The sequence below is a fragment of the Hemibagrus wyckioides genome, linkage group LG08 (assembly GCF_019097595.1).
Source record: "Hemibagrus wyckioides isolate EC202008001 linkage group LG08, SWU_Hwy_1.0, whole genome shotgun sequence".
Taxonomy (NCBI): domain Eukaryota; kingdom Metazoa; phylum Chordata; class Actinopteri; order Siluriformes; family Bagridae; genus Hemibagrus; species Hemibagrus wyckioides.
Window position 1 is genome coordinate 20,697,394 of NC_080717.1, and position 72,089 is coordinate 20,769,482.

The following is a 72,089-nucleotide window of genomic DNA, read 5'->3' on the forward strand; positions in this document are numbered from 1 at the left end:
CACACACAGTTGAGGCAGAAAGCAGCATCAAACAAGCACGAAACCGCCACCAGCAGCATCATCAAGATGCTGCATTAACCGTAAAGGGTCTTGTCTTCTTCCTTCCCATCTGAGACTTTGCCTGGTTACAGAATCTTCACTAGCCAATCGTGCACCTAATGCTGGCACAGTGTGTACCTCAGCCATAACAGGGATTCAGCACCCTCCTCTCCCGAGCTCCACTCCAACCCGCACTGCTCATTCCAGGAATAATCTCACAGTGCTAACAGTGCTTTATGTGGAGGGTAATTCAGCCCACAACACATTAATCCTTGTCAAGCTTATTTCCCAGCAAAGAAGTGGAGCATAACACAAATAAACAATCAAACACTGTGCCACATGCATTAACAGACAGCACACATTGTCAGTGTTCATTAGGACTTTTTTTTTTTATTGTCTGGAGCCAAATCAATGAATATATGTATGTTGTTTTTATTTTTGTGTTTGTTTTTTTTAATTTTTTTTTTTTTTTTTTTTTTTTTTTTTTTTTTACAGTATATGAGGATCAGTTTCTACAGTTTAATAATGTAAACAATCTCAGAAGAGAAATGTATTCAGTTTAAAAGGAAGCCATCATCTTTTTTTTTTTCCAACTATTTACATGAATTAAAATATAATTTATAACATCAGATAATTTCCACCGTATAGATAATCTGTGAAACTAGATTTCAACAATTCAAAAATACTGAAATGCATTTGTCTCCATTCTCAAGACATATGAAACCACACAATACAAAGAAAGAAAGAAAGAAAGAAAGAAAGAAAGAAAGAAAAACGAAACACCATTAAAAGACATTCAAGCTAAGTGGCATATAAATAAAAAAAAATAAAATAAAAACAAAAACAAACAAACAAAAAAAAAAAACCTCATAATAAACCAATATATGTAAAAATATAAAATCTTACTAGAAGTATTTACCATATTCCAAAAAACAACATTAAAAAAAAGGAAAATCATAGTGAGTTTGATAGTCATTAGATGTAAAGACAAAAGAAAAAATTCAATAGAAATGAAACAACAAAGAAATCAATGTATGCCCTTTGATGCTGATTTCGTTTCCACCAAACACATGATACTGAAGCAGCAAGACTACAACCATCACTGGCTTCATGGATTCATAAAGATCTGTTCGCTGAGGCTTCGGCACCAAATATACACAAAAAACGGGATATTTATGATCATGATGTAGAGTACAGAAATATTTTTGATCAAATAATCGGTTGGCAGATATTTTCCAATATTGCGATATTTTCTGACCGAGGATGTGACATGGTGATAAAGTGTCTTCTTTCCTTACACTTCTTACTGTAGCAATGAAAATACAACCGCACTCACACACTTGCTCTCACACACACGAGGGCCGAGAAGGCCGGCCGTCAACATTCACACATGAGACGGTGTGGTACTGCGCTTTTCCTATACACACACATTAAGTATACTTTTTGGTCAAATAGTGATTGCTAAAATGGAGATGTATTGCATTTAAAGAGGGTTCCCTTTGGGAGGTCTTTTCCCTTACATTTGGATTATCTCAGTCTGTACATTCTAAATTGACACCGTACGTTGAAATGTATTGAAGTGCTTTCAAACGCTGAATAAATGGTCAAAATTCTATAAGAAATTATATCTTCTATATATATATATATATATATATATATTTATATATTTATCTACACCAACACAAATACATATAGATTCATATATATGTACTCTATATATCTTTTTGTATGGCTGTATTGAAAAAAGTTCACTTAAGAAAACAGATTGGACATTTAAAGGACAGTAGAGATTATTAATAAAAGCTTAATAGCTTAATAGTTCCCCTCCCCCCCCCCCCTATTGGTTTAAGGCTCTCCTGATGGGACTGTCTGTAAGACCTTCATTTGACCCATTAGTGTCCAAGTACTGACCAACAATCCCCCACTCCAGCAGGTCATTGACATACACTTGCACTCACACTCACTCACACGCAGTCAAAGTCATACAAGTTCACAACTGTGTGGGAGGAATTCCGTAGCAATATCACACCCAACATCCAACGTCAAGGGAACTACATCTCGCAGATCAGTTAACGAGTATTTCATTGCGACAGAATCTCATCTCAAAAAGATTGCTAAATAATTTTCGGAATAAATCCTTTCCTTTAGGAGAATCTCTGTTAACATGTATTGCATCTCAAATCTGTTTGTTTTTTTGTCTTTTTGTTTTTAAAGAAATATTTCATTACAATAATTAAAAAAGGAAGAAAGAACAGAACATACTGTAGTTCATCGTCATCTTCTAAAGGGATTCTTTTTTTTTACAACCGGGTTTGACTTTTGAAGCCACGTCCCTTTCCATTCCACCCCTGTATTGCTCAAACTTAAATCCTCCCAATGCGCTTGCATCATTAATGCACCCTGACACGCCTGTTTTTTAACACACAAGTGAACACATCGCTGTACAACACACAACCATACGAGTCATGTTTACATTAGACACAGGGCTATGTACAGATTATATACCTATGTATATATAGATCTATATATAGTCATGTAAACAGCACATCCTCCTTCAGTAGTATACATACTAAGAACAAACAATCATTCGGGTTCTTTTAAACGGTGTGGGTATTACGAAAAAGTGTGTACGAACGATTATCTAGGGTCGGCCAAAAAGGCACATCCTGATAGAGTAGCCTTAACGCTGAATAAGGCGTGTTGTACTTAGTGTGCGCTCAATGAAAGTCAAAGGAGGATTCAAATGATGTAAACATTCAGATTCCTGGTGTGTTACTGAGGAGGTGATTGGTTAAAACAGGTGAGGCAGGGATCATGCATAAGAAACACACACACACGCGCACACACACACACACACACATTTAAAAGCACATGGCTCCACTATACAGGATCTACAGGATAGAGTCAAAACCCCCATATTTAAAAACAAAAACAAAGCAGAGAGTGACTGTCTCCCAGCTTTATGAAACTGGGGGCTGAGCCCATCCCAGGACCCGAGGAAACACAGACGGCACACTCAGATACACGTGGGTACACTTTTACACTCCAAACACAGACAGAGAACGATTAAGAGTTTAAAGTACGAGGCAAGAGCTAGAAAAACCCGAAGACCTTCCCCTATTAGATAGGAGAGAGTAAAAAAAACTGAGTATAGAGAGAGCATGTGAGAGAGGGAGATGTAAACAACATAGAGATACGCTGGTATCTCTCGGGAGATTAAGCTTCAGAAATAACTTCCTCCCGGATTTCCACGGCCCTTCTCTCTACCCGTAGACACTCATCTTATTCCGATGGCTATTGAGTTGATGGGATGTGTTACTAGCTGATACTGATCAACATTCATATCCTCGAGGGATACATTCTACTGAGAGACATCTAACGTAATGGTCATTGTTTTTTTTTTCTTCATTCTAAATAGGACACTATGCATCCAAGTGCACTGATTGCATACCTAGAACCTGACACACTGAGAGCTTTATGGACGTGACGGGTAAATGGTGAACGGTGCAGTTGTACAGTAGTAGTACAGTAAAGTTGGTCAGGTCTTCGGGCTCCATTGCTTGTTATATGTGGCAGCCAGCAGCAAGAACCCAGCCATAGAAGGAGGGGAGAGGCAAGAAAACCACAAGCGCTACCTCGTTTCAGTGCATAGATGAAATAAGGAAGCACTAAAATGACAAAAAAAAGACAAAGATTTTTTTCGTTCCTTTTTGATTTGTAAACTCTACGTTGTAAGGAGTTTTTTTGTCGTTTGTTTCCCCCCCCACACACTTTTTGTCATTGTAACACACAGTTGAACATCCACAAAGTTTTGCTAATATAAAGCAATTATCATTTATATACTTGTACGACAAAATGGTGAAAGTTGCAGTCCCACCGAAAAAGTGACAAAAAGGTTACAAAAAACTAAGCAAAAAAAGCAACACACGTACAGACGTCACAACGACCAAACGAAGAGAGCAAGGGTTTGCTACAGAAAGCCAGGGCCGCTCAGAGGCCACTAGTGTTTGACGTCCACACACTTCTTTCTGTTGTTGTTTCATTTCTCGGGTTTCGTCCTCATGCCTCAGCAGCGCTCCGGCCTCAATAAGAAGGTCCAATTTTTTTTTTTCTTCACTATTTCAATGTTCAAAAATGTAAACATGAGGTGGAGTCTGGGCTGAGGTTGTGAGGTGGCTCAGGAGTGAGGGTCGCTGAGCTGTCAGTAAGGCGTATCAGCGGTGTAGACTCCTCTGGGCCTCCTTAAGCAAAGTGTCAAAGTCCATAGCGTCATACTTGCTCTTCACCGGGCCTGGTCCTGCCTCATCTGAACAGCCGAACACAAAGCACAGTTACAAACACGTTACAAACAGGTAATTGAAAAAATACTAAAGAAGACCTTCAAAACAATTTTTAGCCCAGTATAGTAAAGTATAGCTTAGTTTAGCCCACTATAATACTGTAAAATAGAGTATAGTGTAGTATAATATAATATAGTATGGCTGAATTTAGTCCAGTATAGTATAGTATAGTACAGTATGGTATAGTAGAGTATGCCCTAGTTTAGCTCAGTATAAAAAATAGTACAATATAGTATAGTGTAATATAATATCCCTTAGTTGAACCTGATTCTATGCTGTAGAATACAGTATAGTGTAGTATAACGTAGTATAATATAATATAGTATGGCTGAATTTCAGCCTAGTATAGTAGAGTATAGTATAGTAGAGTATAGTATAGTATAGTATAGTATAGTATAGTAGAGTAGAGTATAGTATAGTATAGTATCGTATAGTATAGTATAGTATAGTATAGTAGAGTAGAGTATAGTATAGTATAGTATAGTATCGTATAGTATAGTAGAGTATAGTATAGTAGAGTATAGTATAGTATAGTATAGTAGAGTAGAGTAGAGTATAGTATAGTATAGTATAGTATAGTATAGTATAGTATAGTATAGTATAGTATAGTATAGTATGCTGTGCAGTCCAGTATAATACAGTATGGTATAGTGTAGTATAATATAGAATAGCTTAGTTTAGCCAAGTGTAGTATAGTATAGTATTGTATAGTATAGTGAATATAATATGCCTTAGTGAAGCCAGGTATAATGTAGTAGAGTACAGTATAGTGAAGTCTAATATAGTATGGCTGAATTTAGCCCAGTATAGTATAGTATAGTAAGTATGCCCTAGTTTAGGTCAGTATAGTTTAGTACAGTATAACATATTGTAATATAATATGCCTTAGTTGAGCCTGGTACTATGCTGTAGAATACAGTATAAATGTAGTATAATATAATATTTATCCCAGTACAGTATAGTATAGTATGCCTTAGAGTAGCCCAGTATAATATAGTATAGTATAGCATAGTATAGTGTATAATATAGTATAGTGTAATACAATAAGCCTTAGTTGAGCCTGGCATAATGTTTAAGAATACAGTACAGTATATATAATATAATATAGTATGGCTGAATTTAGCCCAGTATAATACAGTATATATAGCATAGTATAGTGTAATATAATATAGCATGGTTTAGTTTAGCCCAGTATAGTATAGTACAGTACAGTATTGTATAGTATAATATAATATGCCTTAGTTGAGCCCGGTATAATACAGTATAGTATAGTACAGCATAGTATAGTGTAATATAGTATACCTTAGTTTAGCCCAGTTTAGTATAGTATAGGATAGTATAATATGCCTTATTTTAATTACATGCCTTAGTTTATTACATACATCGGATACCAAAAACCAAGCTACTGTTAAAGTCACTGAGATCACATTATTCCCCCCATTCTCATGTTTGATGTGTAACTGAAACTCTTCACCTGCGTCTGCATGAGTTATGAATTTTATGCTGCCACATGACTGGCTAATTAGATAACTACATGAACGAGCAGGTGTACGGGTGTCCCCAATTAAGTGTATGTTATTCAAGAAACCGTTCATCTCGAACTCATTCGACATCAGAATTTACTCCATCTCCCCCTCCATCTTACCCAGATCTATGTACCGCTTCCTGCTGAACCTCCGACTGCCATTTCCGGCATACTGACCCACAGAGTCATGCTGCCTGTGCTTCTGACTCAGCTCGTTCTGATTCTGCCTAAAAGTGATGACTCCACAGCGCTCCCTAAACACACAGACACACAGGTTAGAATCGTATGCTTCTGCACATACCAACTACTAACCCAAGTAGGAAAATGGCCAGGATTTGAACCTACTCTTTTTTGATGAGCACCCGGCAGTCCTCTGGTTCGCCAAAGGCCTTAAAGCGTTTGCGCAGGACAGCCTGAGTGACGCTGCTCGGCAGATTGTGAATGTACAATACTTGGCACTTGTCCTAAAAAGACAAAACGATATAAAATTATGAGCTACCAGTCATAGAGTTATTTTGACAGATTATATTTATAAAAGCACTATATTGTGCTCATATGCAATTATTTGTGCTGGTCATTTGTGTAGCTTATGCAACCTAATCACTACTTACCCCATCCTCCTCTTGTCCATGTGTAGTGTTATTGCTCTGCTTGTCACAGTGGCTCTCACAGCTATAACGAATCAAAAAAGAGAGGAGAGTTAAAGAGAGACCGACTTCCACAGAGAACATGTGAGGAAAAAGCAGGAGGCTCCAGAACTACCTGAGGTTGATCTGATGGCAGGGTGAGGGTGGCTGGCATGAGTCTGGGCACTCGGAATCAGCCTCAGGAGTGGGTGAACAGGCAGGCGAGGGCTGTCCTGTCTCTGCAGGTTGGCGTAGGGAGAAGTCTGGGGGCAAATCAGCCTGTTGGGCCTCTGTCTCCTCCTGCCTGTTTTTCTCTCCCATCTTGTCCTCCTCTCCCTCTTGGACCTTAGTGTAGCAGACAGATCCTGGGAGGATGGCAGCAATCCTTTTGTGGCTCTCCCCTAAGTTTAGCATGCAGTAGTCATGGTCTCTGTAGGCACCCTTGCTCTGGCTCTCGCCCGTCGGACCCATGCGCCGAAGCTGGGCATACAGCTCTGTCTGCTCTGGAAGCTTCCGCAGGTGTGTCCGCACTGGACACAAGTTCTTGCCGGGAAGTTCGGCTTTGCCCTCAGGCTTGAAGAGCTCCTCATCGACCGGTTTGTGGGGTGGCGTTGTGGGCGGGGTGAGTCCTGGAAAATGGGACACAATTAAAGTAAGCCAAAGTGTATTTGAAGAAGAAAAAAAATGAATTACTCGTAAACTTTAACACTTATAAAATACTATTTATTTTCATTTATTTTTATTTTGCAATTATATAGGAAAAATAAAGCTAAGGTACAGGCATCAACTTGGGCAAATCTTGCTCAAGATAGTTGTTACAAATTGAACCCCAAACCACCGTCTAAAACCATGCTCTCAAATGCTTTCCTAGGCTATAAAGGCTGATGCTTGAATGCTATTACAGGACGTTGAGCTTGGATGAAAGTGACTGGATAGATGTTTTTTCTTCTATTTACAAAATCTGGGGCAGCACAAAAAGTTTCCTCTGAGCAGATCATATACATTAATCATCAAATGACAAAAAAAATACTAAAATGTTTTGAGTTCAATATTACTAACCCCACCTTTAATGGCTTACAATGTCAATATTATTTATATAGACAGACAATTAGACTGTTGATAAGTCTACAAAGAATGCTTGGAATAATTCTGACTCTCATGTGTAAACCGACACCATGCTATTTGCTATGTAAATGTCACAGGTAGTCTAACCTAGAGGGTCTGATGTAATGGAACTCCCTGCTTCATTATTCATTTAGTCGTCTACCTTCCCGAGCACAACGGCTAATCCTGTGAGTACATGGCTTCCCATGGCATGGGTTTGAACTTACACCATGGTTTGAGAGCGTGGCATTACCTGCAGTGCCGCACAGTTCCACGCAGAGACTCTGCTCAAAGGGCCGGCTTGGATCTCTGATCGTGACAAACAGAGAGTAACGAGTTAATGGCTTAAAATGGAGAACAGCAAGGACAAGAATGAACAGCCAATTCATCAAATAAATGCTGAGCAAAATAACTATTTAGTGATACTGATACGCAGAGCAATCTGTGTCGCTTTGCATCACAGCATTAATCTATAATTAGCTGAACAACTGGCTTCATTTCTAGCAAAGCGTTTCGGATATTAAAGGTGTAGCGTCACTACGTGTCTCCCAGACGTCACTTGGGAGGCATCCAGAAAACATTTAAAGCCCTCAGGACCTGGACTAGCTCCAATTCTACAGCAGAGTAGGAGTTAGGGGAATACACACCCTGTGGATTTAGGAGTCAGCGGCAGGCAGAGGCAGGCACGCTTCTCTGCAATCATAGAAACAGAAGAGACAGACTTCCTCAGTCATAACCGAGTTATTATCAAGTTAGTTGGTTGTCAGTCTTCCTGTCAGACTGCTTGTCTCTTACCGTCATTACAGCAGAGGTTTGGGGTTTCAGGGCTCTTCTGCAAGACTGCTTTCTCCATGCTGTCTTCAGCAAGAGAATCCATGGCAGAGTGGTGGACTGCGCTCTCCTCTTCACTGGAGTGTCCACTCGGACGTGGTCTTTTTGCAAATCGACTCGGGAAGGAGGCTAAGCGGCGGGAGCGGCGCACCGAAAACGAGCCCTCGTCTATTTCGGGGCATTTAGGCCGCTTGGCAGCCACCTGAGAGCCTTCGATGACGCTTGTGTCTTTGTGCTCAGCTTTGGGCCGGGCTGCGGTGGTCCTGCTGTGGCTGTACGGTGGGCTGTGCAGTCTGTAAGGCTTGCTCACGTCATAGGAAGCGACAGCCTCCAACAGCTCCTTAAGCAGAGAGTGCGCTTTAGTTTCTCGGCGCCGTACGAAAGGAATCTTGGGTTTGGTTCCTCTAGTTGTGCTGCTGTTGGAGAGAATAGTGGGCTGGGTGGCAGGTTTAACACAGCTGGGGGTGGCATTACGGGGGACTGCAGGGTTCTCAGGCTTGGTCTTGCGCGTCACATTTTCGCGCTCCTTGCGGTCCCAGTTGGCCTGCTTGCGTGATGGTACACAGTACGTGTGCATGTAGCGGATCAACTCCACCACAGAGTGACGCTCCTTCTCCGAGGGGAACTGAGGCTCGGGCGGCTCGGTGCACACTGTGCTCTCTACCTCACTGCTGGATGAAGACTCCTCTTCCTCCTCATCCTCCCCCTCCTCATCCTCCGAGTCACTGTCCTCATCTTCGTCTTCTTCTTCCTCCTCTTCCTCAGTATCAGCTGCAGGTGTGTCCTCGGTGTTGGGCTCCTGGGTGAGGTGGCGGTGCAGCTCAGTGCAGAGATGACCGACAGGTCTGAACGCTCGCGGCTTCCTCTCCACTGTGCATGTCCTGTCCCTCTGTAACAAGACCAAAGGAAAGAGAGAGATTAATCAGCTTGATAACATTACCTAGAAGGAAGCTGTTGTATCCTAAAGGAAAAAATCGCACTGAATGTCCTGCAAATCAATATCTATAATCAAAATGTGGTCTGCAAATCAGCTATACCTAACGCCTGAGATGCAGCAGCGCTCTAGTACTTTAGTGTCACAAGCTCCCTCACCTCCTAATCTGAACATGTTTCAAAACATTCATGCCTAAAGTCTCTGTCTTAATTCAGTGCACTCTAGAGTCCAAGCTTCATTGTCTTCACTACTTCTGTGCCAGATTTTTCATTACTATGTTTCCGGAAAATGGTCTTGATGGTCTTTTTTTGTCTTTTGTCTGCTATATTTGAACTCACTGAATTTATTTGCACAAGCAATGCCCCCCCCTTTGACGTCAGTATGGCACAAAACTGCAAACTTGCCACAGAAATTACGTATCCCCACCACCAGCCAACAAATTAGCCCTAGAATCACTAAGCACATTGCAAATAGCTCAATATGAACATATTTATGTTTCAGGTTGGAGGTTTATTTCGAGGCATATAAATAATACAACCCAATATAAAACCCAGTACTCTAGCAAACCACCGAGCTTTCTTTCTTCAAAACAATTCATTTACTAAGACTTTTACTTCGCCTACCTCACACTCTGTGACTATGGGCTATAGTTGGAATCATGCTATGAGAAGCTAGATGGTGAATCAGGCTTTATGTAAGCTTTTAGTTTAAAGCAGGGCTGCCCTTTACCCCTCCGGTAGCCATGGTTTTGCTATGACAGATGGCCACAGTCAGCGCTAATTCTGCACTCGGCTTGGCAGAGCTACAACACATCAAAGCACAGCCACGCAACACAATGTGGCTTGTTAATTCTAAGCAACACCAGTTTAATTCATTCTCTTCACACACAGGTAAAAGCCAGGCAAGCATGAGCGTGATGATGGCAGGAATATGCTATTACAGCATAGATAGTGTCTCTTGCTGATGCTAGCATTCCCTGGCACAATTTTGTTTCGATGTGCGTGAGTTTTGTGTTTTATTTTACACAAACAGACTCGGCTTACCTTCAAAAGAGGACGAACAGACTTGAGTTGCTGAGTCTTACTGAGTGCACTGCTCAGTTTGTTTGAGTCCAGACCCACAGGCACATTTGGGGGGGACAACAAGAGCTTTTTCAGCTGTAGAGAGAGAGAGAGAGAGAGAGAGAGAGAGAGAGAGAGGGACAACTAATTAGCAGGCATGCCACTCTATCTATCCAAGCAACACAACATCATTACATTAAATGTTCACTGCTTTGATTCGATTCCTGCCAAAGAATCACAAACATAATATGAAAACGCAAGTGGCACGGAGTCAGGGAAATGTCAAACAGCAATGCTAATTTCAAGCTGTACTGGGCATCGTGTTGGAGGACTTTTTTCCCTCCTGTTTCATCACTAAAACACAACACTGCATAAGAATGAATAGCTGACACAAATCTGCTTGTGGCACCAATTCCTCCCTCAGAGCTGCCCTGGTGTGAGAGCCAAGGGAGAAAAACATGAGAGAGAGAGAGAGAGAGAGATGGAAGACTCTACTGAGAAAGTAACCTGGGATGTGCGTCAATGATGAAACCAGCAGGGAAAAGTAACCCTCAGCTCACTGAGCTGCTGTAGCTCGTGATAGTGTGTTAGTTTGGCAGATTCTCAGAGTCCACTGAACAAAGTGAAGGGGCACCGGGTGTTTCCATTGCACTATACAAAACGGCACCGGCATGCCCGAGCCATCTACTCCATGAGAACATGTGCTCGGCTCTCTCCCTCCCCACAGTGCCCAAAGTGCCTCAATGCTGCCCTTGTTTCCTATACTGACGGGCCTCACTGAAGGGGCTCAAACACACTGACCACACGAACCACCAGAGGGCACTCTAGAACTTTTTGGGATAATACAGCTGCCCAGACATAATAAGCTATAAGCTGTCTGAGGAGGCGTTAGAAGAAGGAGGAAGCCTCCATTAGCTATATGTCTGACCAGAAATACACCTGTCTAGACCATAATGTTAGGGGATAGCTGGTTTGTTTTTTTCTGACTCTTTATGATATAGATAGAAATCATCCTACACCATTCAGGCCACAAATAAGACTGTAAGAGCAAATTTACAGTTTAATGTGCTATGCTATTGTGCACTGTGTCAATATAGTGTCTATTCTGACGTTGTAGGGTCATCGTTGCGAGTATAAATATCGTTTAATCACAATATTAAAATGCTACGGTCAGTTCTACTTCCTCCTGTCTTATTTTCATTCAAATGTATTTCATAACAACATCAGTGTATTTTCCAAGATTTAGACAATAGTGCTGAAAGGGTTATTCTGAATACGTTGTTCTATTGCAGTGTGCTTTCAATTAAAAGTAATACCATTTGAGGGAACATTCTGACCCCTTTAAGACATTGACCTGAACATATTTAATCAGTTTAAGAACAAACTGCTTCTACCCGAAGCATCCATTGCTTAAGGTTGTTTACCGTTCTGTAATTTAGTCCAATTTCTTTCAAGCCCAAAATAAAAGCAATAAAAGGTACCAGGCTTTGAGTTACACGCTTTCACTGAGGTAACAGTAAGACCTTTATAACCTTCAACAAAGTGATCTTTTTAGCCCTTTCATTAAGGCCTGAATTTGAGCCTGCATTTTTAGATATATTTCCTCTAACAGATAGTACATAGCCTGTTACATAGCCTGTAACCCATAATTCATTTAATAGAATGAAAAGAAATGTGTTCGAATTGCTCATCCGAGTGTCACACATTATGCTGATTCAAAAGCATCAATGGAATAAAACAAAAATGTGTCCAGAGAGCTGGTTTCTTAATGCACTCTAAGCAAACACACAGGCAATAATAGACTGCAGGGAGCAGGAGAAAGGAAAACATCTTGGGGTTTTTTTTTTTGTTTTGTTTTTCCATCAGAGATCTGTAGAGCCTCTCATAAACAGGTGTGAAAACTGCAGAATGGGACTGAGCAAGCAAGAGAAAGAGATGATGGAAGAAAAAGGCAGAGAGACAGAAAATAGAAACAATAAGAGAAAGAGTCTAAATCCTAAAGTATTGCTTGTGTTGTGCTCCAACTCCCCGCCTGTGAAAAGGATTCTTATTAGTGCGGTTGCTAAAGAGAATTGAAAAGCCCAAAATGAGAAAAATTCAGACCTGTTTTGCCTATCATACCCATGCTGTGGGGTAGTCAGAGGCCCATCCAAATCCACCTTAAACAGGAAGGAAGGGTTCTTACTAGAGACGGGTCTTCTGTCTCTGGGCTCAGCGAGCCTTGGACAGGCTCACTTTCCAAAAGAAGCTCGTCTTCCTCCTCCTCCTCCTCCTCTTCCTCCTCAGGGTCTTCACCCAGCGAGGGGAACACAGACAGTTCCCCCACCCCGTCCTCCACAATGCCATCCAGGCTGTCTGTGAGAGCGGCGAGCAGTGCCGCATTTTCCTCTTCCGTCTATTGGGGAGGTGAGAAAGACAGAAAGAGAGAGAGAGACAGAGACAGAGAGAGGGGGATAAGACAGGTGATGACCTCCAGCTGAAAAGCCAGACACTGGTCCATCTGCACATTCTGCTCTGGGAACAGTGTAGCTATCTGATTACAGAGCAAAGATCGATCTGAGGCTTACGTGACCCCATGCCTGATAAGCCCTAGAAGGAAAAATAAATAAATTCTCTTTCCTTTTACACTTTTGTGTACATCTACTACATTTTTAATCTCCAACCTCGGCCTATGTAACCATACTCTTATAATGTGTAGAGCTGCAGGAAGTTCTCCGGTGCTATCTTACAAAATTTGGTCCCACCTGAAGGTTAATTGAACTTGACGTAATGATCAATGGCTTCCCTGGCACCTGAAATAGAACAGTTCTCAGTGGCTAAAAATCAATCACAGTCCAGAATTACATGATGCGAAGAGTGAATTAACTCTAGATACAACTCTTTATGAATCAATCATTGTTGACACAAACACACATTCTTTTGGACTTAACCTCCACGTTCTTGACTAACTGCCAAATTGCCATGAATTGCCAAACCGCTGGGTTTTGATTGTCATATTAGCTCCATTAAACCCAACTGAGCCCTTTTAGGATCCTTCCGGTGGGAATAGCTACGTAATGCACTAAGATTAGAACAGAGATAGAGACTGTTGGCTCGAGAATTGCAGAATGTGAGGTCTGACCTCGAAGAGCTCGGCGTCCCCAACGCTGTACTGTATGGAGGCGGGGGAGCTGTCTGAGTGGTCATTGCACCAGTGGAGCTCGCTGAGGCAGTTCACTGAGTCAAAGTCGCTGGTGTCCAGCTGAGAGAGGTCGAAGTCAGGGAAATCAGTGTCCAGGTGGTCTGAGCACACCTCCTCCTCTCCATACTGAAAAATAGAGAGAGAGAGAAACAGTAAAGTTACAGACTGACAGGCTAATATCAAAGAGACATTTCCCCTAAAGACCATATCTAATAATACACTTCCTTCTTGTGGGATCAATAAGCAGGACTGTGGTCAGGCAACTCTATCGCATTGCCTTGAGCAAACGGATATCCGGTAGGTATCATGAGCACAGTGTATCATAGCAAGTCAGTCTGCCCGATCAGCAGATCTTCATTACCAATAATGAATTACAACTAAAATAAGGCCTGTGTGTGTGTGTGTCTCAGTAAGGAAATGACACCATGTATGGTACACAGAAATGCAGAAACAAACAGTGTGTATGTGTGTGTGTGTGTGCTACTCTGAGAGTATGTGCTTGCACATGAGAGAGTAAGTACTGTGAGAAGGGAAGTGCTTTAACCCCCAAGGGGGTGCGACAAAAAACAACAACAAAAAAACACAAAGATCCTCTTGATGTGTACAAACGTGCTATGCAGTCCCCATTTTAATAACTCAGACTTTTGCTGTCGTCCATCCTGAGGCAGATAACCTAGTCGCACTTTACTTTCACAGAGGTCAAATCATGAATATTCTACACAGCCACTCAAATGCATTCTTGATGAGATCTTCCACTACACACACCCATCTCTGTTTCACAAAGCTGACTACGGCGCCGATCCATTTGCATGCGATTCACTAAACTAGGTCTGCTCAAATGGATACAAGGTCTGAGGTTTTTTTTTTTTTTTTGTGTCCACTTAGAGTCTCGAAAACGTCATTCGCAATGTTGAATCACGCATAAAATGAATTATTACAGAAGGATGTCTCACAACCTCACATGCTACTGATTAAAAGCGAAATCTTATTTCAGGAATTTAAAGTCTTATCGTAATCTGCCAGCCGTGAGCGCTACTGAGCGCTGCTTTGATTGATGCAGACAATGAGACCAGTGCAATGAGCTGAGGTGGTTAATGATATTTCGAGATGCGGTGATGCCATTACACGTAGCATCTCCAGATTTACGGCATGGGCGATTGTAATTAATGTTAATAATGAAAGGTATGGGCCTGCTGTCTTAGTACTTATGCAGAGTTGTGGAAACACTGAATCAGTCTGAGTGTTTGTGGCACTAATGCAGGTGTTCATCCTGTATCCAGAGGCATCATGCACACGCAGACACCCTGCTGCTGTTGCTGCTGCTGCTCTTTTTAGCACTCTCCTCACATCCTCCTCACGTGCCCCTGAGTCATCTTGCTCTTCTCCTCCTCCTACAGCTCGCCCCATCCTCAGCACTCAGGAGCGGCCAAGCGACCGCAGCTAATCAATCTCAACATATGCTTGCCGTCTCACATATCCACATGTCTTTGTCTTTTTTTTTTGACCTTATTTGGTCCTTCCTTCCGCTTTTCCTCGGTTCTCCCTCTCTCCTTCCGTCTCTCTATGTTATGGAGAGCCTTGCTATTAATCAATAAAAACCTCCTTGGTGATGGAGGGTTAAGGTCACTCTGCTGGGCCAGCACACACATAGCAACACACACTGCAGCATGCAAGGGCATGCTGAACATATAAAGCACATCAGCACTTAATGTTGTAGAGCTGGAACTGGTCATGGGAGAGAAAGCCACTGAGGTGTGACTCACATACCAACACTGACCTTATTTGTGGTAACTCTAGATGCCCTCCCATTTTGCCCTCTTACTGATACACTAAGAGACCAACAGGCCAACTATCTCCCACCTCAGTAACCTAATGGATATCAGTGATCTATTTTTAGCTCATTACAATTCAAATAACGTAGATGCATAATTCAGACCATTATGAACATAACCTACACACCTTGGTGAGCACACTGAACCTTCACATTTGGATCCTATACACACATATATATATATATATATATTTAAAAGGGGGGGGGCTTGCATAATTAATATAATTTTCATTAAACAATGCCCCTTGACGTTTTTGTGTCATCTTGTCCTTGTATCCTTGCTGTACTTTTCTATAGAAAAGAAATCATGAATTTTCTGAGCAGCAAATTCAATGAATGCATCTATATGGTCTATCACCAGCATTTATACTCAAAGACCATCAACTTCTACCATGAGGTGAGGGCTTCTGTTTTTCTGTACATTGAACAATGTCCATATCAAAGGGCATCAAGATAAAAAAAAAAATCATTCCTGATCACCTTCACACTCATGACTGCTTTACTGCCCCTTACATACAGCCATGCGATACAAAGTGTCTGACCAGCGAGTTCTACACACAGCCATACATGGTCAGGCCACTGGAGGGGAATGCACAGGGGCAGCTGGCATGTAGCAAGGTCACTGGACAGCCAGAGAACAATATCAGAACTCTGAATGTTCTTGAATTACTACAGAAAAGCTGAGAGAATGCATGTAACAAACATAGAAACTTACAGAAAGATTTTAGGTATACTGAATTCTATTTAGCTTTTTTTTTTGTTTGTCAGACATTCAGGTGACTGACTAGCTGACTAGCTTGCTAGCTTACACTATTTGTATATTGGTGTTTTCCTTCTCCACATTAACCAGTCTTACAAAACAAAGCAAAAAAAAAACAAAACATTTTTTACTCTTCGTGAAACAGACTTGCACACCATAGCAGCTATGAAAGTTAGCACGCTATGTGGCAGGAAGTGTAGTGTGTAGATAGATCGATACATGCCACAGTCATATGAAGTGGTGTTAACAATGTGTGTGTGAAGATTCATACTTGTGATATTTATTGCTTTTGAATTGGGAATCTGTGCTAAAATGTTGATGTTTGTATGTAAGGCAGGTGGGTTAATGATCTAATGGAAATGCTAATTGGAAAAAACATTGTAGCAAGTCATTTTGAAACGCATCTGGGGTTAAAGTTGATATTCCCGATAGTTTTGTTTTGTTTCTTCTAGGATTACTTTATACACTTTCACATCGTCCGTATAAAACTAGCTAGCATACTGAATGTTTGTACACTGCGTCGTAAATAAAAGACCTAAGTGCCTCTTGCTTGTCTCCAACTGACTAAATTTGTGAACTATTCACCCTTCTCCTTCACCCACAAGCTAATAGGCTCTTATCTAGGTAGGCCGGTCCCCTTTCAGCATGAAGCTATCTAAGGTACGTTATATATAGCTGTTATCCTTGGTCTTATGACTAGCTTACACAAGCTGCTTGTGACGGGCCAGGCATTAAACAGTGCTGATGCCAAATGCAGATGGGCCAGGACTGAGTGCTTCTCCCAGCCTTCGCTTACTCTATCAAACACAGACACACTCACACACCACCCACAACCACATAACCCTTCAGCTTACTCCTAGACAGAGCCTGACACTACTACTAAATGGATTCCCTCACAGACAGCTTTTCCAAAGCCTGCACAGAGTTAAACCGGGCAGAAAGCTTTTTACAGCTTATTCGTGAGATCTGAGGGAGATATTAGCATGTGTCAGAGGCGCTACTGGCTAATTTAATTTTGTTGGATGAACCCTCCCAAATAGGTGACACATCCCATTACCTGCTTTAAGCACTGATTAAAGGTAGTTTTCGGACAAGATTTCTACTGCAGTATCGCAGGAAGTCAAAATTAACTCCAGACAGATAGAAGTAGGGCAGTTAAAGGAAGATCTGGGGCAGCAACGTACAGTCATCCTCTCTGTTACAAGTTGACGTATGATTGATACAAAACTTCATCCCATAGCTGCAGGCTGGCAGAAACCTTTTATTTTTTTTCTGTAAATCAGTAATTCTTTAAAAATCCATTCTCAGACAAAAATCATACTAGACCTTATACTGGGCCATATTTGGACCATATCCTATTGGACATTAAATGGACTTTGCTAAATAGTTACAAAGTAGTACATTTCCTAACAACACATTTCCATTAACACAACATTGCGACATCTGAGCCCAGCAGGTGGTGGAGTTAAGATGGAAAATGGCCGAGTCCTAGTGCCCTTAAACACACCAGGACAGTAATGGGATCATGGTGAACTGGATTCAGTTCTTAGAAAAAAACAAAAAAAAAAACACTTCTGCCAATTCATGTGGGGGGACAAATACAGGGGGGAAAAAAACAGAAAATGGGCTGCTAAGAAAAGGAGATAAAATAATAAGTGACAACATCCTCATTCATGAGTTTTAAATTCCCAAATGAGAAGAGAATCCCCAACCCAATAACACTAATGATCACTGAATAGCTAAAAGGCTGTGGTTTTTCTGGTGGAAAAACAGAGCTAACCTTCGCCAAGAACTGGAAGTGATCCAAATTGGCTTAGTTTTATTCCATTCTCCATTTCTAAAGCTCTTCTCTAATCTACACAAGTGCAGTCACTAAACCCTTCCTGTCACATGTCTTAGGCATGTCCTTCTTGCAGACTATTTAACTGAAACAATTTTGTCAAATTACAGAAATGCCAGACATGAGTTAGATAAAGAACAAGTAATTTTATTTATTTATTTTTAACTCTATTCTAGAAGTTTTTGACAATTTTCTGTTTGCAGGACTAACTTTTAGATAGTCCTATAAGGTTGTTGTAGAGTATAATTTACCGGTTACTGTAGAGATTCCCAGCATGTTCTGACATTTAAAGTCTAGAGACAAATCCATGTGAAGACGGATCACCTTCTGTCTTCATATGTCTTTTTCACTTTGGTGCTTGAGTTCTGTGAAAATCCATACTTATATCTGTGCTGTCTATAGCTCACCTGGATATACTCTAGGCTATTTCCTTTCTCTGAGAAAGTAATACTGGAAACTATGCTATAGCACCATATGGAGGTTTGTCTGGACACCATGACCACAGCTGATGATGCTTGCAGCTCTAGGAAGATTAAGATTAGAGACCCTAGTTTCCATCTGTTGCTCAGGGCAGTGATACCAATACCTTAGAGCCAGACTTTTTTTTTTTTTTTTTCCTTTTAGGTGTGATGTACCATCATTGATATATTGACAACTGTTTTGGAGCACTGAATTCGATTTGAACCACCTCCTAGGGTTTAAAGATCATGAAAAAGATATCAGCACTCCATTAGAGAAAGGGACACAGCAATGTAGCAGCAGTAACCAATAAGGTTACAGAAAAAAAAAAGAACAGAAAATTGTAGGGAAAATTTCCCAGAGGGAATGGGTAACTTGCAATTTCCCTGGAGTAACCTATCCAATCTACTGGATTTAGGTTTATGCCTGATATTTAACATAGCCTCCTTCATTTTGGATACTCTCAAACTCAGACAGAACTCGTTCAATGTGGTATGCGTTTACGCTAAGGGAGGATCATTGGGATATGGGTTAAAGCTAATAATTACCTGCCAAAACTATCAGGAGAATAAAAGAAGAACATGCCAGAAACTGTTATTAATGAATAATTCTCCTCATGTTCTGCAAGGACTTGATTCTCATCACGTCTAAGCGGCAGTGTGTCTTGGCCTGTCAGTGTCCTCCATAGGGCAAATCTACTGATAGAACCAGCAAAAGAGCAAGCTAGACATTCCAGCTAATGAGATGAAAGAGGCAGTGGCACAAAAAAAACGAATGGGCTTTTACTTATTTCTGGGAACCAATTACAGTCAAAATGCCATTCTTGTTGGCTGCCGCTGAGCTGTGAGTAAAAATAATGCTCTGCTGTGAAATACATCCCAAGTTAAATTTATATCACAGGGCAGAGTCTATTACTGAACTGTTTGCATCAATGAACTACTGTAAATGTCTGAACCTGTACCCAGAAATGATGTCATGTTATTCCCATGCAACTTGTCATCATCGAGAGAAATCTTATCAGCGTTTAAATAAACTAATCATTAAAACTCAGCCTCACACAATTTACAGAACTCGTGGACAGCAGAAACATAAGCTTGTCTGGCAACAATACAAAAATAAGACTCTTGATCCAAGCCTGTATGTTACTCAGAGATATAGGAGAGAGAGAATCAGCAGGAGATCCAAAAGGTTGTCAACACCCCTGAGCTCTCCAACTCAGATCATTTTCACCGGTGTGCCGTGAGTAGCCCGTCTCCAGTTTCAGATCCTTGTGTATGACCGTTAGCAGGCCTCTGCACCTCACATGCTCCTTGAACAATTTCGTTAGTCTGGCATTAGAGCTGCAGCCCAAGCTCAAATTAACACCACTGTGGGCATGTGGCACCTAGGAGATGCTGAGGTAATTGTACCTGCTGCAGTCACGACTATTGCTAAGGAGGGTGGGGGTGTTTCAGGACAATACAAGTACTATTTCTAGGCTGTCACACAGCTACCGTCTCTTAGGAAACTCAAAAAGCCTAAGAACAATGCCTCAGTCACTCCACTCTAAATTGACACAGCAAATGTTATGAATAAGACTAAAAGTCACCCTACTGTTAGTAGTCCTTGTTACGTTGTCTTCCAGGCAGTTTTGCTCTGCTGATTGAAGTTATGGAGGAGAAAAAAAAAGACCGGGAGGGACTGGGGTGTCTATTAAGCCATATCATAGCCATTGGATCGCTGCAAACGGATCCTGAGTCACGACAGCCGAGGAAGATGGCACCGGCCCAGCTCGGACTAATTCACATGCTGGAGTCAGCATCCGTCTGTGCCCTCGCTCTTAGACAACATGGACTGCGGTAATTAAATCAAACCGCTTTTGTAGACAGCATTCCTCGAACAGGACAGAAGGTAGTGTTAGAGATATTAAAGTTTTTTTTTTTTAGAGTAACCATTCTACTGTGAGCTGGGATTATAATACACTCTGAATGCGCAGTGTCCTTGACTCGCCTGCATCCTCAGCAGGGGTTGGATCTGGGCTTCATTGTATGCACAAACCTCATAACCATTGTATTTGGAGGTAGGGGGCTAGGACAAAGTGACCATAAATGACTACACCTTATACTTATAGCTTGTGAGCAGTGTCCTTTGCTCAGGTTATGGGGGTTCACACCAATGTGAAGAACCTCTTCCTTGTTCAAAGGGCACCACAAGGGGTCAGTCAAGGCTCCAAAATTTGGTCTTACCTCCAGAGAGCTCTGTAGGTCACACGTTCCTTGACATGATATATACATTCTCTATATACACTCCAAGTGTTCATTTCACAACATAGACTACAAACTGCACTGGAGTCAATGGCAGGACCATGGGTCATTTTCAGACCCTCCTTCTCATTGATCTCACGGATTGCACAAGAAATAATACAAAGCATTTGGACTAATTTGGTATTCAAGTATTTGTAAAATTGTATAGATATTCAATAAACCAGATGCTAGACATATTCTGTTGGGTTCCACTCAGCAATGTGTTCGTCAAAAATAATTGAAAATGATTTCAAATATCGAATCTACAGAAAACCCTAGCACTTTTTCTTTCCATTTCTTTCCAGCAGCACTTCTTCCCATTAAGTAAGCTCTGATAAACTCAAAGGGTGCAAATCGCTTTTATTTCAAATCTTTCCCTCTTCCCATGATGCAACCAAACAAGCATTTGAATACTGACCCTTGCACATAAAAAGCTCACCTATTATCTTCACTTGAGTCTGAAAATCTGAGAGTAAAGGACATTCTCCCGCTTATTGGCTGGGAACATAAAACTCTGTCTAAATATGGAAAAAGCTTCTACTGCAGTGTCTTTGAATGCAGCTGTCCCTTAGAGGAATGTCACTGAGTAGTAAGGTAAAATGATGGGATCTGAACACTGGCGTCTAGTTGCAATCATGCTAAACATTGCAATTTGTTTTTTTAAAAAACTGTTTTTCAATTAAAGGGCTGTCGGTAAGGGTGAGAACAAATCCAGCCATGCCGACTGCCATGGACACCATCACAAGTTGCTCTTTCGTCTGTTAACAGCTGCCAAGAAATCAAGGCACATTATATTCCCGTTTCTATTTTAGGGGCGTACTGAGAGAAGGGGGTTTGTTTTGAAACCCAAGAATTGACTGAAGTGCTGAACTGACCTTTGCTTCTAGAAAGGTTGAAAGGACGCCGCTCAGACACAGCTGTTCAGCTCACATGCACAGTTAAATGGCGGTGGTGTACTGCAAGAGACATTTAGTAGTACAAATGCTGAAATACTTAAAGAGTAAAACGACCAAAACAAATATTAAAATCATAAACAGTGTATCCTATATTACTAGACCTGATCCAGATGAACGGATGAAGGTGCAAAGATTTAAGTGCTTCACAGATATTCTTCAACTTTAGGAAAGGGTGCGATGTCCCCAGAACATGAGACCAACTCAAACTCTTGCCAACACTAATGTCAAAGGTATATCTCCACTTTCCCAACATGCATTTGATGATGAAACCTACGTCCTTTTTAACCTTTTTGTCAACAACTCCATCTTTCCCCTTAACACACATCCAAGCCTTATTAAATTCTATCCTATTACGAATAAATGGGAGACCATTGCAAAGTTCAATTCAAAGCCTGAGTCAGAAAATCGTGATTATTCCACAGAACACATTTGGCTTTCAGGATGCGCTCTGAAGCATGGGGATGATTCACCCTGAATTCCTGATGCTTAAACAGAAGGCTGTGCAATCTGCCAGGCCTTATCTTCAAGCCATGGGAGTGGAAAGTGTAACTGCAGGGTCCACCAAAATAAAATGTAACCTGGCCTTTATATGCTCACACTTTCCAGCTGCATTTGTTGCCAGTTTGCGACCTACTCTAATAATAATTAGGTTAGAATAGTGTGGCCTCTCACCGATTCTATGCGGCGTGTTATTTTAAGAGAACTTACCCGGTTAAGAATGGCAGTGATGCTGACAACACAACAGGCATTTGTCACTTTAGGAGAAGGTTAGCAGGCAACACAACCTGTGTTTGGTTTGAAATGAACCTGTCAGGATATGTTAATTAAGGTCATTAGGTTAAGGTCATTAGGAGTACTCAAAGCAGGAAAGATTTCCTCTTCCTGTCCATGCAGAGTGTCGTGTCAAGGACATCGCAGCAGCTTAGACCATGTGCTGTGCAAAAAGACAGCTGAAAAAACCCAAAGCCATGGCAGAGTAGCAGCATTACATGGAATTAGCCCATGTGAATATCACTGGCTGCCTCCCGTTTATGCCTTGCTATGTGAAAAGGCACATTCTCTAAATCTATCTAAAAAAAAAAAGGCACAAGGCAAACTGCTTTCCTAAATTCACACAAAAATCCATTTGCAGGCTGTGGATATCTTCTAACTATGATAACATTACCTTCTGAGTTCTCATGAAGTCATTAGAGTCCCCAAATTCATTTATCTAGTACTCACAAATCAGACCATTTCTGAGATTTGCGAAAGAATGAAAGATGACTAGACGAACAAACATTTTGCAGCCCAACCCAACAGAGGCTGAAAATATTCCATGGGAGTTCTTAGTCAATTAAAAGATATGCCAAACATCTCTCAGAGCGAGGCAGCAGCAGACAGCGCTAAGACGTATATGTACCAGAGCTGTAATAGATGATGGATATTGACACAGTCTGCCCCCCATTGCTCAAAATGTAGAGTACCTGCTTAGCAGCACTGTTAGCAGAGTCTGATCAGATGCTTTTCTAGCCTCGGAGCCCTACTACGCCATTCAAAGTCATGCTCACCCCAATTTCTCTTTCTGACAAATTATGATTAATTCCCTACATGGACCGCTGTATTTCTAGATGTATTTGGGCCTGCATGGTGAGTTTGTCATTTGATTCTTGCTGATGTATGGTTATGATTATTTTGTCAGGAACAATCGCGTTTCCCTCTCCTCTAACGATATAACCATCTCAATAAGTCTTGAACGTATTTCAACAAGACAAATGCGATGGCATTAATGTTAATTAATATCAGTAGCTTCGGAAACCACTGTGCAGCATTTAGTTGCCAGGCTGCAGCACAGCCCTGCCACCCATACCGCCTCCTCAGTGTGCGTGGGTGAAAATCGGATGTGTGTCCCACAACCGGGGACTACCTGCAGAGTAAATCTCAGCACGGCTCCTCCTCCCAGAAAGGTCAGGCCTTTTTGGTGCAAATATCAGGAGCACCACGCGGGACACTAGTGCAGGACATACTGGGTAACAGAACTCCCCAAATCTCCCTGCATGGCCCTGAGATCAATTGACGCACTGGAGAAGCAGTTCCTGCCCTCAACAGGCTCAATCCACTCAGCTACATTTTTAAGTCCATCTTGGCCGGGATCGAATGAACGTTATCTCATCCTCTAGTAGGAGCCATTAATAATACAGAATGGTCCAACTGGGCAACGGCTGCACAGTTCAAAATTATGTATAGATGCTCTTTCAGCTCATACTACCGACAAGCAAGTGCTAACTAATTAGGGCAGTGTATGTTTCCTACAAGCTTCGTAAACTTGGGATCATATTATCGGATACCAGAGAGTGTTCAAAGCTGCTCTAACATTTAACAATGATCTTACTGTGCTGATGCTTCTGGCAAACTCAAACCTGAGATACTGAGACAAAGCTGTGGTTAAAGCTCTATTGGATTGGATTAGTTTGTTGTATGTGGTAATGTAATGCTGGCGGAGATTCATACAACAAACAACAGAAGGATTTGTCACAGAAGCAATGCTTCTGGTGGCTTTAGGCAAGCTGTTATCCTAGCATAGGTATAGCCCAGGGATGACAAAAATTTCATATCATGATACGTGCTATACAACACAGATAGTGTATCATGAGATAAAGATTTGGTTACCTACTTGAATTAAAACAGTAATGTTTCAAAAAACTATATAAAACATTAAAAACACATTCAAATATAAGATTTTCCAATGGAATAAAATAAATCAAATGTAAAGGTTTGGTACAAAATATTACCTACTAATCAGAGTTCTGATCAGTATTGTTATTGTCATTTTTGCTTTCATAATACTTGTAATATAGCCGAGAAATATACTGGAACTAAATGGAAGTTTTATATTTCCTGCTATTTTTCGTTTCAACAAAGAGTAAATTATGCAGACACTCCCATCTCCGTCATTTATATGGAGATGGTTTAATCCTGCATAAAACTGACTTAATCATTACAGATGTCATCCGGTATCATTACTCAACAGACACGTGTCCAGAAATCCGATCCGGTGTGAAGCTTAGAGCTTGTTTGCTATGATATAATCCTATGCATGTTTCTAATATCAGCCTGTTGCCATGTTTTTTCCCGTCCACTCTCACAGTAAACATCAAGGTTGAAAGGTTACAGCTCAGCACCCCTCAGAGTCCATGATGCATCCTGGTCACATAACAACATCTTCTGTCTTCCCTTCATCGGTAGGAGAGATTTAATTAGATGCTGTGTGAATCATTAGCTTCGCTCTCCCCTGCAGAGTTGTTCTCTGACTAGTTTAATAAGCTTGTGTCTGATGAGCCAAGCAAAAAATGCAGGAACAACCTGTTTATCTGTGACTTCAACACCGTTAAAGACCAATAGCAAATGTTAGGAAAGAAAAGAAAGAAAAAACTTGTAATTGCCTTTGATTGTGGGCTTTAAGCTTCCTTAGCAGCCTTTCAAATTGGACAGCTTGGCTATGCTGTAGTGTTAAATGTAACTAAAATCTCCTATTCTGCACACCCTCAATTTGCCAAACCATCATGTCTCGTTCATTGTCTGATGGCTTTTCAATGAGGTTTTATGCACGCCGAGATAGAAAAGCTTCTGCTCGTTGCTGAGAAACTGAAACCCCACAGCAAGCCAAATGACAGATTTACAATGTCAGTCAATAAAGATTATAAGTGGGGGCAAGTGAGTGTAAAATAATTACAGCTATACAGCCAATCAAGATCACAAGCGATAATAAAGGAGCAGCGGTATACAAAGAAACCAGTGCTAGCGTGTCTGTGAGGGTTCACTAAGAAACCTGAAGTCAATAAAGCCGATTTATATGTTCTTGGGCTTGGAGTTCATTGCTCCTGGTGCCCATTTTTATTTCAGAATATTTACAGCACAACTACGGGATACAGAAGCCTAGAGAATCCCATACGCATATCCTAAAAACTGCACCTTAAAAAACAATCTAACAATAATCTCACCTGCACAGTGTAAATCTGTATCGGAGAATTGCTGCTGTAATCATAAAGACTCATGCTCATACTAAACATCCACTCAACACACTTTGTTCTGCTTAACTTTATAGTATACAATTGTGAAAGAGTAATGACTTAAAATCCTGCTATCCAGTGTTTCTCTTACAAGCCAGAGTCTGGTTCTTCTCCAGGTTTGTTCCTCATGTTGCCTCAGGGGCATTTTCCTTTCCACTGTCGCCTCAGGCTTGCTTATTAGGAATCTAAATCTAACTCTACATTCAAATTTCCGTAAAGCTGCTTTATGATGATGTCTGTTGTTAAAAATGCTCTACAATATAGTTGATGTAATTGCTGAAAACAGATGCCCTCAGGCAAGTCATTTCCACATGACTGAATTTGTGAGTAAAACTAGTGTCAATAGCAAGATAGCAAGAGGCAGGCAACACAGCACAATTTCACTACCCTATGAGACAAGACATGTCTTTATTAAGAGTGTTGTCTCGCTAAAGCTTTCTCCTCTGTGCTGTTCTACTGAGCACCATTGGAAGGTGCATCACGTTTGTTCTGTCACAGCTCACTGCTTCACTCCTCCTTCCTCAGCACCACTAACACGCCTGCACCGATCCCCACCCCCCAAAAACCTCATGTTCAACAGGCAGCTATTTCCTCCGGCACCCTCACGCCAACCTGCAGACAATCAGGCCTCATGCACATCTCCTTCTGCAAAAAATCTGCTGACATACACAAGGCATTAAGGACACTCCAGGCCGTGACGCAAAGACACTGACGGCGCCATAGGGAGGCCAGGCAGAAATACACGTCCTGTACCTCTGTCTTCTGGGACGTAAATGAAATGCTAGTAAAATTGGTTCTCGTCCCACAGGACCCCTTATACTTCGTGCGGCCTAGATTCTCCAAATGGGAAACCTATAGATGAGGCTTTGGAGGTTACGATGCTTCAGTCAATCTGTGATAACGAATACAACATTCACATAGCATTTCACTGGAAACACTGAGAAAGTCCAGAAATACCTTCAAGGCAAAACAATCAATAGCAGGAAACATATAAGCACCTCATCTAACTGTCAGAATCTGACTTTCAGCTCCATCATGCATATCTCTAATGACAACATATATATATATATATATATATATATATATATATATATATATATATATATATATATATATATCAGACAACTAGTGATAATTTGCTATATTAAACGGGTCCAATTTAATTCTTTGCTCTGTGGCCACTATGGCCACTCATTACACCTCCTTCCCCAGTACAATTATCATTTCGTTACTGAGGCAATTAATTAGCTGAAGTGCTCTTCCAGGCCCTGAGGCAAGTGGCTCCCTCTTCTTCCCTCTCCAGGGCCATTTTACTGCTTTCCATTCATGGCTACATCCACAAAACAGCTGCGGTGAAGCAGCATCAACCTTTGGCATATTTTTCTTGATGGGAAACATCTAGGAAAGATTAATATATATATAAAACGTACTATTATTACTTATTAAAACGTACTAAAGGTAAGAATAGCCCGAAGGTATTACCACAAAGACATGGAAAAGTACGGTCTGTACCCTTTTTACTCAGGGTGTGGATTTCCTACTGAGAGCGTGCACTTGGAAGAACACAATGTGCGGTAAAATTATTAAGTACTGTCAATTATTCATCAATTTATTACTTTCACTTTATCGTCAGAGGACTTTGCCAACGCGATATCGAGAACAACACAGCCGGAAACAACAGCCATTAATTCGGCGATACATGAGCATCAGCGCTCTCACAAACGTTCCTAATAAGGCTCATCTTATTTGCAAACGCACCACTAATAATAATGGAGTAGAATACACAAACAAACTCACACTCTCATACACATACACTTACTATCTCTGACACTCCCACACAAACAGGAGCAATTGTGCAATGTCTGAGGTGTTACAAATTCGAAGCCATGTTTGGGGGATTGAGAAGTCATGGAAAATGCCGCTCCCTCTTTCTGAGTTCTTTGTTTTTATGAATGTGAAGGTCTGCTCAGCTCTTCTGACAGGCAGGAGCCATAACTCTGCTCAAGCCGTAACCCACCACCCTTCACCCATCACCCACAATCCACCACAAGCCCTGTCACTCACACAAGGACAGTCTGCATGACTAATCCCTCCCATCTGTAACTGCCGTTTTGGGGATCCCAGGGTCTCAAGTCAGTGCTTATTAGATGAGAGCTGTAATTACTAACATTTTATTCTCCAAGAACTAAGACTTCAGTCTCATAATTATGCAGCTTCTCGGTTTTTGTGTGGGAAACGATTACATGTGTGTTACCCTTGCCTTGTCACATAATCCCCCGTATAGCAAGTCCGCGGCGCTCTTGCTGTGAAGTGCTAGCCAAATAGAATGTAAATGCCACAGACGCAAAATAGCCCTGGATTAATGCCTTGCATGAACATCGAACAGCATCTCTGACTGACCCCTCACCAGTGGCCAGTGTCTGTCTGGGTTTCAGCCAATCCAATCAGTACAGAGATGTCCTTGAGAGGCCAGGGCTACCTTTGTGACACATGAACCATCACTCACCTCGCCCACTTGCTGCACTCATCATCCAATCGCTGCTAAATCATCAGCTGCCCAGCACCAACACCACATCACATCACAGCCCACACCTCCCACGTCGGTCTACCGCAACCTCCTGGCGGTTGGAAGCTCAGTCAACATGTAAATACATCCGCTGGAGATTTACGCCGCTGTAGTGTGACTGACTTACAGGCGTGAGATTCCACTCCCAGGCTACGACGTTTCCCTTCTGTGGTGTCTGGGATGACCGATAAGGGAGGAGCAGGGATGCAGAGAGACAATCTGCCAGCTTCAGACAGCCATCAAGGCTGCGTTCGCTCATTTTCTCTGCAAACTAGATGACATTCGGGCTCTTTTCATTACGGAGATGTAGAGTGATGTGCACAGAACACCACACGTACCCGGGGGTGGAGAACAGAACAAACTATCTGACTCAGCTGGCTCAAGGACATACATCAACATCAGCAGATAAATGTGCTTTTAAAGAGTTAGCATTGTAAACTTTCATCTTAAAAATGTCATTTTGCTGAAAGCAAATTAACAGAAACGTATGGAATTCGGACTGGGGCATGGGATGTTCGAAAGACAGTTGTTTTACTTCACGTTTTACTCTTTAAAGTCATTGAAAGGGCAGTGGGAAGCAGTCAAAATGGCACTTGTAAAGGAAGATTAACCAAATGTGAGGAGATAACCATAGCTTAGGGCATAAACCCATTAGGAATTACGCTACTGTTTACCTAACTTGGCCTCCATTATGTCAATATCCTCTCAGGAGACAGAAACAGCAGCACTAACCCCCACAACTTGACTAAAGGAACGAGTACAAATCTTATAATATAGATAGTTTTATAATGAAATGATAACATGTTTCTGTAAGAGAGAAAACTGAAACTAGGAATCTTCTGCTTCTTCTTCTTCTTCTTCTTCAAAAACGTCTGCTCTCGCATTAAGAAAAGTGATGAGAAGACCACACTTGTTTACACAGCAGAATAATCCAGCGAAGCAGCAGCAGCTATGAGAACCACGACACAAATCTGTGTAGTCGTGCTGCACGTGACTGCTCGCTTCACACACAACCAAAGCCATATTTGGAATAAAACCTAGACTGAGCTGAATGGAAACAACAAGAGAATTAGGACAAGCTTTCTCTACTTAAGAACGTGAAGGAAAATGTACTCTTCCTAACAAATATTGTCAGCCTGTAGCCAACAGAAGATATCACGGACGATAAGCAGTGTATCGCATGATTGCAGCTGCTACCTATCTGATACAACTGACACAGATCAAGACAAGCACATGTGCTCCTCTGAACAAGCAGGGCTACTTTGAACTTCACAGCTGTCAGATCAAAGGGGCGTGTTCCTTTGAGTTTCCCCACAAAAAAACAAAAAAACAATTCGGGTCTGTCCTCCTGATACCTGCCGCGTCCAAATTCAATCACACCGGGTTACGTCTTCACATCAGGGGACCAAATATATGTAAATTATAATCTCATCAACAAAGCTAAAAAGTGTATGAAACACCTGTTCTTCCTGATCGGTCCCGGCTTCAGCAATCGAGGACATACAAAGGTATCCTTTTGTCTACACTACAAATTAGGGATGGAAACGAATACATTATTGGGGTTGAACAGATAATGTGCTCTAAGAGAGAGAAATAGGGCATGCGGTTGAGTCGAGGGGAGACGGATCCCGTGTGAAACAAGTCGCATGAGTTTATCTTTCGGGAAATGAAACCAGGTAAATTTGCTGGAAAACATCACAGGCGGGTAAAGGCAAAAATAAATAACTGAAGGTTCGAAGCTGTCTGAGATAAAATCCACAGAGACGACCCCACCTTTTCCCCCATCCAGGGGCATAGTGGTAGGGTTCATTTAAAATAAATACATCTATAAATAATTCTGGTTTAGGCCACACCCACTTTGGGTGTAAATCTGAATCCAGATACTGCTATATGGAGAATTAAACAGTTACAGAAAATGGCATAGTGTTACAACCCTACTACAAATGGACTACACAAATAATATTCCTGGCCTCCATGAAAACTGACCCTGAGATAAATGCATAATGCCTGCTACTGGTTTTTGGGCTCTATTCATCTTCTCTCCTTGTAACCATAAAAGCATGTAAAAACTGCTTCACTTCCAGTTGTTCTGCAGTAAATCTCATCCAGTCAGGTTAAAAGTGGATCCAGCTGCCTCCAGCCAAAGGTGCTTTTCTGGCCGCAGTAAATAACACATGGCTGTGAAGCGTGACCACTCCATCACACAAGTGACCTTGCATCTCCACACTGAGAAGCCACCACCTCCAGAGTCACCTGATGGGTCTATGCACACTGCTGTTGTCTTTTACACAAGAGACTCAATCTGCAGTGGGAGTAGACCACGTGCTAGGCCAATCAAGTGACCAGTATGTGAGAGAGATCATCTGAAACCAAAGTGACCCAGAAGCCTGGAACGTCACACTGCAATATTTCCCTGTATTCGTCTTTCCTTGAAAAAGCTTTCGTGTGATCTTGGGCAATGTGCAACTATGCTGTTTTTTTTTTTTTTTACTATGTACTAGTTCAAAGATAAGGGCAGTTGCACAAAGTTGTGAAAGTCCTTTGGGACTTTGTGCCAGGCATAAGAGAGTGGAAAGGGGATGGCAGGTAATCCATCTCTGTCCCTTCTCACCCCAGTCATCAGCAGATTAGCAAACCCAGCTGGAGGTCTCTGTGTCACTGGATGTCGTCTGGACGTAACTCCTATTCTAGGCAGCTCCTGTTCATAGCAGGCAGGAAAGTCTGCAGGGGGTAAAGTAACTCCTCTGGCACCAACAGCCAAGCCATTCCACTAATGGCTGCCTCGGGCACCCTTTATGATCAGTTCCTTGCATTCAACAAACGCTGAATTCAAGTAAATTATATATATAGATATAGTTACTTACTAACTTATTCATGACTGGTACATATACAAAAAAGTGACACTGACAAATAACTAGCAGCTCACTCAAATCTCTATTAGAATGTAATATATATATATATATATATATATATATATATATATATATATATATATATATATATATATATATATATATAAAATTAAATAGAAATAATGATTTTGATGAATGTTTTCTTCAAACTTTGCCTTCATAAAAAAAACCAAAAAAAACACCTCTTGCAGCAGTTACAGCCTGGGCATTCTAGCTGTCAATTTTTCAAGATAATCTGGTGAGATTTCACCCCATGCTTCCTGAAGCATATCCCACAAGATGGATTGGCTGATGGAGTCTTTGTCCGTATCTGAAATCAAGCTGAAATATGCAAGTGATCCCAAACTTTTGAGTGGTAGTGTATACGTATATAATGTGTGTTGCTATACGAGCAGCCAGGGGGGTATTTCGGGAAAAGAGTGGGAGTTTACACCTATAGGGCTCCTGTCAGTGTGAATTAGTGGGTGTTTGCCAGGAGATGAGGGATCCATTTGTGCATGTAACAAGCTATCGGAGAACATGATGGCTTAGTCATTCAGTACACCCTCATTTTTCCCTCTCATAGCCATTTCCTGTCTATCCAGCTATGTGTAAAGAACACAGTGTAAGGACCTTGAGTTATGGAGATCAGGCAATTGTTTTTACTCCACTGTACAATAAATTTGTGTCTGGAATCCATTTCCTTGAGTTTTGGTGAATAAAAGCAGGAAACTGTCATCGGCGTCGCCGGTTAATGTCTGACCTATTGTCTAAGAGATAAGCTATTCTGTAGAGACACATTACAGAGCACTGCAGAACATTTTCTAAACCGTATTCTGCAGGTTTTAACAATACGCTCTTTATTTGGCTTTTGTGCCAACCTTGAGCTCCTGGCATGACACAAACACTCTAGTGTGCTTCGTCCATCTTAATGAGTCTTTAGCAAGGGACGTCCCAGAGAGCCTTTCTCCACTTTATGGTCCAGTTCAAAATCAATGGTTCTGTGGTGGCACCTCCAAAACAAAGCCACATGAAAGAACATCTCTGTGTCCTAGTTCTAAGGAGGTGGGATTTAAACCATAACACTACTTGGCAAGACTTTCAACAGCATGTGACTGGCCTCTCGTATCCCACCATGCTGGCAGATTTAAAGGGCATTTACATAAGCGTGACTTCCATTTCACATTACTGTGTTTAACATTATGCATTCCTCATTAGGTCACATGACAGAAGATGTTACTATTATTCATTTTAGTAGCTGTTAGCCCAAGATAGCACAAGGGTTCTCAAACATTCTTTTATTGTTTTTGTTTTTTTTTTTTGTTCAAGAAATAAAAACACTAATCCACCGAAAACCCAAAACCAAATACTCAAAAAACTGTCACGGAAGTATATCAAGGTGTAAATGTTGTTTTTTTTTCTTCTGCAAAATAACCCCAGAAAAAGTATGTCCAAAGAAATCAATAAGCAATCACAGGCAGGTTGGATTCCTCTAAAACCTGCACCAATGTTTGCCTTTCTCATAAGGGTGTGTGCCTGAGGAGATGCATCCCTTACACCTCCACCATCCCCAAGATAAGGTCTGCATGACCAAAGATTCTAGAAATGCCGAAAGCAAAGCACGTGTCAGCTTTGTGTTATTAAAGAAAAAAAATCAGACTCTGGCAAACACAAACACAGGCTGAATGTGATGCAGTTTGTGTGATCATCTGCGAAAGCCAAATATTCAAATTTATGCAGTGAAAATGCTAATATGACCCAATGAGATTGCTCTGTCTTTTACAAAGACCTAGTGGGGCTGGAAATAGGGTCATGCAGAGCCTCTCTGCATCAGGGAGCTACTGGAAAAGCACAAGGTGTACTGAGAAAATACATGGGAAGACTAATGGAACGGATGAATGAAAAAACAACTGCAGAATTCAGGCTTTAGACGACAATGACAAGGCTGAAGAAACCGTAATGACTAACACAAAAGATCATTTGCCTGTAACAACCGAAATGAGAACCTGTCTAGGATGTTTAAAATGAAGCCTTATAAAAGCTAGCCCTTTCCTGAATAATAGAGAAACATTCATCTGCCACTGATGACTAATAACCATGTTATTGTAACCGTGTTGCGCAATCTCTCTGCCTTGCATTTCACTTCCTTGTACCATTGCATTTCTCTGCATACAAACATGCCACATATTTGGAATGCTTCCTGAATGGAAACACACCTATTCTGACTCTCATATCCGCACAATTTACAAGTCCCTACTAGCAAAGGGCATGTTACTGTTTCAACAGCTCCTTGTCTCAATCTTTATTCTGAATAAGAATGCAGCGTGATCATGAAACTCCACATTAACGAGTAGGATAAAAAACAAATCTGTGAACAAATATTTGCGACAGTTCCATAGCAAGCACATGTTCCTGGACATGGCAGGTAATGAAATCTCATACAGGCTACGATGATATATAATCTTAAATGAGATGCTCTGACCCTGTTTCTCTTTAAGATTTTCCGAATTATTGTAAAAGTCGTGAATGAAGCCAGTCTCATCCTTTCCTTCGTCTGTATGTGACAAAGCGATATTCTGTGATTTTATGCAAATTAGACATGACACTGCAAAACAACCAATCTGAAAAACAGGTTCATTCCCACGACACGCACGTAGCCCACATAACTAATACTATCTGTTACAGAATCTTAGTATGTAACCCATTACCTCTATGATGAAATTATTTTTAAAGAATAGAGATGTTTTGGCTACCTAGAGTTTAGTTTTTCATCAGAACTAAAATAAATACCGGACTGAAATAAGTAACTTGTTACTCATTTGTGTTAATAGAGCCCAAGACACTATCCTCCTGACTGAGCTCGTAATGGGCTTGAGTAAAGCCAGTCCATACCGGCTAAGAAAGTGACAAAGTGCAGAGCTGTGGTCATTCTAGTTGTAGCCGAGCTGCCAAGCTGAAAGTTCAGTGCTGAAGTAGGTCACAGGCACGGAAGAAGAAGAGGGAAATGTGTTCACCTACACCTGATCTGCTGGAGACTCATTGTCCTGCCAGGTTGCTTCAGTAAAGATAATGAAATTTTACAGGGTTTTTTTTTTTTTTGGTAGGTGTTGGCAAAATGCCCAGCAAGTTCACTTAACTGCACGTGAAAGACAGCCCCACTGAAAGGCACTTTCAGTAATTTTCCTTCAAGCTGAACACCATATCAAGAAGCAGTACTGCTCTGTTGCTTTGGGAGGAGCCAGTCCTCTCGTCTCGGCCGTCCCTCGCTCTCCACGGCCTGAACGGAAAGTTTCTGGAAAGGTATGAGTAGCAGCCTGCACCCTTATGAATGCTGCCAGTTTCCATAAACCAAGCAGCAGCGTTTACTAAATCCCTGTAGCCCCCAGCAACAAGTTTATCTGCCAACTCATGTTTTTGACATTCCTATGGGTATGACCCTTTTCTCTCGACTATGCCAGTCTCCACTTATACATCAGTGGACAAAATTTTCAAAAATGCAAACATGCGTAATCTTTGTATGCTTTAGGGATTCACACAATCTTGCTGATTTACCCTAGATATCTGATAGATCCTTTTTGGTGACTGGTAATCTGATCCCATCTTCGGCAGACGTTTATGAGCCATCATGAAGTGGAATATTTTATATTATATGCCACACCCCGGGTTCAACCTGAGGTCAACCGTGTGCAGGGTCCTTGGCAACTCTGCTAACTAGTGTTTTAATGAAGTGCTTCACGGCTTTCCGTTGTCTCACGTGAGGCTTTACCAGTCTGAGCTTGCCCTCCCTCGATGTCATTATTGCCATGGCGGGGTTTGGTGTGCTGCTCCTCTGCGGAATAAAAACGTGGAAATTTCCTTCCAGTTGAACCGATTCACTATTGTGGCTTACGCAAGCTAAAACAATGTCTATTCTCATGGCAGGAATCATATTTGGTTTGGTGACTAATGGACAAAACATAGCTTGCAGTACTTTGTGCAAAAAAAAACAAAACATGATCTGTTAAATGGGATTTAACAGAATACAATGATTAAGAGCATGAATTAGCTCCTGCCTTTCTCTTAGTCCTATGTGCCGTCTTCACATTTCCATTGCCTTCTTAAGTACACATCCTTTATAGTGTCAGAAAATATGTTCCCGGTGCTTAACTGGCTGGCTGAATACACAAGGAATTTACTATTATCATACAGTGGGATTCAGATGTTAATCGCTGATCTTTGGAGAGCAAATTGAGTGAGAAAACTCAAGTTTGCAGGTAGTTACTGAATGCTTTGTGTTTTACACTTAATTACACTGATTCCATACTGTTGTATGTTCTACCTTCTTGCACCGAAATGACCTCGGGACAGACTGCAGTCTGCTAGAAAAGTCTGCACATTGTGCATTGTGCGCATTTATTTGCCACAATAAGCAGGTGGGGGGGGTGCTGTTAACGGAAGACACACCTGCAACCTTTTTTAGATTGCAAATTTGCTGGCTCAAGCTAATCTGGCCTCGCAAATGATGACCAATTCAAACAATGACCTCAACTGCCAGGCCAACCTCAGGTGGGTTTCCGTTCCAGTGCACCTGCTTTCACCCAGCTTGATCCATTTACTGCTTCAGTACAGTAGCATTAATAATTAACAGCAATAAAGAAATAACTTAAGCATTCATCAGCCTAGCAACAGCCAAACTTCAGCTTTGATTACTGTGTAACATTAGAAACTACAATTAAAAAAATAATAAAACTGCTATAAATTAGCATTACATAACAGCTTAGAAACAGTGTAAACGCTCTAAACCGCCCATGGCCATTCACTTGAAATGGGAAATATCTGTTTAGACAAAAATCCAACACAAGATCACAAGCAGAAAAAAATAAAAAGAAAGTGAAAAAAGAGAAGTGATCTCGTAGGCAAAATTCCCAGGCCACACGCCTCACGTGCCATCACTGATCTTTCATTAAGGACAACGGGCCTCATTTATCACACTGGATATGAACGAATTTATTCATAAAATCTGTCACAAGAGCATGTACACACAAAAAAAAGCCGGTATTCATGAAGACCGTCTCAGATCACAAAAATGTTCATAGCAATTTTCATACAACAGCTATGTTTGTAAAACTGACTATATAAAGGACTCACTGATGCCCACATGCAGTATTACTGCAGTGTTATTTATATGGGTTCAAAGAGTTTATTTATTACACTTTTACGCCTACATTTTTATAAACAATTGGTTAAACGTATATTAAATGATTTGAAAGAAAGTAATCTAAAACCAGTGAGCCTAAATCTGTTATCATTTAGTCATCATTTCGCTTTTTTCAGCTCTCTGTAAGCTTTTCCTAATATGGAGTTTTGTAAGCATCACTATATTTAAAGCTGTGCAATCCTGTGCTTTTACAAACTTGGTAATTTATGAACACATGCATGAAAGTATGTAGAAAATCAGCATGAACAAAACTTTTCCGAATCTGCCAGCGATTTCTTTTGTTTTTCGTGAACATTTCGGCTCAATGTACAGTAAAAATAATGTGAAGAAGACAAGGCTCAGGAATGTCAAAGTACAAAGTGGGAGGCGGAACAAAATTCTGATCATGCCTAATGAGGCAAAGAGTAAGTTTCTCTCTCTATTCGAGACTTTAGGGGTGAAGACTCAAAGCAAAGGTTAACCTTTGATGCCAGATGTCAGCTGACGGTGGATTACTTAGTATCAATTATTGATGTTTAATCCCCTTCCAGTCCACAGTAAGAATTGGATATAGATCCATAACAGTGCTTACACACACTCACACACACACACCTCCCCGATCCCCCTGAGGCTCCACTGAAAACTCAGTGACAAAATACAGAGGCTACGATGCAGGAAGCGGACACTCTAAATAACTATTGTGAGTGTCATTACACACGGAACATATTCAACGAGAGCATTCTGCATAGTAATTGGGGTGAAGATGGCAAAGATGAGACCAGCAGATGACGTGCAACATAGCCTAAATACATTGCAATTCACATGATGCAACTGCAGATTCAATATCACACGCATTCTCATGCATTTCAAATTAATGTCCAATGAAATTCAATTTCCATTTACAATCAAAGTAGAATCAAATCCAACGAGCCAGCTTCCCGGCATAATGTCAACCGTAAAATCTTAAACAGGCACGTTTTGTGTTACAGCCTGAAGCTTAACACTGAGGGGGAAGGCGGTATGGAAATGCTTAAGTAAATGCGTGGCCACAGAGCCCATTGTGTCCCTCTTCAAAAAGGATGTCACTGCTGCTTGTTTATGGTGACAAAAAACATATAAAATTCTCAGTGGCAGTGCACTAAAGATCGGCTAACTCCCACCGAGTGAAGACGGTAAGAGCAAGTGAAGGGTGCAAATACATTTTCTTGACTCTCGTCAAGCCAGGTGACTCAGCCCATATCACGAAAGCAGTACACATAGCACTGCAGTGCTGCACATCACGACAGCACAGTTGGGCAAGTCTGTCAGCCTGAGAGCTGCTGCAGCGTATTTAACACCTATAGCTAAGCAAATCCCTAAAGATTTGAAGTGAAGTGTGTAATGTTCAGTTTAATATGATCATAGTATGGCGGTATCAGCTTGGCATGATCTTATCTCATGTCTTCTTTCAGTCCTGGCTTCTGTAGTGTCTGCTACACAACGACCTTCAGCTATATGATCCCCTGTAATTGCCCATCCTTCATAAATCATCCAGTGCATGAACATCTATGATGGAAAAGAACTCATTAAACGTGTGATGAGCTTCGATGCCTGGATTGTAAAAGTCGTCTGGTGTGTGCTCGGATCAAATCAAATGTCAGACTCTCATGCAACCATTTCATCAGCATTCACACTGTATCCACACTGACCTACATGTACACACTACATAGGCTATGTACAGATGGAAGCCAGTTAGAGCGGACTGTCAGTTAGGCTTCGTTCGAGACTACTGCAAGACAGAAACATGCATGAAAAGGGAGTGAGTTAAAATGGCAACCTGACTAAGATTTGGATTAGCAGGCTCTCAACTATTCCATCAGTCGAGCAGATCAAGGAGTCTAAAACTCAGTGGAGATGAGTTCGTTGTCACGCTGTACTCTCTGCTGTAGCCAGTTTGAACAGGGAACGACAGGTCTGGGGTTGCCAGATTGGAATTTACGCCACCTCCAAACAATCAGTTTCTATCCTATTCTCTCACTTACGCTGCTACTTAGCACTTTTCTGTCAACAACAGAACCGTTAAAATGCATATTTACAGATTGTCTGTCGGTGCAACAACTATAATGTCCATTTTTTCCTGAAAAATTGTATACTAAACTTAACGACTACCACATCAACAATTATAAAGAAGTACAGTTACTTTATTAATTCTAAGCAATTACATACAGTACACACACACACACACACACACACACTTTTGACACCCTGTGCACCTTTTCAGCCTTTCCTCTGCTTAATTTTCTACGTGTTCTGAGCTACTTTTCTGCACACCATGGTTTTACAGAGTGTGCATCTGAGTTACTATAGCCATCCAATCAACTTGAACCATTTTCCTCTCACCTTGCATGTCAACAATCAGATGTTTCAGATGTTGATTTTTGTTTTCCACACAATTCTGTGTCAACTGAAAAAGCACAAAAGGCCAGTGTGGCTGCCAGTTACTGTTCCAGTTAAACTGGAGGCATGCTTTAAGAGTTGATTGATAATTAAAGCACGGTGAACTTATTAAACAAATAGAATTAGGTGTGGCTTCTGCTTGACTGGAATAAAAACCTGCAGCCACACCAGCCCTTTGTGGATAAGATTGCATTTCCATGCTCTAGAGAGATCAACTGTTTCTGAAATACTCGGGCCAGTCTGTCTGGCACCAACAGCCATATATACTGAGATTACACTCTGTACTGATGTTTGATGAGGACATTAACTGAAGCACTTAACCTGTACCTCCATGACTGTATGCACTGTGCGGCTCCCACATGATTGACAGCTGACTTAATAATCGCACAGGTTCCTAATAAAGTGGACGATGAGTGTATACACACACACACACACACACACACACATACACACACACACGTATAGTCACAATTCCAAATCTGTATATATATTTTCCCTTCCAAATCCGCGCGATCTGGCAACCCTCTGCAAGTCGTGATCAGAGCTGCTCCACTTTTGCGCAACGCAGTGGAGAGAGCAGAAGGGGAACGGGTTGGGTTGGCGCGCGAGATGCTGCGGCGCACGCGCGTCCGCCGTGACGTTTCTGCACTCCACTACGTCGCACGGCAGGGACGAGCACGTGACTGCAGTAAGTTCGTGTCACGAGGACGGAGTACTATTACACACACACACACACACACACAAACCCCGGGCGGTTCGACCCGGTAACCCTGCGCGAGCGTAACACAATCGCTTTCTTACTTATTTATTTTATTTTATTTTTGTAATATTTCCATTTTATACGCAGTTTCGTCGCCATAGAGTTCACGTGATTATATCTAGTTGAATTAAAGCGTAGTTAAAGAATAAACACCACTTTTTCTTTTCTTTTAAATATATACGTTACATTTTACATGCTGTATAGGTACGTTTCGAAACGTGCACGCGCACCACAGGTGTATATTAAACGCCGCGATCGACCTGAATCAAACACCTCGTGCAATTATCCACTTAAACACTTGGTATTCAAGTCAACCTTCCCATTTTCGACTGCACTTCCTTTCGATTTCGTCATGTACCAGCGTGGTGGGTCTCGCTCTCCAACAATGTGTGAACTTTTCCTCACTTACGCAATAATGCGCAATTCTACCTACAGACAACTGTTCCATAATGCAACCTTTATACGTTATTATTATTATTATTATTAAGCAATACATCAGGTGACACATTCAAAGTCTGAGTACACTCCAAGTTGTTCAGTTTCAAAGCCTAGAGGAGATAACAGGGATGGCTGAGGTATGAATGGGAGCTACGTTATAAAAGGCGGGATGCAGAGACAAACTCACTGTGAAAACCGAAATAGCTCAACGTTACATTTATTACAAATATATATACACAAAAATAACTCATTTCCCGGATGCATATCACACCTAGATCATATCCGCTATAATCTAGATCTGTCTATAGGCTAAATGTTTAAAATAAAAAAACATATAGAAACTACAAAATCCAGCTTCTGTCTCATTCCTAATCAGTTTATTCTAATGATCTGGTTATACAGCAGTGCTTGGAGGGGGGAGAAAAGTAAGATCTGATGCCTGGAGCACATGTCTAGAGTTCAAGTTCACCGGACTTGAGCACCCACGTGTGCGCCTTTTTTTTTCTCCCTTCCCCAGCTCATTTCAAACTTTTAAGATACTATCATAATCGTCCATGCGAGACTAAACGAGACTCCAAATGCACGTTTCAACAATGAAACGTTAAACGAATGATGATTTCGTACACAACTCTGGCGCTTTACGATTTTTTTTTATTTCAGTCATTTCCTCCACGTGAAGCGCAGACGTCAGCGGGACTCGAGACGCCGGCAGCGCGGGAGCAGAGACGCTCGCGCAGCATCGCTCAGGAGCACGAGCCGCAGATGCACTGCAAAACACCTCACGCGCAAAAACACCAAGCCGGTTGAATAGCCACAGCACTGTTCTTATGAAGCACGAGCATATCTTACCGGGCTCCCGGAGTTTTCTGTCAGGTAATTGAAGACGAAGGAAGAGAGCTCCTCATCTAACAGCGAAACGCAGTCCGCCATCTTCTAGAGAATGAGAGTCGAGCGGCGCGTGAGCGGCGGTATTACGACTTGGCTCGCGCTGTAGTGGCACCGATCCCCCGTTAGGGGGCACTTACTATTACACAACTGTTACAAAATCTATTTTGTAACACAAAATGTATGTTTTGTGACGCTGACTAGCCAATTAAATGATGGGGGGGGGGTACTTGAATGAGAAATGATTGGATGAAGCAAAATGCTTATAGACAGGTGTACTGCATGATACCATAAACTACTAGTCTCTGTGGTGTGTGTAGTAATAAAGCTGAGCGATCAAAGGATCGAGATGACCAGAGGAAAAGATCTAAATCTGTAATGATACACTGTATGATCAAAAGTAATCGGACACTTTAATCATCACACCAAACCACATATGTGGTTTTCTTCAAGCTGTTGACACAAAGCACACGGTTGTATAGAATGTAATAGTATTACAGTTTTCCTTCGCATGTTCCAGCATGACAGTGCTACTGTGCACAAAGCAAGCTCCATGGTTTAAAAAGGTTGCAGTGGAAGCACAGTTGAGATGATTTGGATGGCTGACTGAAGTCCAGACCTCCTCGCTTGACATCACTAATGCTCTTGTGGGTGAATGGGCAAATCCCTACAGCCACACTCCAGTGGAAAGTCTTCCCAGAAGAATGGAGCTTATTATAGCAGAAAAGAGGGAACAACTTAATATTAATGCCCATGAATTTGGAATGAAAATGTTCAATGCTAACATACTTTTGGCTGTATATTGCATATCTTGGGGCTTTTTGTTCATTTGTTTGTTAGTTTTTTTAACCACATTATGAACTAGTATCAAGGAAATTATGTTTAATAATTTAGTTTATTATTTGACTAGTTATTTGATGTGAAGGGGGCTAATTTACATAAAATATAAATATGTTAAACTATTTCCGATGAAAAGAGGAACTGCTGTTAATAGTGTTTTTAAATTGAACTGGAGCCTCAAAGAAATGATTAAAGTGGTACATGTTGGCCCTAGTGTAGCATGATGGAACCAGTTCAAGTTTAACATTACATTATTGTCAGATGTTTCCAAAATACAGAGTAAACAAGAAACAATAAAAGTTTGCACTACATTGGCGCACCGGTACAATTAACGTAAAGCACTTACAACAAACAAACAGAGACAACAAACAAGAAAGCAAGTTGAAATAAGTGAGAGAAAAGGTATTACACAAGTGAGATTGCAGAAACTGAGGTCTGTATTGGACAGGACTCAAATCTGAGCTTTGCACATGACATGCAAGAATTCTACCACTGAATGAGCAATGTTTGAGTAGATATGGCTGCTGCCTCAGAGCTTCGGGGATCCTGGTTCAATCCTTAGCTTGTGTTAGTGTCTGGGTTTAAGTTTAGCATAATCTGAGGTTTCCCTCATGTTCTCTGGTTTCCTCCAGGAGGTGGACTGGCTAAACTAAATTGTTTGTAGGTTTGCATTGGTTTGAGTGTGAATGGAATTTTTTTTGTTACGGCTGTAATAAACATCCAGAATGTTACTGAACACATGAGATATGAGCTATTCATATTTAAATAGCTGGATTAGGTTCATCAACTCAATCTGTCCTGACAAGTCTGAGAACATTTATTTCCCATTTAAAGGGGTCTCTGGCTACAAAAAGTCAGAGCCCGTGCGGTAGGGGAATGAGAATGTTGCTGCAGGATGGGGATCAGACCTGCATCTCCAACCACAGATTTCTGTCCACGTCTTTAGAAAATTACTGGTAGAAAGATTGATGTGTGTGAAACTGGGGGATTGGAAAAACTGCATGATGAGCTACAAAGCAAGTTCAATCGAAAAGAAGTAAACCCTAATAGAATTTAAACTTCTTCCACTGTCTCAGTGCCTCATTTACTCACCATCCTATGACTCATTTATACAGCAAGGATGGGCTATTTTTTTTTATTATTTTTTTCACTTCTACATCCGTACAACCCATATTTAGACTAGTCTATATTCCTCACAAGCACCTGCATGTCTGACACATTTTCCAAAATTTACTAGCAAATATACAGTAATTAGCTCATTGAAGCAGTGACATTGACATTTTAGTAGTCCATAACAAGACCTTGAATTTAGTAAACGCATGCCTTTCTTGCTCTCTGGGAGTCGTTGGCATCTGGGAATCGTCGACCAGCTTTCACTAATGATACTGAAATATTTTTGCCATTTTCTCATTGCCCAACAGTAACTAAACATCTTGAGAAGTAATGTTGTTGTTTGCACTGCCGTTAGTGTGACTCACATGTTTACTGCCGTGCTCCAACACAGACCAAAACACGCGCTCCAGCTCCATTTCAGGCAGAATTGCAGAAACCCATGCACTGCACCAGGAACGCCCATCAAATTAACATTAATAATAGATTTAAATCGACATGCTTGTTTGAAAAGAGTGCTGTGATTTCTCTGTCAAATCAGAAAGTGCCCTCAGGCCAATAACCCATTGAACAGCATTTTGTCTATCTAGTTGTCAACATGATGTTTAAATGGTTCAGGTCATAGAGAGCAAGTCCAAATGTGTGAATTACACTAAATATTAGTGAGTGAAAGGTCCTTTAATCCGCCACATTTTGTTTCATTTTATTAGAAATGATCCGTGAGCTGCTGAGGCGATATTTAAGCCTAGATTAAAAGATCAGAGTGGCACACATCTGATTTGTGAGTGTAAGAATACAAATATATTCATTTTCCCAAATCAGATTTCAGCTACCGGTCAAACATTTCCTCAACATCCAATATTGTTTTAGTTTTTCTTTCTTAATATTTTTTTTAAAACATTTTTTTGGAAAATTAAAGATTACTCTATTTTATTGGTGAAAAATCCAGAACAAATCTCATCAGGAAAAGTGTGATGTCCTTAATAAAACACTGACTATGATTTTCATTAATATCTGAGCGTGACCAGTTAATTAGTTTCACAAAAATGTACGGCGTCCTAAAACTATTATAAATCGTAAGAAATTAAAAAATGATATAGTGTGTTAATGGTTTCCTTTCCGTTTAATCAAAACAGATTAATGGTTATATGGCATAAACAATCTGCTGTTAAACAATCCACTGGTCTAATTAACAACACTACAACAATTCAGGCTCAGGACCGGGAATGTGAAACTATAATTTACTTATAAAGTAAGAGCTGGAGAAACTGCAGAAGTAAAGGATTAAAGCATGTGTAAGTAGTGTATTACAGTGTGTGTACAGTGTATACAGTAAGTGTATACAGTTTTATTCTTCATTTTTTTTTAACGTAATAAGCTTATAATATAATTTCTTTCTATTCTAAAATTCTTTATTTTTTTATTATTATTTTTTAATATTATTAATATTATATATTTAAATAAATTAATATATTTATATTTAATATATATATAATATTATATTAATATTAATATTATTTTATCTACTAAAGCTATATATTTAACTAAGAATAAATATTTGTTATTTGAATAAATAATTGTTTTCCCAAAAATTAGAAAATACCATAAATAGCTTATCCATTTGACATCTAATGATTAAAAAGATCTTAAACTTCTTAAACAGGCGTTTCCTTAAAGTGTATTTGATTTGTAAAATCCAATATAATATTGCGGAAGAAAATATTTGACTGGCAGTTTTTGTTATTCTGGATCTAATATGTGGCAACTGTAATGAAAACTTTTTCGTTCTTTTTTTACATTAGTCTTTACCATTTGTCCACCTTTGTCCATCATTAGCAGCATGCTAGCAGCAATAAACCTGAAAAAATGGAGGATTGCCAGTAGCAGCTGCAAAAACAGCAAACTGCATCTGGCCTATTTTCACTCAGCCTAATTACAGACAGCTGATGAACCATCATCTGAAATCCAAACAAAAGGCTTGTAGTGCTGATTCATTCATTCTACTGCTTGGATTATCGTATTACTAATATGAGCTTGAAGGCAGTGACATAACATGCATGACAACAAACATGGGTCATACTTGGGGTGTTAATGGTTTTTAAAAATTCATTGACAGAAGTCTGTTCACACCTTTGACTAATATCGAACGAGTTGAATTGAAAAATAAAGTGCGTAATGGGAACGTAGCCTTAAATGACGGCACATAAGCCCTGTACAAAGATCGCTAGTTTGCTCTTTGATCACGTTGTTGTGACACAACCAAACCCTGAGACCTGCTCCGTACTTAGACAGAAACAATAATAAACCAGATAAATGATAGGGATCTAGATAGCGATCCAGAGAGCAAGTAGGTGGCATTTAGGCATCCGAGGTCATTGTAAAACTCTGAAAGTAGTGTGTTACATACACACTGTGCAGATCACCTGCTACGATGCTGTGAAAGGTTACACGACTGAGCGTCTGGCTCTTTCACACAACTGTCAGAGTAGAGGACGGTGCTGTCCGTGAGTATCAATCAGTGGAACACCCCACTTCCTCAGTCACATTATCTTATTGATTCACCCATGAGGCTCGGGCGTTTAGAGGTCACTCGTGTTGTGCATCCAACCCAAGCTGTCCACAGTAAACACAGTGTTCACATTATTTTCCAATGCTGGTTGCTGGTTTTCCATTTCATACAGTTAAATTGCCATGTAACATATGGTGTTGTTCATTGTCCCACCCAGTGCTAGACTCTCAACTTGTAACTCAAATTTCTTGTCTTGTTACTCTAAATCATCGTTGTGCATTTTTTTTTAAACCTATGTATAGACAATTCTATTTCTGAGAAGGTATTGGTTAAATTTTCTTACAAGAGTGCTGACTGTAATTTGAATCAAGGTTTATGGATTGACCCTTTGGTGTTAGACACTATGGTGAGTAGGTTTTCCACCACAGGCGGGTCTTCTTTTTAGGAATCTTCTAGCACTTTGCGCTTTATGTGTTCAATTCAATTTATAGTATAACACTCTTAAACCTTTTTACAAATGCACTGGCATAATGGTCTTACCGTACATTTTCAGTAAGCATAAACAAATGAATTATTTTCATTTAAGTAAGTCTGTTGGTTTTGAGTATGAGAGGGTTTTTTTAAATGAATAACCTTACACAGAATTTTAGTGGTTAAAGATAACACATTCCAATTGTAGTTGCTTTTGAACACCTGGGACATCTCAGAGAGCAGAAATGGATTTGATATTTTTGATATCATCAATTACTTTGAGGATATAAGCATTTGTGTGGGGAAAAAAACCTAGAGGTCTTTACTCTCTCTCTCTCTCTCTCTCTCTCTCTATTGTCTACTTTCTCTCTCTAGAGTGTCTACTTTCATATGAACCATTAAGCACCAGTGTGGAGTTCATTTTTTGGCCTCTGGAAAATGAACAATTTGACAAAACAGCTTTACTGATTCTGGATATTTGGACATAGACTTAAATGTATCCCTTATGAGAAAACCAGAGGAAGCTCTATCAAGGAAAAACCTCCCTGAGATGATATGGAAGAAACCTTCAGAGAAACCAAACTCACCAGATAGTGTGATTATAAATCATTACTTCTTCCATAACTGTATACTATAAAGTGAAACCCTGCTAAGAATATTTTTTAAAGAAGTTGAGTACAAGAATATCTGTTTTCTTTTTTATTACTATTATTATTATTATTATTGTATCATAGTGACTTTATTGACAGTTTTATTGACAGTTCAGGTGATTTAGACTTGAGGTTAAACTGTTCTTCGCAAGTGTAGTCTTTAGGCTGTACAAATAAGAAAATCAACAGCCCTCTTTAGAGTGTCCATTTGGCATCATCCACAGCTGTCTCATGGTGATCTTCAGGCTGTCCAAGCACAGCAGTGTGTGAACATTCAGGTGATAAAGGCTCCAAGCAGACGTAGAGCATCAACATGGATCAAGCAACTCTGGAGGGCAGAATGTTGTCAGGATTTGTACCATAATTGTTTATTGCTGATAAAATGTAAATCTATATAGGAACATTTTTTTTCCCCCACACCGTTAACATTTATAATGCTGCTAATACTTTTACAGAGCTGCTATGGGATGCTTCATTTTATAGTCAACAGATTTACAGAGTACAATTGTTTGCACTGGTTTTTCCGTGCAATACTGTTCTGTTGTTAATTCAGCTGTTGTGTAATTATCATCTTGTGCATTTATTGAGAATTTTGTGCTGGTTTTCCACTGTGGTGTATCTGCCTTGTATGTATTTCTGTGTACTGTGTGATGGTATTATGTGTTAGACCATGTTCCTGGGGAAATTCTATTTTGTTCCAATCAATACAAGCTCTATAGAAGAAAGACAATAAGTCATTTGACTCTAAATGGATAAATAGTAAGATGTCTCATTGTTTACTTAATAAAGCAACAAATTAACTGCTGGAAAATAGTCTGCTTTTGGTTTGTAATGTAATGTAATGTTCTTCCATAAGCACATGCCCTCCTATCTTTTATTTCATACTTCTCTAATCCCTTGTGTCAGTTTAACAAAATTACCATTTTTGCCAAGCCATGACTGAAGGTTAATTTAAGCTATGACAAAGTTGTTCCTGCATCAGAAAATAGGAAATGTTAAGTCTTGTCTCAATATGAGAATAACTTATTGCAAAAGTGCAGAAGTTGTCCTGGATTTTCCTAGTCACAAGACAGTCGACTTAAGACAGGGCATGAAGAAAAAAAAAAATCTGAAAGCGTATTTGTTCACTGTAAAATTTACATTGTTATCCATCTTTTTTTGCGTTTTTTGATTCATTTAGTAGCAAAAATAATACAGTGATGAATCCGCCATAGTAATACAGTATGTAGTAAAATTACCTTATCGTATTCATACAGTCGTAACAACTCGGTCTACAATGGTTGCCTTTTTTTTTTTTTTTTAATATCTTATTCTATTCTTTTTTATTCTTTCACTGTAACATGATGTGGTGGAATAGTACAGCCATTTCGAAGGATTACCATTTTTTATAATGGAAACAAATGGGGGAAAAAAATCTTACTGCAAGTCCATTCAATTGTCATAGCTCTATATATCTCTCACCAGAGATTTAGTCATATACAGTGCAGTCAATAATTAATTGGGTTTTGTATCCACCCACAGTTGATTTCATCACTACAGAGTGAACATTAAAAGAATTTGAGCTCTTTTTAATATGTGGTTTTCATTTTCAGAGGCCAAATGTAACTGGACAAATGGCTGCCCACCGAAACAAATGATCTAGAGATGGTCAAAATGTAGCATTTGCATCTGTAGTGAAGAGTAGGAATGTAGTGATGGGCCTAGCAGAGCCTCACCAGGGAAGATATCCTGCATCTGGTAATATTTATGGGTCACTAGACGGCCATGGATCGCAAAGGATTTGCAGCTGAGCACATTTTTATTTATTTTCATTACAGTCACCTAAAATAGAAGTATTATGGTTATGAAAAGATTAGTAAGTAAATTCAATTTAATTAAAAGTTAAATTCGGAACTGTAAACCCTTAAACCCCACAGGAGCTGATGGTGGGTTTAGACTTACATTCTTCATTCTCATGCATTTGCTATTAGTTGGCATGTAGTTACAGGTGAAATCATAATAGTTACTGAATATTTAGCTTTAAGATCTATATACTGTACTTGAATAAGAAGCTGAGATGCTAAGGAGCTGGACATTATGTTTGTTTATGTTTTATCACTGTTTTGTGAATGACAGGGAGGGAAGTGGGACAGTAAGATTACATGGTGAAGAGGTGAAGAAGGTACATGAGTTTAAGTACTTGGGGTCAACAGTTCAGGGTAATGGAGAATGTGGGAAAGAGGTAAAGAAGTGAGTGCAGGCAGGCTGGAATGGGTGGAACCCTAACCCTAACCCTAACCCTAGAAAAATATCAAGGGGAATCAAGGGGAAGGTGTACAAGACAGTGGTGAGACCAGCCATGCTGTATGGTTTAGAGGCAGCATCACTGAGGAAGAGACAGGAGTCACAGTTGGAGGTAACAGAGCTGAAGGTGTTGAGGTTCTCTTTGGGAGTGACGGGGTTAAACAGGATTAGGAAAGAGTACATCAGAGGGGCAGCTCATGTTGGACGTTTGAGGGAGGAAGTTAGGGAGGCCAGATTAAGATGGTTTGGACATGTTCAGAGGAGGGAGAGTGAGTATATTGGTAGGAGAATGTTGGACATGGAGCTGCCAGTCAGGAGGCAAAAAGGAAGGTCAAAGAGGAGGTATACGGATGTAATAAATGAGGATATGAAGCTAATGGGTGCAAGTGTTGAGGATGCAGAAGATAGGGATAGGTGGAGAGAGACGATTCGCTGTGGTGACCCCTGAAGGGAAATGTGGATATAATGTGGTATAATCACGAACGTTTTTCTTCTTCTTTTTCTTCTTCATCTTGCTGCTGCTGATCTTGTTGTTGTTGCTGCTGATCTTGTTGATGATGTTGCAGTTGCTGCTGCACCAATTCTTGCTGTTATTGTTGTCGCTGATGAGGATAATGGTGACGTTATTAATGTGTATGTCAGTGTTTTTGTAGCGGCTGTTATTTCATTTCATAATCCGTGTGCTGGGAAGTATCATGTACCAGGTATCTACCCCTAAATTTCACAGTTAATGTGATGCAGTACTGTATAACGACACAAGTAGCAAGGAAAATATGAGAGGCTGACTTTAACTTATATAGTAAATGACTCTGTAATGTCCCTCATTGACCTCATTGAAATGACTACAGTTTTAAAACCAGCTCATTAACTTTGCTTTGTTTCTAAGTGGAAACAACAGAAGGAAAATTAAGTCGAACAACTTTTGAATCATTTACATCGCTGTTCTAATGACCTCTGATGTCTGCATTGCAGCTTTTTTTGCTAATCTTTGTAGAAGAATGTATATTTGGATTTAATTTCTTGTATGACCCGGATTCTAATAGTTTCTTAATGAGAGTTAATCTTCTGAGTATAAGAAAACCTTCATCTTAGCTTTCGGTAATGTGTGCTTTGGACTCTGTGGGAAAATCTGAATGGGACAGGAAGGCTGTTTACTCTAACCTTGTTAGAACTACAGTGTCGGGCGCCTCAAGGACAGCCTGAATGAACACCAGAGGAAATGAACCATTTAATCACAGAAATGTGTCTTTGTTACATTCTGTAGGGTGAAGTTTAACTAAACAGCACCATGCAGTTATAGAGACATATAAGCACATTGAACTGTGGATAAAGGTCATAAAATGCCCTACCGTGACTGGAGGAAAGGCCAGGGATACTATGAACATGCAAAATAGGGAAGGCAGGCTGCACAGTGATTGGTTAAACCTGCTTCTATCTGACAGGCTGGAGTCAGGGGGTGTGTATCAAGTGGGATTGGCCTTATAGTGCTGGAAAGCAGGCTCCGAGAACGAACACGCATACAACTGTCACATGACTCGCATGAGTGCCATTTTAAGTAGGGGCAGTGCATTTGCCTCTGTCACGCTAGTTAAATTAACGGATGGCTGGGCAGGTCAGAAGAACTTTTAAAGTCATCTGATTTTACACAAATGAACATGGGGTTTAGAATTGCCACTGCACTGGGCATTTCTTTGGCATGCCTTCATTTGATACCTTCTTCCTAGTCAAGATATACTCAAGGGCAGAGAAAGGATAAACAGAGAAATTGAAAATGGCGAGTTTACACGCTGAGTGGGGGAGGAGAAGTAAGGAGAGAAAGAGGGAGATAATGGACGAGGGTCGGTTTCCTTTCTATTTGAAAAAAAAAAATCTGGATTACTGAAGGATTACGGGGTGATAAATGTACAGGGAATAAACAAAAACAGTCAGATGCAGCTTAGTTGCAGATCAGCACCAGAGAGTATACTGTTCCCTGGGATTGGCTCTACGTTCCACGAGACCCTCTGTAGGATAAGGGGTACAGTAGATGGAAGGATGAATGAATACTGTTTCCTTCTGTGCTGCAAATTGATCTGTTAAACCCCCACACACATGCACTCTCTAAAGTCACAGTAAGTTTGGTCTTGGGAAATGTTTTCATGCTACTGTGTACGCACTCAATACTCTTCCCAAGAAAGCCAAGGTCACACTGAGGTTACATAATTTGCACCCAAACATACTTTCTGAGAAGTAGAAGAATCAGCAGGCCCACGGTGCATTTCAGTGTGGCATGGGACACAACCATGTAAAGAAGGGCCCCAAGGACACACACACACACACACAGACACACACACAACCTATAACTCATTCTAATGTTCTGTTCAGTATCGTTTTAAGACCTTGTGCCATACACTTCCTAAACCAGTCCATTCAAGCAGTCCTTCTTCTCTTTTTTCCCTTCTTTTCTCCTCTGTGCACCTGCACATACAAACATTCTTGCAAACTTGCATGAGAAAAATTGCAATACCATCTACATCCAAGAAAATGTGTGTAATTAGACACAAATTATGTGCAGCAGAACAAACAAAATAGGGGAAATGTTAAATGATCAGCTGTGCTATGTACAAGCTGACCTTTTGACCATCATTATCTGATGAAATAAATTTACTTTGTTGGATGGTTTATTCAGCATGTCAGGACACTACTTAACGTTCCCAGGCATCACCCAGCCTTGGCCGACAAGAACTTCCCTGATGTGTCCCTGTGTTAAACTTAACATCTCCCCTCCCTGCAGTTCACATTCATCTTGCCCTGAAGTTCATCATCAAAGTGCACATCAAAGCAAGGTCCTGTTTGGGATAAATGCATGTGGAGGCCATCAACAATGCTGGAGGATGACTCAATCTGAGGTTCTTCAATGTTTGTGTATATTGCCGCATGCATAGGATTCCTGCCATTGTGTCCTGATTCGGTGGATTTCATTTCCCGCAATCTCTCGCCCAGGGGTTAAACACACAAAGAGCCATCGCAGGCTCATTGCTTATGTAAGATCATAACAACTCGGCCCAACAGAAAAAAAGAATAAAAAGTCATCTTCAGTTTACTGTGTGTGAAAAGTGAAATGTGACAATTCCAAGTACAGTTCAATGTCCCATGTTAAATTACCTCCTGCTGTAAAACGACTGAAGGAACCAGCCCAGGCCGTCTAGAGTGTAGGCAAGAACGACTAGAAATGTCACACAGGTCATCATGCTGCATGCATTTAGCCAAGTTTACAGAAATAGCCGTGTCTTTTCAGCACATATCTACCCCCCATTCATGCCAGGTTACCATTAGTGATCTAGCTTCAATACAAATGCTTGGATAAGTCTAGTGTTTCCCGTGCTAATTGGTGGCTGTCACGTGGTATAATTGCGTTCACTGGTCCTCCATCATGGTTCATCAGGTTCACATCCATTACAAGCCTTTGAGACGAAACATCTGAACTGGAGACTTCCTAGTTGCACCAGTCTTCCAGGTCTGCACTTTATTAGAGATTTAGAAGGAAGATACATTGTTGAAAGTTTATTTTGCACCATCATAATTAGACTGGATCTCAACTCCAAAAGATATCCCAGTCATTTATAACCTAGAGGATATTTATTGGTGCTTGCTAGTGTTCTTGGGCAGCAAGGACAGTTTAGACTGGTTTCATGTGTCAAAGATGGTTTATGTTGTTTATCCTAACAAAAAGGCCTCCAAAATACTTGAAGGACAACTAGGAAAAATAAACAAAAAAAAACAAAACGTTCTATTTAAGCAAGATGGTGCGATTCTGTATAGATTCCCTCCAAGATGTTACAGAAATGAATGCAAAATCAGGCACTCTTATATAAATACTCTGTGATATTCAGGATTTTACATTTTGTCAGAATTAATGCAGATTTCCCACAGATACGGTCCAAGACGCATCGATACAGGTGCATTGATCATGAGTACAAAAAGTACTTCATGTAGTAGAAGAATTCTGTGTTTGCAATTTTGCCAATTGAAGTTTGCCAGTTTACATATGTGTGTGTATGTGTGCGTGTGTGTGTGTGTGTGTGTGTGTGTTCATATTTATATTTTAATTGAGTGAACAACATTTTTATCTATCACTATTTGCTGATTCCTACCCTCTCTTCCATCTTTGATTGACAGCCTGCTTATTACAAAGATCTTTCTACTGTTTGGCAAAAATAAAAAGGAACAATCCAGTCCTCGGGTAATTTGTTCAAGCGTCAACAAGGCTGTTAGCTCTTGAATAAGAGAAAAGAATAAAAGTATGTTACAATTGTAACAGAGTAATGTTAGACTGTAGGCCTATCATTAAACAGGCCACATTTCTGGAGATATTTCATATAAATATTGAGATGACTGAAAATCAAAGATATTGACCTGCATTCCTACAGTATATATTACTTCTGTAAGCATTAAAGCAATGCCTCGGCTTCAGCAGGTTCTGGTCTCAGCCAGGCTTTTGTTTAGCATGGGAATGTGTGCTGACCCTCCACCTGCAGAAATGCTGATCTGGATGCATCTTGGGCAAACTTGGACATTAGTGACTTTTAGGAGTGAAACGGTTACACTCCAGACCAATTCTACAGTGCTTGGAAATCCTCTGAGAGTCAGTGAAGAACAGGGAGAACATAACTCAGCTTCTGACAGCACAAAGCAAACCCATGCGCCTGCTCATATGGACACAGACACATACAGTACGCAAGCTCACACAGGTACAGAAGACTCCCACGCACTGACGTAAATATATAGGCCCATATATAAAAGGTGGCAAGCATTTCTTCAGGACTCAAAGCCATTCAGTGAGCGCATCATAGCTGCAAGAGATCTCATAAAGCAGGTGTGGATGAATGTGGAGGAAATCGGAGTATGTTTGGAACATTGCCCAGATACGTGCATTTTTCATACCAATATATTTTTCAGCGTTTGAGGCGTTGGAGAGAAATAAAGAGCACAAAAGCAGAATTTTCATGAGTGACGCTCTCAGGGCTTCCCTGAGGATAGAAATGCAGGCCAGGTCATACAAATATTCAGCACGGGACCAAGAGGTTAGATCTCATCACCACCCAGTCTCAGGAATCCCACACAATGGCAGATGATTACCTGAATGCTCGACCATCCCCTAAAGGACAAAATGATAATGAAGGCAGTGACTGTCATAACCCTTCTAGTCCGCTCTTTCTCTAAGCCATTGTGTGGCCGTTAGCAGCACAGAGACACGCTCATACCCAGAGACACAGGACATGATAACACAGCTGGCTTATCACACAGCCACACGCCTTCAACAGTGAACCTCTGGGTAATTGAATTATGCACAGGGCTATTATCCTGATTATGAGCAGCACTGCATGGGTAGTTTGGTTTTCTCTCTCTCTCTCTCTCTCTCTCTATTTGGCTTCTACCTCAGCTCTGACAGGGACGCTTCTCTCGGTTTGCTGCAGTGGTTAGTCATACAAAGATTATACAACAACTGGTATTCACTCCAATCCACCTCACACTCATAATGGGGAAACGAGCTAAATATAAACTCGAGCAACAGCATCTGTCCTGCAGTTGACTGCAAAATGTTATACCTTCAGCAAAGGAGAGTTTTACAGCATACTTAGCACAAAATTAAGGAAAAAAATACAGGCTCATCCGTGCTCCATACACAGATGCATATTACACATATTGATTTTTCCTGAAGATGATCTTTTTCCCCCTTTTCTCTTTTAATGAGTGTCTTTTGTAAGCAGTGATAGTCCATTTACATGAAGCTGAAATGGCAAGACGGTACTGAAGCAAGCTGCAAACTTGGTTCAACAGAAAAGATTACTTTAATTACCACTGCATGCTTCATAAAACACAGCTCAAAACTGAACATATTGGACAGATCCCAGCTTATAAACGCACATTTCTGTACATGGCTGCGCATCAAAAAGAACCAATGGAGCAATTCAGTTCACTTTCCTTTTTTTTTCCTTCTCTTTTTCTTTGTGCAATAAAGTAGTAAGAGCTCTTTTTTCAAAAGGCTTTAACATTCGGAGCATGCTCGGATTTCCTTTTTTCCACTGCTGTCGGAAAATCGAAAATCAAAAAAGGAAGGAACCGAATCCTCCTTTTTTCTCGCATTTGGATGAATGAAAAGTCGAACAATTGACATTTTTCAGCTCCAAAATCATCTTTTCTGCTTCGTTTAAGAATTTCAGTGCCACGCTCCAACCACAACTTTATACTAACATAATAGTAACATTAGTGAAATACATGCAATTTACAGTACCACAGTAGAACAGTTGTACACCTGATGAGGTGAGATCCTTAATGAGCAAGACAGACATAACAGCAGAAACAAGGAAACAAACCTGAGCCCAACCCAAAAGAGAAACCAGACTAAACAGGGAACTCTGGGTGACACCGGATAGTAGGATTGTAGTATATCATTACAGTATACAGTTACAGAAAGATGTTCCACAAATAACGTTCACGGAAAAAAACAAAACAACATCTGCTCTCATAATGGCTCTTATAAAAAGATATTAGAATGTTGGGTGCACAGTTTTCCCAGCTGGACAAAAAGTAATACTAGGAAAAATGTGGAATTCTATGTTCTAATTCACTGTATACAGATATTTCCTTCTCTATTTTCGATATATTTGTTTATTGCTCTAAATACGTTCTATTTCTACTATTTGTATCTTCTTTGTGTTTTATTATTATTCCTTTACCTTATTGTTAGTGTTAATTGGCCCTATTATCATATTCAAAAACCTATTTGACTACATGTCGTATTATTGTGTAGGTGACAAATATAAATGTTAGCGTTTTATGAATAAATTTAAAAATCATGTAAAAAGAAGTATTCTAAAAACATTCAGAGCCATGAAATTCAGAAAAGTTTGTGCAAACTTAAAATGGTTGCTGGTCTTTCTTAAGATCATAAGATGTGTAGGTGTAAGTAATATATATATATATATAAATATATATATATATATATACATATATATACATATATACTATATATTAAATATATATATACTATATATATTTACCTTTTTTTTCCCTCCCATGAGTTATTCTATAGCTTATGAAAAATGTTGGATGAACACATTCATCCTTATGAAATATATGGGATCTTCCATAAGTCACATGTTCAGTAGGGAAATTGCATCATTTGAAAATTTCCTAGTTATTAGGGGAAGAAGAAGAGCATGTTGTTTCTTTCATTTTAAATAATATTGTAATATTGACTGACCCAATTCATATTGACCAGAGTGTCTTTATATGTGATTTAACCAAATTATAGACGGGACACAAACATTTTATATTAATAAAATCACTTTTAAGTGAATAAAAGTATTACAAGGTCCTTAATATTATGACCACATATTTATTAGAATATTACTATTGATTATTAATTATTTTTATTATTTTTTAGTTTTATTATTATTATTTAAAAATAATTCCTTTTATATTTTTTATTATTTTTACATTTATTTAAGATTTATAAGGACACGGAATCAAATGCATCCTAGTCTGCTGTCTTGAGTTTATATCATATTTATTTGCTTGTTTGTTTAGTGTGTGTGTCTGTGTGTGTGTGTGTCTGTGTGTATGTGTGTGTGTGTGAGAGAGAGAGAGAGAGAGAGAGAGAGAGAGAGAGAGAGAGAGAGAAAGACCAATCATGATTAAAAAAAAATCCCACTAGTTACTCTTTGCTTGTCTCTCTGGCTCTTACACACACACAGACACACACACACACACACATACACACACACACACACACACACACTGGAAGCATACCAAGCCATCAACAGCTTACTGAGCCTGTTTTAATATGATCATACCAGGATGAACAGCCCCAACCTATGTGCCCATGCAAATTTGTTAAGCTTTAACATCTGCCTGTTTATTTCTTCCAGTTCATTTACAGTAAGTGAGTTGGGTTGAACCTAATTAAGGAGGTTAAGACAGGGATTAGTCATCTGCTAAAATACTGGATGCACACTCTCAATGAACTAGTGCTCTCCACCGCAGCACTTCCATCCACCTGCTGCTTGGGGATGAATGCACAAAGCTTATGATGCACATGACCCCAGACGGTGTCTGAATGATTATAATCCCTAAAACCAGAGCGTTGAACTTTGATTGCAACAGAAGAAAATAATCACTGTGGTTATGCGGATAGGAAAAATTTAACTAAGGAAGCATGCAGGTGCACAAAAGAAAAAAAAACACCCTGGACTTTCCCGTCAGAGGCTAATGCAAGACCAACACATGAGAACTGCGCAGAGCATGAAGTGGACGGCACAACTGTAGTGACACACATAACTACCGAGGAGGAAACAAACATGATTCATTCATGAAGAAGGAAGTATAGCATGGTTACACACCAGCACTCCTTAACAGTACCAGACACACACATGATGCAATTACCCACAAAATACTGAAGTGGTTTATTGTGTATACAATCAAAAGTCATTATAGTGGGCTTTTTTCCACAGCTGCTGATCAACATCTGTTTGGCTGTTGTGGATTTTTTTTAATTATGTGTTGTGCTCATTGTCATTTCTTATACAGCCTTTAAAAGGGCTCCTAGACTGCACTTTTTCCTCGTCGTTATAGTGGTGGCCTTGTTTTGTTTATTTAATATGTCTCTATCATGTACAAATGTAAATATAATGTACGTATGAATGTGAAAATATTTTTAATTAATGTCTTTCTCTATGCTAAACGGTACACTAGGTGAATCTTTCTGTGTAATGTTTACATCCAAAACATTCAAAAAAGTGCACACTTGATGGTACAACCCCAGCAAGAAGACGTTTAATACGTTTTTTTCCCCCTTCCTTTTGAACAGAAAAATGCACCTCGATTCAAAGTATATTGATTTCTTTTACTGGTCCTGCATGCTAATTATCTTCATAAGTAAAATGAAATAATTGGTCATTCACAATCACATAAGTAAACAGAACAACCAGAACATATTGTACAAGGTGGGAAATATCTTTCTGGAATGAATTGCTATACAGTATGAGGAAATTGTGTCAAGTGTCATAGGCTACATTTAGCAGGTTTTTGTTCTTACTTCATGGCATTGTTGCCCCAGTGCTAATCAGTGCTAATCAGCCCCAGTGCTGTGTATGTTCTAGTTGATCACTCGGTACTGATATCTCTCTGTATCGCCTGGACAATGAAGAAAGCCAAACCCTTTTTCTCCAGTAACTTCTGGAGATCTGTCTGTCTAAGGTTCTGTGGAACGCTAATCAAATGTCAGGATTACTAAGATAAGGATTCAATTATTATGCAAGAATGGTGCAAGAGATTAAAGGTATGCATGCCAAGCAGGAAACGTATTCACTTCTAATTGTATTGGCTGCCTTTGTTTGAAAAAAAAACAGATCATAATATCCTTAGAGATATGATTGTTTACTCGTAGTAAATCAATTGCCAAAGATGAAATCCATAAACAGTGGCTCCAAAAAAAAATTTCATAGCCTAGTGATGACCTCTTCTCTTTTTTTTGCTGTATTACAACATCACTATACACATTTCATCTAAAAAACGATAAGCATTCACTTCCCTCTCTTTTAACAGTCTAAATTACAGCAGGTTTTCTATTTTTCTTGAGTATTTTCTTGAGAACTTACAGAAAAAATATGTTAACCTGGGTACACTGGGTTCATTTTAAATGTTCGGCTCTATGGTTGCACAATAAATATCACTGATTTCAGCAGATGTCACAACTAAAACAGCAGATCAGTCTTGCGGTGATGAAAACCAAGGGGGAAAAAAATTAACCATATGGTCAAAAAAAGCAAAGTCATTTGTTTGGTGAGGACCAAAGACAAGCCAACACGCCGGTAACACCATTTCTACCATCTAGGACTGTAGTGGTTAAGCTGTCTGTATTGGGTGTTTTCCATTTAGCAATAATTAAGGGCAATACAGATGGAACCAGATACAAGCATATGCTTGAGGAGAACCTTTTCCAGTCAGAAATCTGTGTGTTTAGGGTAAAGTTTTTCTTCCCAACAAGACAGTGACAGGTGAAAGCACAGGTGAAAAATACAAAAGAAATGATTTGGAATGGCCCAAGCTTAAATTCAGCTGAGATCTGTGGCGTGACCTGAAAACTGCCAACCTCCATGGCAATTTTCGCATCTGATTTGGCACAGTTGGCGAACATTTGCATTGAGAAATGGAGGAAAATAGCAAAATCAAAATGTGCAAAGCTCAAAGAAGCATGGCCAGGACAACTCAAAGCTGTAACCTCTGCAAAATCACAGTTTTAGGATTGGAAGTCAAATATTAACTCTGGTGGATTAAAAAAAACAATTAATTAATAATCAATTACTCAGTGTTGTGTGGGTATTTATTACATCCCATATCAAGAACTGAAAACAGGGTTGGAGTAATGGCAAACAATAAGCTCTGTCTTTATCTGGCATTTCCCTAGTGTTGTAATGAACTCTTATTGTAGTTGGTTTTTGTTCTTTTTGCAACACAATAAATCAAACAGTGTGAATTTTTCCATGGACCCGTATGCAATGTTCTGAATAATTATCTCCTCCTATCCAAAATGGTTTAGAATTGAATCCTATGTTGCTTTTATGAGGGTAGTTTTTGGACTTGTTGAACCCCATGTATCTCTGCAATGCAGTAAATCTTATCAGTCTCTCTCCATCTATATCCGTAGAGTCATAAGACCTGCCCAGTACACACGAGTCCAAGTAACGCGAATATATAAGCTGTACTGATCCACGGTAGGGGTTCAGCCTGTAGGATGACTTTATTCTGCTTCACAGAAACTGCACACTGGCTGTTCCTTCAGAACACATCATGAGCTGTTTGCCTGCTAGACCACACATAGAGTGCCTCTCATCCTTCTAGCACTAAAGCATGTAGCACCTGTTGTTGACCAGATTGGATTTTGTCTTTAGTGTTTAGAACTGCAGCATACAGATATTCCCACAGCACATCCAGACCCTTTCCAGTTACTCCTGTCTGTTTCCATGTCCATCCTTGGTATGGCTAGTGTGTTGCAGTGAAAGGAAAGAGAGAGAGAGAGAGAGAGAGAGAGAGAGAGAGAGAGCGTGTCCAATTCTATGGTATTTAAGTCTCTTGGGATCACTTCTGGTTTTCTCTTAGTTGGCCCCCCTGATTTGAAATTTTTCCATTAATAATCTTATCTAGCCCCGAATCAGCCTAGTGATAAGCTTCGAGGAAATGCTTCAGATTGTATTATTGCACTTCAAAGGCAGAACTCATAAAATACTATTGTTTGTTATTTACTGGGATTGCAATGACAATATCTCAAAAGGCTCAAAGGTCTCTGTGAGGAATTTGGTTCTCTCTCTCATTTATTTAGGTTATACTGTGAGCTGATTGTTTGATCATGTATTTTGAGGATCTGTTTAAAAAGCCGTAGTCTGCAATTAAAGGAAAAATACACCTTGCATATTAATCTCCAAAAATACACCTTACATATTAATTAACAATGTAAAGAAATAACTGCTTGTGTTACCTACATTAATAATGTTCAGCTAGCTGCAGATAGTGTTTAGCCTCTTGGTTAATAAGAGTGATGCAGCAGCTCTTTAGTACTTCAGGCTGTCCAGCTCTCCAACCACCTTACCTATACACTCTGCTCAAACAGATCAGGTTCCAAAGCTTCAGCTTCATGTTAATGCCACCATCAATGCCATCGTGCTAATCTCATATATCACTCACTAGCGAGTGGAGTCTCAGCTGTAACCTAGCACAGCTTGGTCATATAGTTGGAAATTTGAGCTTAGCATTTGCTGTCTCCATTACACTTCTATACCGGATTGCTCATTAATATCACATTGAACATTACTGGGAAATGGTGAGTTAGTGAAAATGTTTGAGACATGTGTTTGACGTGTTTGTTTACATTTTCTCACCTACTAAATTTGCCCTAATGAATTAGCAAGAGAATCAGTAAGAACATTTCAGATATGTTAATATAAACCTATTTAAACATGCGCTTGCATGTAGATGCTTTCTTTAGCTCCAAAATATGAGAAATATGCAGCTATTAATAAAACAAAGGCCAACGATAACTGACACACACTGCGAGTTACTGATGATGAAAACGGTTACGGCATGGTTAACCTCTGAGCTCAGTCACAGAGGAGAAATGGAGCTGTCGTGCACCACCTGCCACCACCGTTGTTTAATCAGTATTACTGGTGCCTTAGTCCTTCGAGGTACTAATCCAAGTATGAGAAAGCGCTGAGATTTTTCTGTCTTCATCTACATGGTAATATCAGTGGGGTGAGGTACTTTATGTCAAAGGTCACATGGCAGCTTCTTCCATCTCAATGAGAAATGCATTTGTCAGCAACCTCAATCAGCAGAGCGCTCTTGGCTCAAGGACAACTGCTGCTGGTGGAAGGTTAGTTCCACATCAGTGCCTTAACATTCCTCAGATGTTGCCCCATATTTAAGAGTCAGCAACTTCACCGGGGTCACCTCCAAGCACCATTTACATTCAGTAATCATGCAAATAGCATGCAACAGGAGCAAATATGTTCCAAGCAGGTTGAGATTGGGATGTCCATTAGGAAAAGTCACTCTAGAAGAAGACCTTCCCTAAGGGATGAGAATCAAGTTGGATTTCTACCTTGGTTAGTGGAGGAGTTCTATATCCACCACACCAGCACTGAGAGCTGTAAATCCACCGATCAATAACTCTGCTGGATTATGTGGGGAGGGGATGGTTTGGTGGAGGTGTTAAGCTCCCATCTAACTACAAGGCAAGGCCATTTGAAGGCTGTTTAGATTCTTCTACAGTGCAGCTTTTTCTTAGGAATCAATAAGCATTCAAAAGCAGTGCAATAAGAACAAAGCAGTTTTAGAATGAGAATATATGAAAGGAAATTTAGAGTCTAATAAGTGCAAAATGATGCTGTCCAATGGATTTTGATGAAATACATTTCACTGCCATGTCACACGTTCCCTGGTTTCTTGGGATCTGTCACATATGCGTATTTCTCTAGCAGCCATGCTTCTAACCAGAGCCCTGTCCCCTTCCTGGGATATTTGGACAGTTGGTGTACTGGAATTCAAAACAAGACACACCATGCTCATGTGACTTCTCCTTCAAACTATCCACCTTGCTCTGCCAAACAAACCACCATCACTTGTTTTCATAACTGTGTTCAAAGGTTAAATCGGCCTCTTTGTTTAATGTACACATGAAGATAAGATGATGGACAGCAAACCGCCTCACATGCTTTTTAACCCTTTGCAGGTGAGAGACAGCATGTGTGTGCTGACGTCTGATCCACGTAGGCAGCTGTGTTGACCCTTTTACCTGGCAGAAGATGGAAGAGGAAAACATGTAAACATGAGTAAACATGGCCTAATCGTGATCCGAATGAGAAAGTGTGGCTTAGCTTGCCCAGGGTGTGCCAGAAATTCGGAATTTACACTTCACATCATTACTTTCATGGTGATTTCAAGTTCAAATCTCTACACCATTTTCCAACCCAACCGGATTATACCAACCAGAATAGAGCAAATGTTGGGGCACAGTGGGTTGCATGCACGCACACACAAAGAAAGCAGGTGTCGCTGACAGATGCAGGCTCATTTGATTAACCCACCACAGCACTCTGGCTGGAGCTGTGAGGAGCTCGGAGAATTAACACAATGCCTACGACTCTCTGGAGTCAGCCAGAGAGTGTCAAGCAGAGAGCACTCGTGGAGGCAACAAGAATAGAACAGTCTCCGTTTACTGTTTATGGTGAACAGGTACAACTACACAAGCAGGATTTGTTTAAAGTTTAAACATATCAAAGTGCACACAGGCAGGCTCCAGTCTGGCGGTTATTAAACAGAGTAGGAGGAGATACGAGGTACACACACACACACACACGCATGCCCACTGTCATCATGTGATTTGCTCTGGAAATAGCCTTCCGTCACAAAGGAAGAACGGACCAGAGTGTCCTCTGTGGTATGTAGAGAACCTCAGCTCCCCTTATGGTTCACCTCTTTCCTTCAGCTACAGCCAAAAGAAAGCTCAGTGCCAGGGTGAGAGAGTGTTGCAGAGGTAGAGAAGGTTACAGATTTAGTTGCTGGTGCAAGGTTGAAGATAAGAATAGACCTGGATTCTGAATGATTTATTAGATCTTAGTTCACTTCTATAGTCCAGGGAAAACCCATCTACTCTGTAGCATGTTTACTTTCAGTATAGACTACAACAAAGTACTTCCCATGCAGAGGTCATTTCCCAGGGCCTTCACACAACTCGGCAGATTCTCACTGTTTGTCTTCCAACTTGCTTAGTAATTTATCCACCTGGCACTCACATCAAAGTTCAGGGATGTCACTGTGGGGGGGGAAACAAATTGTATATCTGAGCTTATATATAAGCTCAGATATAGCTTATTATATTGTATATAAACGTTTCAGTTTTCTAAACATTAGAATTCACACAGGACCCAGAATTCTGTGGAACCTCTCATTTTTTTTATCCCCTAGACAGTAATAAAGAACCAAAGCTTGGATCTGATATTCTGATGTTGGATGTTCTAATCTCTTTTTCATTCTTGGTACTAAACTGATTATTAAAGAAAAAGGGGAAGTGAATGCTTAAGAAAAAGTTGACCACAAAAAAAAAGACACCAATTTTTGTCTGTGTATTTAATCATTACTGATCTACACCCTAACCTGAGTATGCATAAAGTATGCTTCATTTTTTTCCCCTTCTTACAGTCAAACACGCTATAGATCAAGCTAGAAATATTCAGACAAACATTTTAAATTACACACTACTCCGCTATGGCAGCATATACATACAAATATTACAGCACAACCTCTGACTTTACAGTGTAGTACTATTGATAACATTATTATTTAGTTTAACTAAATTAACAACAACAACAAGCTAGCTTTATTCCGAACGTATAACACTTTGATTAAAAGTCATGTCTGATAACATTGCTATCAAATATACTGGAAAAATATAGAAAACATTCTCGTAAAACCAAACTCGGATAAGGATTTTAGGCCAAATTCAGGGACAGAAGTGCTATAACTGCAATAGTATTTGAACAAAAATGGTCAAATAATGGTCCAAGTGGAACTTTCTGGGTATTTCTAGCAAATAAATATCTACTTAGTAGTGCTGTGCTGTTCTGTCCAGGAGAAAAGTGATTTTAGCAAGCTAGGCTCAAGCTGCATTAACAAGTAAACACTATATAAACAAACCGGTTGTACTATATTCTATATGCAAGCTGCTTATGAAGCAATTAAATGTGTCGCAGCTATAAGCTGCTGTGAGAAAACATTCTCCTCAAGGTTGAGTTATGGCTGTATTCTGGGAGTCAGATTTGGAGGTCTTTATTGCAGAGGGTCATTACTTTAATTCCAGTCAGGTTAAAAAGTAAATCAGACCATTAAAATCCTTCATTGTTGCTACTGCAGCTGCTTATGTGAAATATAAACATCAATATAAAATCATATATACCACAACCTCCAGAGGACTCTAATACATTCATGTACATGTTTATGTAATGAGAAACAGAAGCAGGTAAAAGACCAGGGTGCAAATAGTACATGGAGGCAAATTGGTCACTATATTGAGCGCACTGCTAAATTTCTAAAGTGTATACTAGGAAGAGGTCTGTCACTCACTAACGTTATCACAGCACTGCCTGGAGTATTTTGGACGCCAATAGCTAGCAACAGGCATGCTGATCTTCCAGAGTGTCTGGCACTGAACGGCTTCATGAAAGAGAGAAATGCTCCCCTGTTCTTTGCTTTGCCCTTCTGGAATGATCCTTGTGCAACAAACCGGATCATCGTGTCCTTGCTTTTTCTAACTGTGCTGATCGTTCATGGAAGATGAGCAGCGTAGCCCTGGCAACCTCAGCCACCTAAACACCTGCTTCTATACTTCTCATTACTCTTAGCAAGCTCTGTGCATCTGTCACATTTTAAAATAAAACAAGAAAAAAAAAAAAAAAAAAATATATATATATATATATATATATATATATATATATATATATATATATATATATATATATATATATATACATACACGTGTGCTCAAGACATTTTGCATATTAGCAACAAAAGGTCACATAGAATATTACAAGCTTCACAGTTTTCAGAATTAGTGAGTAGGTCATAAATGTGCAGATATATACCATCTATCCATTTATTCATTTTTTGTACAATTTATGCCACAACTGCACACACACTACAGTCAATTTAGATATGCCAATCAGCCAATTATGCATGTGTGTGGAAGGAAACCAGAGTACTCCTCACAAGCAGGTCAGAAAAGGGAATTGAACCAACCCCATAAGTGCAAGGTAATCATACTAAACAATAACCACTGTGTTCCCATAACATGTATTATATTTTTACTGTTACTTATAATCATTACATAACCTAGACGGGGCAAGGTTTAGGAGGAACATCTTAACATACCCCTCTCATTTATTCCACTCCCACTTCAGCCGAACAGCAGCACTGTTGTTGTTTGGAGATCATGAATTTAGCATAATGCATAAATGAATAGGTGCATTTGTGTGTGCGCGAGCGTAAACAGGATGTGATGCGTATGTGTGGGTGACAGTGACAGCAAAATGAGATGCATTCAGGGGGGGTGTGGAGAATGTGAAGTCCAGAGCGATCTGCAGACAGACGTGGCATCACACACATGTATCACATGTTAATTAGTTTCAAGTCGGCCAATCATCTCTTGAAAAAATATATGAAAACACCTAGTTCAATACAATTTTTTTTTACCATCACTTCATTACACCATGGTAATTTGGCCTTCACTCACAAATAAACACCCTTGAGGAGTATATTTTTACAGAAAGTATTTGTAATGCACTATTCAGATGGCTGTTTACTGTATTCAACTGAATCCTTTTACAAACAGTGCCTGTGAATCAACTGGAAGCCAATGTGCCATGAACTGGTTCACCCAAAAGATTTACACCCATCATTACTATTGCATCATACTACATGGCTATATACTGTGGTGTTGACACCCAGGAAGTGTTAAAAACACACACACACACACACACACAACAATAGGCTTGGCGGTTAGTAGCGGAACTAATAGGGCAAGAAAATATTAGTAAAGGGAACAAACCCAACGTTTGTCTGCTGGAAGGCAAACACAACATGACAATGGGTTACAGACAACCATGCAACAATTCTCTGATAAGAGCACTAATTCTAACAAAACTAATAACACACTGCCGCAGAGGCTTATGGTTATGCAAAAACAAGCAGCTGGTATGCAAAAGTGCCGAGACGTGTATGATGTCGAGTGGCAAGAAGAAAAAAATGTCTATAATTAGTCACTTTCAAATTATATTTCTGTTCAGTATTAGTGAGAGTAAACCATATCTGCACAGATAACCCAACTAGCTGCTTTATCATGGCATCACACCATCATATCATCAGCCAGGAGATTCACTCAGAATCACTGGGCTTATACTACACTGATGATCTGTTAATTAATAATACAAACCATCATCTATGAGTATTCAATATTATTAATCATTTTAATAGGGTGCTATGGGAATCTGCACCTACTGCTAAAATATGCTTAGTGCTTTACTTTGAGATAGTAACTCACCAGGAAGCTATTTCTGGTATTAAATATCCATCTATTCTTTTCCTACTGGGTCACCTGGAACCTATCCCAGGAAACTCAGGGCACAAGGCAGTGTACACCCTGGACAGGATGCCAGTCTATCCCATGGCACAATCGCACACTCGTTCACACACTACGGACACACAAACGCAGTCGTTGGACTAGGTAACGAAATTGATGTACCTGGAGGCATGCAGAGAACACGCAAAAACCACACACACACACTCAGAGTAGAGGCAGCCCCCTAACCGCAACCCTGGAGGTGTGAGGCAAATGTGTTAACATCTAAGCCACCATGGCCCGCGGTATTAAATGTACAGATTATAATTAACACATATCTCTAGAGTTTTAGGATTGCTTAAATATTCAATGTGTCTTGTGATTCTTCTACACTCGACCTGGAAATCAGGTCTGCTCCTAATTTCTTCTAAAATTCAACCTAAGAGGCAGAGACACATTCAGAATAGATGGTGGATTTGATTAGGGGAAAGCTTGTGGGTGTTTTCACTGTGACTGAAATGAATAAATCTGGAGATTTTCAGTGACATTGCCAGGCTTAAGTTGACTCAAGCATCCTGTGAGGCTTTGTCAGAAATGGTTGGTTAATAATTCAGGAAATCATTTTCAGGAAAGCTTTTTGGGGTTGTTTTTAATATGGAATTATTAATCGCTCCATTAATTATTACAATCAGTGCTAGCCAGTGAAGATACACTATATACCCAAAAGTTTTGGGACATCCCTCCAAATCATCAAGTGTTGTTTTTCAGGGATTTGGCTTGGCCCCTTATTTCCAGTAAAAGGAACTCTTAATGCTTTAGCATACCAAGACATTTTATACCTTTTTTATGCTCCCAACTTTGTGGGAACAGTTTGGGGATGACTCCTTCCTGTTCCAACATGACTGCACACCAGTGCACAAAGCAAGGTCCATAAAGACATGGATGAGTGAGTTTGGTGTGGAGGAACTTCCAGCCAGGTCTTTTTGTCCAACATCAGTGCCTGACCTCACAAATGCGCTTCTAGAGCAATGGTCAAAAAATTCCCATAGACACACTCTCCTTCCCAGAAGAGTTGAAGCTGTTATATCTGCAAAGGACGGGCCAAACCTTTGGCAATGTAGTTTGTGGTGAGATGATGAAACTGCCTGCTGGGCCCTCGAGCAAGTCTCTGTTGCTAGCTAAATAAATAAATAAATAAATAAATAAATAAATAAATAAATAAATAAATAAATAAATGAGAGATAAATGTAAGACGTTCAGGGTAAGTATGTAATATAATAATATAAGTATCTAGATGTTATGACTGGTTGACATATACCATGCAGACTTTACCCAAAGTTTGTTGTTTTCTTGAGTGATGAGTTGTATGTACTTCTAGCACTAATACAAAAAACAGAGATACGTACCAAACCTGACCCATACCAGCGTCATTAGCTCCAGTAGTTGAAATGGAGGTGACTAATGTACAGCCGCTACAAATAAAAAAAACAACAACAAAGGCCTAAGGAGAAAATAAATGGGATGGCATGACATGATGGGCTTTAAAAACTGCACTCAGCTGAAACTTCTTGCCAAATTATGCACTCAGCCACAGCATTGCTCCTAAAAGCAGTCTAATGCATTATTGAGCAGCATTGCTTGAGTCACAGGTTTAGGGCTGTAAATAGCCAGCAGGCATGCTGCACACACTTGTAGCTTTCAGAAAAGCCATTTCAAACAACTGCAGGATGAAAATCGTTGTCTCTAACGGAAGATTGGCACCACTGAAATCGTTTTTCGACTATTCGTTTCATTGCAGAACTGAAAACTATCATGCACACAGTGTAGGGCTTCATGAGCCGACTAGAATCTTGCGACAATGAAAGGGAAGTTGCTGGCATGCAATCAGCGGAATGATAATGTTGATTACGTTTGAAACAAATGCAAGAATCCCTTCAGGCTGCTGATATGCATGAAAAGCTCATTCAAAAGCTAATCGTAATCTTACTCTAAAGGTGACTTTGCTCACTGGAGGTCAGCCTTATCTCAGGGATATAATGTTTAAACATGCTTTAAGAATGATTACAAGGAATGATTGTGGCCCCGTGTTAATGGTTTGCCTTGCAGCAAGCCACAGCCGTAAGCAAATACAGCATCTGGGCTGACCAGCATTAGCCTGAAGGACAGGCTATGAGTCAAACAGTTCACAGTGGCACCAACAAACATTAACACTAACCCTTGGTGGCTTTCAGTTCACCTGGGAAGCTGTACCGAGTTTACAGTTTACAGTAGAGGACAGCGAATGACCTTAGAGCCTTCTGGAAATTTTGCAAATGTGGCATGGCACATGAGCTGATGTTATGTCATGCCATGACAAATTCCACTCTGGGATTATACGCAGCATCATGTGGATTGATACACATCTGCAAGCATTTTTTTTTAGCAGATTACTGTACATCCCTGTAACAGGCAAAAACCCAGTGCTAAACAAATAATGCTTTGTCAAGACTTCAAGTTCAATCATGCATTTGACATAATGTACCTGGGAAAGCTAGTGCTGGTTCCATCACTATTTGCATTTGTTTACTATTTTGATTACTGAGCTTGCTTAGTCAGCATTTTACCATGCTCTGTTCATGAGAGCGCACTGCCCTGCCCTGCCCTGCCCAGCTCTGTACTGTGCTGTGGTGTCCTTCACAGACTGGAGAATGTCCTGATAGAGGACTGAAGCCGTGTATGACTAGTGAGCAGTGAGGCGCTGAGCTAGTCTTCCTATATTCACCTCCTGCAGTGGAGAACGAGGACGCTTCATCTCTCCATCTCCCGGGATTAAGAGCTCAGCTGTGATGAGTACATCTCTACATCTGACTCTCATTCCAGCACAGAAGAAATGGACAGAAATGCACTACACGGGATATACCTCAAAATAGTAACTGTAGTTCCTCTGTGTTTGGTGTGGAACATGACAGGAACACATGACTGAAAGGCTCGGCACAGTAAGCAATCACCCAAGGCTGTGTAGTATTGATCCAGTGAGTGGCCTGGACAAGCTATTGATGAAGTAATCATCTAGGCCATAGCCTTGTTTCCAAATGTCCCCCTTCATGCTATGTGATTCATGACTTAAATGCCACCGTAGATAAATGAACACACAAGTAAATAAATAACTAAACATTCCAATGCACCCAAAAACAATTAACACTAAAATTAATATAAAAAAAACATTGCATTTTAAATAGTTTTTGTGTCTAATGTTAGTGTCTAATGCTCATATGTCAGCTCAGTTACTCTGGAATAATAATGAAGCATGATTCACATCATATCTAATTTCTAACAAATCAAATACTGTTGTAATGTTTGAAAGTGAAGACTGGAAAACATAAGACATAAACTATAAACGAATGTCTACTCCATCCATCCATCCATCCAATCATTCATCCATTCATTCATCCATCCATCCATCCATCCTCAACTCCACTTTAATCTACTGGGTCACAGGGAACCTGGAGCCTACTGAAGGTAACTGGAGGCATTCAAGGCAGAGGACACCCTGGACAGGGTGCCAGTCTAGCACAGGGCACAATCACACACTATGGATGATTTAGAGATACCAATCAGCCTAGAATGCATGACTTTGGACTGGGAGAAAAAAACAAAGTAACTGGTGGAAACCCCAAATGCACTGGGAGAACTACACATACACACATGGCAGAGACAAGAAAAGAAGCCCCCAACCCTGGAGGTGTGAGACAAATGTGCTAACCATCAAGCCACGTGTCCCCTGAACATATAATATTTATTGTTTTTCTCACAATATCAGTCAGAGTAGAATATCAGCCAAATTGTGATGGATAGACGACTGGATCAGAGTATCTCCAAAACCGCAGCTCTTGTGGGGTGTTCCCGGTCTGCAGTGGTCAGTATCTATCAAAAGTGGTGGAAGGAAGGAACAGTGATGAACCGGTGACAGGGTCATGGGAGGTCAAGGCTCATTGATGCACGTAGGGAGCGAAGGCTGGCCCATGTGATCAGATCCAACAGACGAGCTACTGTTGCTCAAATTGCTGAAGAAATTAATGCTGGTTCTGATAGAAAGGTGTTAGAATACACAGGCATCACAGTATGTTGCATATGGGGCTGCATAGCCGCAGGTTCCCAGGTGGTCATAATGTTATGTATATAGCTGATGCAGTAAATAGTGAAATGAGATAATGTTCCTCCAGGACCAATAAGGATGCTATTGTTTGTAGCAGCAGTAATATAACAATCATATTGTACCATACTGTCAGCACTAGTATATTAAGTGTAACAGGGTTGACATGCATGCAGGAATACTGCAGACTTTATATCTAGTATTTATACAGTTAAAATAAATACATTAAGAATGAATAAAATAGCCTGCTATGTGATCATTAATCCCAAGAATGAATAAGCACACAGAAATTTACATCCACTATAAAAAAGGACAAGCATCATCCCCTTCATTTTGACCTTCACTGGACTGAATTTGTTCTGTGATGCTGTTTCTATTTTAATTCTGTAAAGACATCCTGGATTTATTGACAAACCAACAAGTTATAATTGTTTAATTAAGCACCAAGTTGTCATTTCTCAGACATTGTTAGTGAAAGTAGGTGTCAATGAACATCTTAACCTTCGATTTGCATCATTGTTCAGTTACCACCATGTAAACTGTGTGAAACAAAAGAAAGTGATCAAGAAATGCTAAGGCAAACAAAATGTCTTGAGGAAATCGACTTGTATAAGAGAAGATTTTAACGGCCGTAGATCCTGAAATACTATCTCTCCTCAGGTCTTTCAAAAACTAACCGAATAAATGTGGTAGCATAGTGGTTAAGATATTGATCTACTGCTTGGAAGGTTGTGAGTTCAAACCCCAGGACCACCAAGCTGCCACTGTTGAGCCCCTGAGCAAGGCATTTAACCCTCAGTTGTATAAAAAAATAAGGGAAATTGCCCTGAATAAGGTTGTCTGCCAAATGTAAACCTACATTTTCATAGAATAACCCAAATAAGTCAATTGCTGGTGTGTGTACAAGCATATTACTCTCTGAACATGTCTTATGACTCATCAGACTCACATTGCTTCTCTTTACAAACAGGAAGCGAAAACCCAGCGTCCTATGAACAATCCATCTCTTCATAGATTAAACTATAGCACAGACTTTAGAATAACCTTTTCAATATTCACTGACTTTTCCTAAATAATACACGTGACATCTAGAGAAAGCAGTGCAATGTAGCTATGATGAAGTACTGTTAATGAAATACGAATGATTACTTAAGAAGCTGAAAGTGCATCCACAGTGTGGTTGAAAGAGATAGACACCATTTCCTGTTGAACTGTAAGTCAGTAACTGCATGCTATTTAGTGCACGTACACAGGATACGTAAACAGAAAAGCTTCGACTATTGTTTATATATAGCTAAAGAACTGTTCAGCAGAAAGCTCAAATGGTGTGGTATCTATCTATCTATCTATCTATCTATCTATCTATCTATCTATCTATCTATCTATCTATCTATCTATCTATCTATCTATCTATCTATCTATCTATCTATCTATCTATCTATCTATCATCTGATTGTGAGAAATGTAAGACTGTAAA

At 40.1% G+C, this 72,089-nt stretch overlaps 1 protein-coding gene and 1 long non-coding RNA gene across 3 annotated transcripts; both read right to left on the minus strand.

Annotated features, from left to right (window-relative positions):
- Nucleotides 1–2,530: 2,530 nt before the first annotated feature.
- ppargc1b (peroxisome proliferator-activated receptor gamma, coactivator 1 beta) lies at nucleotides 2,531–41,073 on the minus strand. 2 transcript variants are annotated; one of them, XM_058396943.1, is made up of 12 exons: nucleotides 40,932–41,073; nucleotides 13,582–13,767; nucleotides 12,646–12,855; nucleotides 10,443–10,556; nucleotides 8,430–9,354; nucleotides 8,282–8,327; nucleotides 7,888–7,943; nucleotides 6,667–7,159; nucleotides 6,516–6,576; nucleotides 6,250–6,368; nucleotides 6,025–6,158; nucleotides 2,531–4,345 (listed from the first exon to the last, which is right to left on the minus strand). In XM_058396943.1, the coding sequence occupies exons 1-12, from the start codon at nucleotides 41,010–41,012 to the stop codon at nucleotides 4,254–4,256; spliced, it is 2,517 nt and encodes an 838-aa protein (XP_058252926.1). In that variant the 5' UTR covers nucleotides 41,013–41,073; the 3' UTR covers nucleotides 2,531–4,253. The 2 variants fall into 2 exon arrangements, with proteins under 2 accessions (XP_058252926.1, XP_058252927.1); XM_058396944.1 differs by lacking the exons at nucleotides 7,888–7,943; nucleotides 8,282–8,327.
- A 5,416-nt stretch (nucleotides 41,074–46,489) lies between these two features.
- On the minus strand, nucleotides 46,490–50,175 carry LOC131358104 (uncharacterized). Its single transcript, XR_009205347.1, has 3 exons — nucleotides 49,315–50,175; nucleotides 48,263–48,368; nucleotides 46,490–46,875 (listed from the first exon to the last, which is right to left on the minus strand). It is a non-coding gene; the product is annotated as an uncharacterized LOC131358104 (long non-coding RNA).
- Nucleotides 50,176–72,089: the final 21,914 nt, after the last annotated feature.

Coding starts and splice junctions, on each gene's coding strand:
- ppargc1b (XM_058396943.1), bottom strand. CDS start 41,012: ATGGCGGACTGCGTTTCGCTGTTAGATGAGGAGCTCTCTTCCTTCGTC. Junction 7,160..7,887: donor GGAACTGTGCGGCACTGCAG/GTAATGCCACGC, acceptor CCCATTTTCCAG/GACTCACCCCGCCCACAACG. Junction 6,159..6,249: donor CGGGTGCTCATCAAAAAAGA/GTAGGTTCAAAT, acceptor CTGTGTGTTTAG/GGAGCGCTGTGGAGTCATCA.